General features: G+C 38.5%; 1 protein-coding gene and 1 long non-coding RNA gene across 2 annotated transcripts; one reads left to right on the top strand and one right to left on the bottom strand.

Annotated features, from left to right (window-relative positions):
- The first annotated feature begins 26807 nt into the window (after positions 1-26807).
- Positions 26808-44634, top strand: tent5bb (terminal nucleotidyltransferase 5Bb). The gene is made up of 2 exons (XM_028461742.1): positions 26808-27330; positions 42553-44634. The coding sequence occupies exons 1-2, from the start codon at positions 27175-27177 to the stop codon at positions 43576-43578; spliced, it is 1182 nt and encodes a 393-aa protein (XP_028317543.1). The 5' UTR covers positions 26808-27174; the 3' UTR covers positions 43579-44634.
- Positions 44635-54410: 9776 nt separating this feature from the next.
- Positions 54411-55707, bottom strand: LOC114471746 (uncharacterized). Its single transcript, XR_003675026.1, has 3 exons — positions 55611-55707; positions 54637-54701; positions 54411-54503 (listed from the first exon to the last, which is right to left on the bottom strand). It is a non-coding gene; the product is annotated as an uncharacterized LOC114471746 (long non-coding RNA).
- Positions 55708-68038: the final 12331 nt, after the last annotated feature.

The following is a 68038-nucleotide window of genomic DNA, read 5'->3' as shown; positions in this document are numbered from 1 at the left end:
AAAAAAAAAAAAAAAAAAATTTTTTTTTTTTTGAAATTTAATCCAAATCCTATTGAATTTATTGTAATCAATAAATGTTAATTTTAATTAATTAAATTCTGTTTTAATTTATCAGTTTTTATTTCAGTTGTAATTTCCTTTAGGTTGATTTTTAAGAATGGTTTGTGTTTAAATTCGGTTGTGTTGAATTTAATTACCTTAATTAAAACTGGTTTAACTTTTATTAAACTTATTTTAATTAATAAATCCTTCTTAAATTAGTTGCTTTCATTTAATTAACTTCCTATTCAATTTAATTGTTTTTAATCAAATTGATTTAATTTTAATCACACTGGATTAATCATTTAGTAAAATGTGTATTTTACTTTAATCATTAATTTAATTATTTAAACTGTTTTAGTTTAATTAATTTTTCCAAATTGGTTTAAGTCTTGTTAAACCTTGATTTTAGTCCGTCAATTGTATTTAAATGAGTTACCTTAGTTTAAATAAGATTACTTTTTAATGGCTTAACTTCTGTTTAGTTATGAGACTTGTGCGTGCGCGTGCGCGTGCTTTTCTGAGAGATGACAAAATCAAATCGAGCACATTTAAAACCACACGATTTCAGCAAAGTGACGGTAAAGACAGCTGTATCGCTGCACAGTTGTCAAGCCAAACGTGTCTAAAAGACACGCTGTAACTTGAATCTGTTTAAAGCCTCACTGGGCTCGTTGGGTTAGCCGGATGCTAACCGCTTAATAGCAAGCTTCTGCTGCTATGCTGAGGCTCTCGTTAGCCTGTTATTCGCGAGCTCGCCACGAGGGGCAGTCGCGTCTCAAAAAGGGACAGGAAGGCCTGTCTTTGTGTATGAGCGGTGGCTTGACACATTTGCTTCCGGTTTCCGGAGCGTTACCCACGTGTTCCAACCACAATGAGCTAACATGAGCTAATACAACGATAGCTTGTCCGTTTTAAGGAACGGAAGATTCAGACGACTTACTCTTTGTTTGCGTCGGTAGATACCAGAGTTTCAGAGCTCTTCGGGGTAGCAAAGTCCTAGTTTGCACTGTCTGCGTATCTTTTCCTTTTATACGGGGTTTTCCCGGTTCTGGCAACTTACTGTTTACCTCTGACGTCACAGTCACTGACGGCGCAGTTGATTAATTTTAACTTTTTCTTTTGGCGCGGCGGCCTTTCATAACATTAGCGCTTTAAACACAGAGACACGGCGGTCTTATTTATTCAGTTTCTAAGCATTAGCGCGGCGGCTTTGCTTAGAATACAACATTGGTCGGGGCTCGGCGGCTTCCGAACCAATCTGGCAACACGAGTGTTCAGTTTTTAGACCGGCTTTTGATTCCAATGATTATTCATTAACGCTGTGTTCATGGCTTCAGCTGGTCCCATCTGGGGGTGTCAGAAATTATGTAGGAAGATGAGATGAGTTATTATTAATGGGTTATATAACTAAGAATATTAATTATGATTATTACTATTACTTCAAATTTGCGGGTGCCCACTCCTTTTAACAGGAGAAATATGTCTAAGTTTTTAGACTAAACTCATCAATGTGAAACCAGGGAAAAGTGAATTCTGCCAGACATCTACACCATAACCACAGCTTTAATGAATCAGAGGAATCAAATATTATGTTTAACCTTTTATTCAAAAGTCAACAATTAACACAGTCAAAATATCAATTGACATGGGATAATTAAATCATGATAAAATGCATTTCTAGGCTAATAAAAGTGAGGATTATATGTAATAAAGTGAAATCACTAATCTAGAAGGATGCTAATCTACTAAATATTGAATAAAAATGCAGGATACATATTCAATAATAAGATCATAAAATCAAAGAATAAAATAAAGAGAGCTCATAACAAAGAGAGGAGGACGGACAAGGGGGAGACGAACAAACATGAATGAGATGTACTGTGTGTGCAGCATGTTGTTAATGCGTGTAAGTTTGTAGTTATGGAAATATGTATGTGATCTATTGTGGATGAAGTTGCTGATGAAAGTTCATTCTTGTACCTTGGAGGTGAGGTCAGGCTGGACCTGGAGGTGCTGTTGAAGCAATGTAGCAGGACGTGCCACCGTTGGTTCTGTTTCGGTTCCACAGAATTTAGCCCCTTCAGCCGATCCGGGCGGTTAGGCCTTCGCAGCTGGCTTCGATAATGGCTCTTGGCTAACCACAATGGGTCGCGGGCCGGGCTTCCTTTCGGCTGTTACGCACGTCCCTCGGTGCCGGATTCGTCCGAACCGAGCAGCTGTTGTCTCAAAAATCTAACTGTTTCTACTATGAAATAAATGAAAGCTGGAACATGAGGGAACACGGGTGAGCATGAACGCCCGCGTCCAAAACTGATGTTTCTGGTCGCGCGTCTTTTTTTAAAGGGCGTTTGGCGACGCCTTTTGGAGGAGGCGTCTTCGTTGATTATTCTGTGATCATGTCGGTGATTGGTCACTGTCACTGCTTTCAGCTTGTGGGTGTGTCTTGGGTGTGTGTGAGTGTAAGACAGAGACAGACAACAAGGGATGATTCTAAACATAAAAGAATGCCTAATAATTAATTCCACATATTTCAAAACATCTTTTCAACATCATATCCTGAAATATCATGTATTACGAAAGAGTTTGATACCAAACATGACTGGAAAATATCCTCGAATCACTTTAGGAACTAATTATTGCATTTTGCTTGTAATTATTCATAAACATAAATGTCAAAATCATGTTATGCCTCCTCTTAACTATATGATCGCAGTAAATACCTCAAACTAACTTTTGTGATGTTTTCTGGTATTTTTAAGCACTTTTAAATGATAAACACTTTAAAATAGCATTCTGTTGTTGTTAAATTACATGACACGAGTGCAGACACATTTGCAATTTCAATTATAGTAGAAATCATTCCAAAAATGTTTTCATTTGTAACTTTTCAGTCCAGCACATGTCCTTTGTTCTCATTTGAGCAGGAGAACTGGGGTTATTCCATTGTCCTGTGTAACCATTGGTTTGGGTTCGGGAGGTGACAACATCTGCAGGGGGTCAAAGGGGTCATTGGGACAGTTCTTTGATGTTACAGCATCCAGAGGTATCTGTTTGACAAAGGGGGAAGGAGAGGGATGTTCTTCTTTTGATCGTAATGTAGCAGGGAGATGATAACAGGAGACGACTGTTCTGGGATCCTTCTATCTTTTTGTTCGGCAGGAAGGGAAGAAGACCCCCCTTGGGGCACGTTTGCATTTCACAGCAAGAGGTAGACTCTCTGACTCCACGGACTGGTGAAGCCGGTGTTCTAAGTCAGGTCAACTTGGGGGTTTAGTTCCCTACACTGGAGTGAAGTCTCGCGGGATGAGATTTCACGGGAGTCTCGAGGCTCTTACCCCACAATAACCTTCAATGGAAACACGTTCAAAGCTCGATTATACTTTGTCGTCATTTTAAAATATTGCTTTTATTGTGTGAAAATCTGTAATTTAAACGCAGCTCATGACTGTGACTTGGAAAAGTCTTACGAATAAGAACATCTTAAGCTCTACTCTTCTCTGTTTTTCATTTCCATGGTTCCACTTTAGAAGTAGTTTGCAAGCTCTAGACGCCCGTGCTGCAGACCATCCTACAGCATCACCAGGAAGCTCAGCTGTAAAATAACTTTACAAGTCTTTCCCTGCAGTATAACTAGAAGTTTACCTGTTGCTCCAACATGTGCTCGGCTTATGAGGGAAACAGGGTTTCCCTCTCATCAGACTCTGCAGGAACGTAAAGACAAATTAGGTTGCTGGAAGCGAAAAGCTTGCCAGGTTTCACGAGTTCCCTGGAAGAACAAATAAATGTTTATGGACAACCACTGATTCGCTCTTCCTTCTCTGCTATGTGCGGCTGTGTCGTGACAACACTGAGCCGTTGCCACGGAGATTCCTCCTCAGCCAAATGAGTGGGGTCTTTGTCTGTGTGTCAGGGTTCAGGTTCAAACCTTTCATCGCCCTTTACTCTGCATTCACTTCTTGGTGATGACCTCACTTTATTAGACACTGGCACTGCTTTAGAAGACACTGGTCTTGTGCAATGAACATTGCTGTAGTGGAAATCAGGCTCGGGAACATCACCAAGGCTTCATCACGTCATCAGTAGTGCCTTTAACAGCAGTTTACAGCATATATTCCTTTTCCTTTATATTCAAAGTGTAGTAGTTTTTAAGAATGAAGGTGTTCTCGTTGATGTTTTTCATTTAACCAACAACGAATAATAATTATCTACAAGTTTAGCTAAAGAGAGAGGGAGCAAGTCATGGACGAATTGACACCAAGAAGGTTGATAAAGTTATTTAAATCTCTATTTTTTCCACCCAAATCAGAATTAATGTTAAGGCTGTTTAAGATTTGGTTTATTTTATGAAACTTTTCCTACTTCCTATATAAGTGTATAGAATAGGCGTGAGTTGATAATCCAAGTGGCAATGTGTTGCTAGTTACAGCTCTATCGATAATGACGTACTAAACTCATGTGGATAATGACCTTAGCCCATTTGAGACGTTAAGGTTGTGTTGCAACATATTTCATTTCATCACTAGAAAAAAGGATGACTGCATTTGGCCTTGAAAAACTAATAAATAACAAATGATTATAAGACACAGAGGCAAGCTACAATGACCTCATGTACAGGATTGTCGATATGGGGAGAGTGGTGAAATAGCCCCAAAGTTGGGGTCCAAAATAAAAATGAAGAAGTTGCATCAAGAAAAATAGCTGAATATGCCAAGAAAGAGTCATCTTTATACTATAAATTAAAACAGAGATCAATTTTTTCTTACATTCCCACATGCAGTTATGGGCCAATGAAAATGGTGAAAAAGTATTGTTTTTTGATTTCGAGAGACTGTCACCCAAGAACCAATGCATATATGTGACTAATCATTACTGATTTAAACAGTCTATATACATAGCTTAAAGCTGATAAAATTACAGGGAGCTGAGGCATATGCTAAGTTTTTTACTGAAGGCCCAAACATATACCCTGAAAAACCTTTTTCCAATTTTGAGGGGTGTGATGTAGTTCTGACACATTGGAAGCTGAAAATGGAAGAAAAATAAGGAACTACAAAAATCGACACATAACCCCCCGCCTCACTAAATTGGTCATATCTCAAAAAATATTCATCCAATCAAACTTAAAAAAATACAATGTGTGAATAATCACTGGGAAATTGGTATTTGCAGAATCAAACTTTTTTGAGACCGAAGTGCATGGGCCATTTGTGAAATGACATGGAATGACCCTATAGTAACTTGACAGTTACAGAGGAGTTTGTCCCACATTCTAGTTAACAGAGTCATGGAGCGCAAGATGTAAAATTTCTAAATAGCCAATATGCCAAAACTGTCATTGCGTTTATGACTGTATGGGAGTAGACAGCTTTCACTGGCCTGGGAATTATAAAGTGGAAAGAGTAATCCTCCAGTGTGGAAACTACTCTCCTGTGTTTACAATCCTCCATCATGGATGGGCTAACTGCACATGGACAGTATTAATGTTCCACTCCATAATTCAATTTCAGGCTCACATTTTCAATTTAAAAAGCCACAGGTTGATAGATTTTGAAGCATGTGTTTATCATTTTCACACATGTTCAGCCCAGGTTTAATATTATTTTATTAGTGAAGAGGCATCCTCACTATTGTTATTCGTTGCTAACTCCTCCTATTCCTTGACAAATAAGCTATCAAAACATTCAGAATGTTTCCAAGATTTATGCTTGTACTTTTATAATTTGTAACATATAAACTTTTTGACTTATTAATTTTTTTCTTTCCCATTCATTTCTATTGGAAATTTCAGCTTTTTCAACTTTTAACCCCTTCATCCCCAGCCATTCTTCAACCCATTTCAACTTTTTCAACTCATTTCAACCGTATTGCAAATATTCAGCTATTGCCAGGTTAACGCTGAGCTAATGCAAGGTTAATGCTATTGCTAGACTAATGCTAATGCTATTGATAGGTGAATGCTAATGCTATTGCTAGGCTAATGCTAATGCTTTGTTGGTGTTAATGTTAGACTAATTCGAATGCTCGCTAATGTTAGTTAATGCTAATGCTTGCTAATGCTAATGCCAATAATGCTAAGTTATGCTAATGCTAGCAAATTCTAATGCTAGCTAATGCTAAGCTAATGCAGTGCGACGCGTGCCAGCACCTCCGTCCTCACCTGCATTTTCTTCAGGAAATGCAAATATTCTAGTTAAATCTATGTTCCACATCTCTACAATGCTCCTGTAACGTTTTGCATGTTGACGGATTCTTCGGCCCTGAACTGACAAAACATTACAATATTCAGACAGCAATCCCCCTTATCTTGAAATAACATGACAGAAAACCATTTGGACTTGCTGTCATTTCTTTAAACCATGACTGATAAAGAAAAGTTGGCTTGACAGCAGAAAAATAAAGAAAAATGTACGCTGGCCCCTCAGGCCGTGCATGGACAGAGCGACTGTAAACTTGGATAATTTGTGACACAGTTAAATAGTGCAGATGCAATGTCTATCATTTCTCATTTCAGCATTGGTGCATCTTTATAACCTTTCCTTCTGTCGTCAGCTTTGGAACTCTGGTTTCCCTGCTGACAGTGAATCACTGAGTCAGGTTTATTTTTTCTGGTTTAATTAGAGTAATTGTGGGCAGTTTTTAATGTTGTGGCTTGGCTTCATCTCCGCCTCTATCACTGTGTGGGGTCTGCCACCATGAATACATGCTGCTTCATGGAGGTGAGGGGGTATGGGGGTTTAGATTGTTAAGCAACTTTTTGCAATATTAATTAAAAAAAAAAAAGATCAGACAGTAGGAGGCGCTGGGGTGACACCTCAGAAAAATCATACAGATGGAGAACAGAGAAATCCAGTCTCGATTGTGTTTGAAATATTTATATCACACTAACTAAACTTACCAAAAAGTAGTATATTTACTAAGTAAACTTAAATATAGTTTTGCTCAGTACACTTTTAGGTACCAAGTACACTTACCCACTATACTAGCAGTATACTTCAAAATGTTCTATTTCAATACTTCTTGAGACCTAATTGGCCTATTTTTTGTTTACCAAACGCTTTATTTAATACTGCAAGTAAACTTATAGGTATACTAATACTATACTAGAATTAGTATACTAATTATTCAGAATCTACGGTGGAAATTGGCAACACGTCTTCGATAATATAGCCAGCGATGAGCTTCGTCAGTTCAGCAGCAGTCAATTTATTTTCACCTGTTTAGCAGGAGATGGGCCCTCGGAGTTTGGTTTGGTGGAAGTGGATGTTGATCTAGGGCTTTATCATTGACTTTTCCATTCCTGTGCCACCTTGCTAGGTGGTTCCTCAGATTTGAGGTGGAATTCTGCGATGTAGATACAAGTTTTATTCCCACGCAGAGTGCACAGCGGACGCTAATGTTTTTGTCGTCTTTTACGGAGTCAAACTCAAGGTCATGTTGGTTCTTCCAAGCAGCTTGGACATGCTCTTTCTCACGCTCTATTTTCGTTTGTGTTGTTTAAAGGGCCCATGTTATGCTAAATCAACTTTTCTGTGCTTCAAACATGATAAAAGTGATATTTGGGCTTCAAACACATGCCCAAAATGTTTTTTTCATTGATTCCCTCAATCATTAGTTAGAGGGTGATTTTCTCCTTTCTTACTGCAGGGTGAGCACAAACACCTCGCTCCAATTTGATGACTCTGGCCCTACATCACCGTGCAGGGAGGAGAAAGTCAGTGGCCCGTCTATAGACACGCCCGCTCATGAATATACATAAGTAGGCCGCAAATCAGCCCGTTTGTGTAGAGTTGCTCAAAAAGTGACTTTTCAGAGGCTAAAACTCTGGAAAACAGGCGAGTTTGGGGAAATAAACCTCAAATACTATGTTTTTGGGTTCTTAGAACAAATGGAGATGGGTAAAAAATAGCATGATACCATGGACCTTTAGTGATGCCGCTTACATCATTGGCTTTCAGACTACGGTGGCCGACTGGGTTATAATGTGCCCAACAAACAGTAGCGATACGGTTTCATTTAGTAACACAGTAACACAGCCTGCTTGCGGGAAAATAACTAATCTATTTATTGTTTCTTCCTTTATAATTCCTTACTTTACTCGTTACTTGGAAAAAGTAATCTGATTACAGGAACGTGTTACTGCCCATCACTGGATGTATTGAAGATGTTTCAAATGCCAAACATGAGACTTGAGTTGACACTAGCACGTGTCTAAAACTGCTCTACAGAATTGATCTAATTTACAGTATTTCTGATCAAACAAACCAAACCAAAGGGAATTTTGATAAATAAGCTTCTGTCCTGGAGCAGTTTTTGGGTTGCTTGCTAGCGCTCTAGCCTAAAAGTGGATCTGGCTGAACTTACAGGCAAACCCAACTAACAACGAGCCATTAGGAGCCTTAGAATGGAGTAAAAGACTGTAACTGAGTCATGTTGGGCAAGTAAATGTGATTCAGTGGGAAACTTTGATCAAAGGGTTTGCCACTTATTTCTGCATGAGCTTAATTCAAGTTTTTATTTAAAAAAACAGTTTGAAATGAAAGCTACAGTGCCAGCAGTGATGTTGATGGAGCATCAATGGACTCAGCAAAAGTAATTGTGGACCAATCTAGGATGGGTGGTGAGCTAAACTAATTAAAAGGCAACTAAAACTCTTAAATCTAATTAAAACATTGTAAAATTGAATGTAGATTGACCTCTGGTTAAACATTATACTGTCTGCAGTCAAAATGGCAGAAAATGTAAGTACAGTGTGTTGTGGTGGAGGTGGTGAGTCGGCAGATTCATCCAGCCTTTGATTTGATCAGAGTCTACTGTATGTTAAAATTTAATTTCTAGTTATGTCAATGTAACCAAAGCCTCCCTCTAACTTTACCCAACATTGTTTTAGTTCATCATAACCATAGCCTCACCCATCCTGTAAATATAGTTATTCTAATTACCCAATCTGAAACCAAACCATAACCTGAACTGGTTTATATGATTTCATCTTTACTACTCATCATCAAAATAACCAAAAGGGATTGTTTCTACTTGCGCAGATGTTAAGGAGAGAAGAAAAGAGTAAGGGTTAGGGAATTTGTTCCAATGTATATTTAAATTTACACAAACCTATGTTTAAAGTTCAAAAGCAGCAAATTATTCAAACCCATGTTTCTCAACAAATTTATGAGATTGCAACATGTTTCTAAAAAAAAAAAAGTGACTGCTGACACTTGGTGAGGTTTTTATTCCATTGTTTTTTTTTTTCTTTCCCATGCTTTCTTCATGCTACTGTGAGCACAGTGTGGTGCCATGTTCCATGCCACCTCCCTGCAGGCTTTGTTAGAGTAGAGGGACTGTGTGGAGCACTAATGAAAGACCACCACTGACAAACAGGCTTAAAGGTTTGGAAGCAAAATTGCATGGTGGTAGCACTGAACAGCAAGCATTTATAGTTTAATTTGCATTTCATAAGAAAGTGTCTACAAACTGGATGTATGTATAAGATGAGTTTTTTCACCAGTCCATTATGTTGATTTTTTAAAAACCTCACCTAGAATTGTATCATGTATGAAAGGTGAAGTTACATTTATTGCATTGATTTCATCCATTCAGAGGCGTAGCACCACAATTGGGCCCTGGGTACAAACCATCTTGTTGGGCCCCTACTGTAAGCAATGTACACTTCTTCTTTTTGCCCGGAAACTATACTAGTATTCATGCATTATAATATAAGCTTTCCTACCTTTTTTGGGTCATGACCCCAATTCGGATATCACAAAAGAGACATTTTTTCTTTCTTTCTAGAATTAGTTTTTGATCATGGCTATTAAAGTGTTCCAGATATTTATACTGTATTTTATTTGAACTACATTTATATTTGAGAAAGTTTACATATTATTTGATATTTATTGTGTGTGATGTGTATTTGCAAAATAACAATAGCCCAAAAAATTTTTAAAAATAGAATTTTAGTCTGTTTTTACCAACTTTTTTTACTAATTCACTCCAACTCCATTTTAATGGTTCTGACCCCACGGTTGAATAAAACTGCAATAACCTAATGATTCCATTTTTTAGTAGTTTATTGAATAGTGTTTGTGACATACATTTGCTACAATTTAGGGGCAGCTAGTAATTTTATTATCATTGTTGTTTTGTGGGGTAGGGGGGTATAATTAATATATATATATATATATATATATATATATATATATATATATATATATATATATATATATATATATACTGTATATACACACACACACAAAGTAAATGGGTACAAAGGTAAATAAAAGGTACAAAGGTTAATAAAAGGTAAATATAGAATGATTGGAATCATTGGGACACTCTGGCCACCTACTTAAAGGCAGGGTAGATCATTTTCGAAAACTAGCATGATTTTGAAAGTAGCATCCTCCAAGGGCTACGCCTTTACCCCCAGCCGTGAGATTTGATATGCAAAATGAATGTTCTAGCATTTAAATGTGCAAGAGTGCACATAGTTTATTTCAAACAAAATAATATATTGCCTAAAATAAGTTTTTTAAAGCTCACCTCTGAAGAATTGATTGCAGTTGCTTTCTCTCATTTCACCTTCTCCCCCTCTCCTTTCTTTCTCTGCATTTTTGGCCTGGTCTTCCTTTCTTGAGGAAAGACATGGTTTCCTGCTGCTGTCTATCTCCCACTCCTTGTCACATCCACAGCGCTGCATGCGGGTCGTACCATTTACACTGTTTTAAACGGGGTGAAAGCTAGGGCCCTGATGCAGCATGAATAATTGTTTTTAATGTAAAACTGTGCTTAACAACCAGCTTATTTTCACACAGGGCCCTTTTAATTCCAATATAAATCATCTAAAAATATTTAAAAATGCATTTTCTTACATATATATGAAACAGACTCAAGCCCCCTTCCCTCCCCCCGCCTTGGTACCGATTTCATCCACAGGCCCATCCAGAAATCTGGATTACTAGTGCACAACAATCCATGTATCATTTGTTTATTCGTTTTTCATTATGTAACAAAAACATGAAAAGTGAAAAAATAAAGCACTCATTTGATATTTGTTTCCAAAACCAAAATGAAAAAACGGAAAATGCCTTGTTTTTCAAATTCAAGCTCTTTTGCTTCGGTACAGAAAACAAAAAACGGAAAACAAACACCTTTATTTGTTTTCTCCATTACCGATTGGCCAAAATACGTGACCCAGAAGTGTACTTTCATCCGATGCTAACAGCTATGCTAACGGCAGTTCGGCATGACAAGTTCGCTGCTTCCAACTGTTCATCCGAAACGTGTTCTTTTCGCTTTAGCTGGTGTTGGGCACAGAACCTCCTCACGGACAAGTGTTGCAAAGCTAAAGATATCTCGGAATGTGTAACGCTTCACTTCCGGGTCACGTACTTTGGCAAATTGGTAATGGAGAAAACGAATAAAGGTGTTCGTTTTCCGTTTTTCGTTTTCTGTACCGAAGCAAAAGAGCTTGAATTTGTTTTCCGTTTTTTTCATTTTGGTTTTGGAAACAAATATCAAATAATGAGTGTTTTTTTTTTTTTTCGTTTTTCATGTTTTTGTTACATAATGAAAAACGAATGAACAAACGATACACGGATTCACAACTTCAAAAAAACAGAGCTGTCAATCCTGTGACGTACATTACTCTCTGTTAGCATCAAACAAACAGATTACGACAAATTTATGTGGCTGTAAAAGAGGCTTTTGAGCGAGGCATAAAGGGCCTGACATCTGTGCTTAATCTACACTGTGGTGTGTAATGAGGATCACAGGGCCTTTGTTCTCCCTACTAGAGCAGGTAGGGGGTCTGAAGCTCAGGTAAACCTGTGTATGTGCCTCACAGCCAATGGAAAACATTAGCAGAGGGGGTGTGAAGAATGGAGGCGCTGCAGCTAAACTCGGGGTCTAATTGGTGACCTTTAGACCATGTTCGTAGCTGAGTCATCAAGATTAGCTCAGTCTGGTGTTTAGGATTCTCCTTCAGATGAAAAACAAAGAAAGGTGGGCAGCTGGAGTTATGAATTATGTGACACACTTTCATGTTCACATAGCAACATTGACCTGCTTATGTTGAAAGAGCAGGGCCGGTTCTACGGGGGTTGCAACAGGAGCAATTGCACTGAGCCCAGGCCTGCGGGGGGCCCTCCTCCCTAATCCTCTCCCCAAAAAAATTCTGATTATTATTATTTATTTATTTTTTTTTGTCACTCAGTACAAGAGGCCTTTTATGTTGCTCTTATGTGTTTTTCCCCCCTTATAACGAGTTATTTTCAAAAATGGGTTTTGCTCCCCAGCCCAGAATTTCATAGGACAGGCCCTGTTGAAAAGTGTAGCATTCTACCTGCAGGTGGAGCTCAGCAGGCCTGGCTCCAGAATTCTTTATCCAGCAGAGGTGGAAAAAAGAGACGATCAGAGGTGTAAAGAGTACTAATATATCTACTCAAGTACAAGTAAGCCATACCTGTACATAAAATACTAAAGTACAAGTAAAAAGTAGCTCAATGAAATAGTACTTAAAGTAAAAGTTACTAGTTACTTATAAATCTTGCTAGGGTTCCTTTGCATACAGTAAACATCTCGTGTGTAATTGTAAGAGACAAATCTATTTTCCACAAAAGGCATCTGTATAAATTAAAGGTTTGTCAAAATGCACAATTATTTTTAAAATAATATAACACCAATGAATTCAATTTCAAATAAAAACAGTTCTCAGGCTATAGCCTGTTATGGTGTGGGGATATGGACACAAATGCATAGACAGATGAAGGCAGCAGGCAGGGATAACGTTAATACCAGCCCATTTTTAATTATCAAGGCAACAAAATACCAAAATCCAAAAAGGCACAAGGAGGCATAAGGAAACCAGGGAGACAAAAACACAGAAGCGTATAGGAGGGTAACATTGCCAATGAACCAACAGCCATTTTGTGTCCAAACAGTCAGGAGGCCTGAGGTGTATTCCATAAAGGAGGGTTAACAAACTCTGAGTCTATCCATAAACTCGAGGTCAACATACTCCGGGTATCGGATTCCATTAAATCTGGTATGAACTGGGTCAATCAACCCTGAGTATGTACACCTTGGGTTACTTACGTGCACGCGCGCAATAAAAAGCCATCATCAATGGATCAAAGATTACTCAAACTGCCATGACAACCAAATGGAAGATAGTGATTTTTTCACCCTGATGGGTGAAATAAGCCGGTGTTTGAGGAATATGAGCCTGTTCTAAAGGTGTGTTCAGTCTTCAGTGATTATAGTAGTTTAAATCACCTGTAATTAGTCGCACTTTTTGGTCGCTTCATCACTTTATTGCTTCAGTGATGTGACGAGCGGTGAATAATGTGAATAAAATGTGTCTGAGGAGACGTGTCAGCTGCATAGGATGGCTGCATAGAGAGTCCTCCTGTTACACTGGATATTAAAACAGTAAATGCCGCTTGATATTGCATCATTTATATTGATTATTAATGTAATATTGTCGCCAGAGTCATCTCAACGTCCTAAAAAATGTCATAAAAAAACTTCACTGCGCCATTATACCTTCAAAGATGTATAATCTACAGATTTAACTGTATAACAATATAAAACAACAAACGAGCCTTAAAAGTTGATTTATTTAAATTATCATCTCCTCCTTTATATTATCCACAGGTTTTTATCCAGAGAACTTTACGACAGACGTCAGTAGATGTTTTAATGCAGATCAACCTCTCAGTGACTTTCACTTAATCATCTACATCTACAATGTTATAAAGAAAATTACTGTTATCACAAAAAAAAAAAAAACGTAAAGCAACACAACATTAGTAATGAAGTGAACACGTCTGTGGTGTGTGATGTTACTAATGTGTTTCAGAGAAAAGTGTTAAGGTTCATTAAAGTGTTAAGAAACGGTGTTCAGGTGGGCGGAGCCAGGTAGAAACCCAGGGTTTCTTTGATAAAACCTGCCAGCGACCAGGTTTAGTTCACGGACAATGTTGCCATGGTAACATACTCAGAGAAGAACATACCTCGCTTTTTGGAATGGGATACTCAGAGTTTCCTTCATTTGAGCCTGAACATACTCAGAGTTTGAACAAAACCCGCTTTATGAAATACCCCTCTGATTGGGAACGAGCCACACCTGGGTGCCAAATATGAGGCAGCTAATCACTAACAACCATCACTGGGAGGTGCAGACGTGAGCAGGAACATCTGGGAACACAGAGACAAGACGCTTACACGTGAAACTAGAACTATCATAGAAACTAAACAGAGCCAACAGAAAAAAAAGAGGACCACAAGGGCTACACACTAACAAAACACAACAGACCCTGACTTTCCAAATGTGCCATGTGGGTAACAGTGACATGCCGTGAGCACTAGGGTTGGGTAGGCAGCACGTTGCAAACCGAGACCAACAATATCAACACCAATGACAATTTTATATGTTTCTGCTGGCAAGTGTTAATCTAACAAAATCAGCATCGTATAAAAACCATTAAAGAAACATAAACAATTATTTAATATAGCCTCCATACTCTCCCAACAAGATATATCTCATGACACGGCAGCACATCTGTTGTTTGTGTTGGAAACACAGAAACATGGAGAAAATGATGACAACAACTCAGAACAGCCTCAGTGAGGAGCATCCACAAAGCCAATCCTTCCTTTTGTACCATTCACTGTGGAAAATACGAACAATGTTCTGACCTTACCTTTGCTGAAGGTCTGGTAGCTCAGGTGTTGGTCTCCCATCTTTTAAAAGCTGACGTTTTTCCTTAAAAAAGAAGTTTCTTTATCGTCTCTAGGGCTGTCATCCTGCCTGTAGTGTAGAACGTAACAGCAGCGGTCACGTGATATCAATTCATTAATGCACTGTGAACTTACGTATAGCATTTAGCATAGCACGGTTACGTCCAAAGGCAGCGTAGAGAGCTGCCTTTGGACGTAAATGGTTTTCATCTTGGGGAACTGACTGTTCATGCGCAAACACAAAAAACACGCTATAAAAACACAGCAATGTGCCTTTGAGAGAGGGTGTGGCCTCCTCCTACCTTACAGCGGAGTGAGACTGTGCAGCGTCTCTGCCGTACCAGGAAATAGGAGAGGGGTCGGGGATTAGCGGTGTTGTCCTTTTCAAAGCTATAGGTACTGTAGGGTATTGGAAATTGAAAAATAAATTGTAATTATATTATAATTAAAACAAATAATCAAAATATCAATTCACCCTTGGGTAGGCACTGCCTACCTTGCCTACCCTGACTGCACGTCACTGGTGGGTAACAACGTAATAGGTAGAAACCTGAACAGAAGAAGGGGCTGGGCTTTGATCAGAAATGGCACGAGCGGGTGCCGCGTGCCGCGCCCTTGCATACCTAATGGTACGGCCCCTGCTTGGGCAGTGCCCCGTGAGGCAGGGTGCTGGGGATGCACAAGGCGGTCTGGCTTGGCCCTTGGAGGGGGCCCTGGCTTTTAAAAAAATAAATAAATAATAAATAAAAAACTAAAGCCCGTGGCGCGGGCGACTATCAACAATAGGTGATTTGGGGCGCCATGGGGGGCTAGGTTGGGGTGCCTGGGGGCCGACGGGGAGACTCCCGGCGGCCCCCTGGTGCCTTATGCGGCTTGGGGTGTGGTCGTCCTCCCTGGGCGGGCTGCTCCTGGTGCTGCGTTCATTCCGGGTCCCTCTGGCCTGGGGTCGGGTCCCTGCTGGCTCTGGGCCCGGCGGCGGGTGCCCGCCGGCTGCCCGTTCGGCGTGGCTCTGGTCGTCTGCTGGGCGTGGGCTTTGGCTCCTCCGCTGGGGTCTCGGGCGGGGAGCTCTCTGGGCCTCCCTCGGGGGGTTGGGCGCGGGGGTGTGGGGGGGGTGGGGGGGGGATGGGGTGGGGGGTCTGGGGGTTGGGGGTTGGATTGGTGGCGTGGTGCGCTGGGTCCTTGGCTCCTTGGGGCTTTCTCGGGTGTGTATGGGGGGGGCGATGGTTGCCTCTCGGTTTGGGATCTGGGGGCGTTCGGGGGGCTGCTTGGCCGTGTGGTGGTCGCCGGGGGCCCCCGGGTTGCCCGCTCTTGCTGCTGGCCTGGCTGCTTCCGGGGCCCGGGGCGGCTCGTGGGTTTTGCAGTGGGCGGTTCTTGGAAATACATTTGTCATGGATGCACTGGCCTTGGCTGTGGGATAACACTCATACGGGCTCAACCACAGACACGTTGTTCCCAAATACCTGTTCTATGGAATTTCCACTCACTTCTTCCTCTGCTCACAGCCACCACCATTATTCCTAAGCCGCACACTGGTCACCAAACTGGCTTGATAACTCAACAATAAGCACAATATACACAACCACAATTTCACATCGCATCACTTGAAATCTATCGACTACTCCCCACCCATTCCATTTCCTATCTTGTATTCCTCTTCCCTGTTAACTTCCCCACCCCTCTCCAACCCCTCACCTTGGTGTAACACTGCCCTCTCTTTTTTTACATCCTCCCTTTAATAAAGTATTTCTTACCCTTCCCTAGGGAGGGCTGGTGATGGTCACAATTATGCAATGAAATAAATAAATTTATTTAATTGCAATAACAAAATATGCATTGCTGTTAAAAGATTGCACTTCTTGTAGTGTTAACCTTCGACAGAATGTGCAGACAAGAGAAAAAAAAAAAAAAAAAAAAAAAAAAAAAAAAAAGAAATGGCACGACTAACAACATACGGATTATGTTCAATTTAAAGTACAACTACCCATAAAAGCAACTCAATTACAGTATTGTGAGTACTTGTAATCCATTACTTTCACCCCTCGTTCTGATCTGTCTCTTTTACTTACAGTAGTATTTATCTTCTGCTTTAATGTTAAACAAACAGATTATAAAACTTTAAATGTTGTACTCTGGTTTGGCAATTAATGTGACTGTTGGTATTTGGCTACTAAAATGATGAATAGTTATTTCTTACAGAGGGTATTGATGAATAATGACATAGTTTGGAGGACCGATTTAATCCACATCACAAGCTAACTGGAGGTTACAGGCACTGATGGACTACTGGAGACACATTCTTTTCTCCTGATGTCCTCTGAGAATTATGAAAGTTTCATACATGTAACAGAACTTTGGTAATTAAAGGTTTGGTCGATACAGCATGTTAGTCAGCGTAACAGCCTGTACTTTCCGAGTCAATTAAAAAGGCAAATGAGAGAAAATGAGATAAGCAGACGGTACTCATTCTATTCTGCTGGACATCATGCTCATCAAGTCTGGTTAGTCTACTTACCTTATTATTAGAGTGACATTATGATTCAGCCTGTCAGTCAGCTGAGCAGCAAGCTGAGACCGTGATAATCCTTCAGTGTCCCCCGAAATGGATTGAAAGAGCTCTGACAAAACCACAGGACAGCTGTTCTATTAACTTTGATCAACAAAGACTAACAGAACTTTATGATCAATGAAAGAACCCTGCTTTCCTGTTTTGCATTGTCCACCTTTGGGTAGGTTGTAAGATAATTTAGTTGTTTTTTTAACTAAGTATTGCTTTCCCTAACAGCCCGGTCAAAGTCCAGAAGCCTCGTCTATCAATCTGTGAAAAGAACTGGTTCTAAATTAGCTTGAACAAATAAAATTAGAAGAATACAATAAAAATGGGTTTTTATCAGGCATGCAGACACTAGTCATACGTACAGCAGTTTTAATTAATCCCACTTTGGCCTAAAGCACTGTTTTTGTGCATGTTCAGGATTATTTGCATTAAGAAACAAATCCAATTGAACATATACGATAGCAGCAATCACTTTAAGAATGCATGAACTGATTTTTTCCAGTGGAGAACACGCTGTCCACGAGTCACTGGTACAGATTGATACAAGAGCAAAAATCATCTTTAAAATGTCAAATCTGAAATATGTCACTTTTTTAAAAACAGCTGACTGACAGGCAGACTTCCTCTATGATTCTCTGCAGGATCTTCAGCATCAGCTCTGCTGCTCTAACGCATTCCAATCCACGCAGCAAGCCAAGACGATGTGCAGACTTGTTCATGTTGTACAGGCATAGCCATCGGCCATTGAGCAGAAATATTCATATATGCGTGTTCACTGATGCTTTTTGAACACACTTTTACAGCCCTGTTTTAGTACAGCTCCTGCGGGTCCTGGGAGTTGGTTGCGGGCGTCTTTAGCCCCAGCTTTACCATATCCTTGATGACCCATAGAGATGGTATGTTAAACCATACGAAGCCCAGAAAATAGTTTTGAAGCATTGCAAAACAGCAATCAACCAGCAGCTCCTGCTTGGAGACACAGACAGCAGCTGGATGAGCACCAAAATGGGAAAAGCCAGCGTGGTACTGGTCACGGACGGCTTGGGTAAACCAGGGGGGTAATCATCAAAGTGTTCTAAGAAGGGCCAGGCCTATGGTTTAAACCTGGTTTACCCAAGCCGCCCGTGACCATGGTGGCTTTTACCATTTCATGCTTGAAGCTCCCCAGCTGAGCCAAGCCAGCTGACAGTGTTTAGCTTAAGAGCTCGTCTTCATAAGACCCATGAGATCGATCACAGATTTAATGATTAGAGACATTAGGGTGCTTTTACAATGAGTAAGCAGCCAATAGAAGCACTAAACATTAAATTCAACTGTGTGCACCGCTGGATGTCACATCCTGCTGACTCTCCTGGTGCAGGTGAGCAGCTCGCACGGGATGGGTGCGCACTGGTCACACACATCCCTATTTTTGTCATCGGGGAGCCTTCTCTCTGCCCTGTGACTGTTCCTGAACAGCCCCTCCCTCTCTGTATATTCAGAGCTTTCTCATTATTAATCTCTGATCAATTAACGAACATTTATACTGTGTGGTAAACTGAGGTGATAGATACGCACATATCCTTATATAGACATATTATTACTGATGGTTTAAACACATGGACTATGGTACACATTAAGCACGTAATTCTATCATCATTTGTATCGATTTAAAATCATCTTTATACATTTACCATGATATTCTCTTTAATTTTGTTTTAAAATACCTTAATAAAGTGATGTCTAAAAAAATAAAAGTCCAAGTATTTTTGACAACTTTTTCCTTTAGTAGATCTGTGTTGAGTGTTTTATAAGCATCACTGACGTGGTTTCATGAGAGTGCTTCTGCAGCTTAAGCCAAGCCTGCTGCTTAAACCTGGTCGGGAGCAGGTTTGCGCCACGGACTGTGTTACTATGGTAACTCAGGTGTTTTCTCTTTGATGAAACGGCCGTTCCAGTTAGAACCTGGCTTAACGGAGCCAGATTTTCAGACTTCACCCTGAGCTGGGTTTGATGAAATACCCCTTTGGTTTAAAGCGTAGGCCTGGCTCTTTAAGAACAATATGATGAAATACCCCCAGGTTTGTAACTAGCGTATATGTATGTAATCTGAAAATAATTTTTCTTTTACTTTTGTTATATTGTTATTCACAGCACTCCTCCTTTACTTAAAAAAAAAAAATATTATTATTATTATTATTATTATTATTATTATTATTTAGTATGTATGATTAAAAGCCTCCTAACAAGTTGCTAAAATACTAATGTGCATCTGGTTTGTCCAATCAAACAAATCAAATACACAATACATAATAATAATAATAATAATAATAATAATATAACAAAAACATTTCAAGAGATCAAACAACATTACAGAGAAATAGAGTCCCTCATAAGATCAGATACACAACACAAAACCCAGCAGTAAATATGCATCCTGGTTTATCATTTAGGTCTGTTAAAGGGAACATGCAGAGTTGGAACAGTTGGTGCTTTATCTAACATGAGATCTTAAGTTGTCAGGCCCACACATCCATGGAGGAGCTGTTATGTAACAGTGGTGTGAATGTAAGTAAATATGAGCTATGGGGGTTTTCATTGACACGGTCCATCACAGACAAATAGCTTGAGACATGTAGTAACTCAGAGGCTGAACACCTGATTTTTGTTCTACAAGTGGACTCAGTGGCAGCAATCTGTAGACACTGAATAGACAAAGCAGAGGTCAATATCATTCTTCATCATTCTTCCACTCACCCTATGGTAACTTTGTTTTTAAAGGGCAAGTTATGATTGACAGAGCTGTAATCACACTTGCACGCAGACTATTGAAATAGATGTGTTGTGATTATCCTTTATCTCACGTTACAAAAGACAAACTTGAAGTGTCATTGTTTAAACTGTCAACACCACCTATGTGTGCGTATGTGTTAGAGACAATAACATATTCCTTCCAGGAAGGAAAGACGCTGTAGTGATGAGGCATGAAAAAAAAAAGGCCCGGCAGGGTGTGAGTGATGACATAAGAGTGACGCACCTTCTTCTGTACACACTCTGTTGTTTAACTTCTCAAACATGAAGTGGACAGAACAGAAGAAAAGAAGGAAGGGAGAATCTATGCAGTCTTTGGAATTTAAGACACATTCACTTTCACATAGAGTTAATTTTTCTATTTTTTGTTTATTACAGTAAAGAACCTTCTACTACTTACTTTCAATAATACTGGTTAGGCTTGGGCGGAAAAACCGTATACTATAAAAATAGCAACAGTATCAGTTTCAATACCGTCATGAAAAATAAAATGCAATACACACTGCAGATTTTCATTGCCTGAGCCTGAAGCACATCCAATTTCCTGAGGTGTGTACGAGCCGCTGCACCATACACTATACTGCCATAGTCCAACACTGACCTCATCAATGCTACATAAATCGTCATTAGGGCCTCACACCTAGCCCCCCATCTCCTACCAAGGTACCTCATCACGTTTAGCACCTTTTTCACCTTATCCCCAATTCTCTTATCATGGTATTTCCAAGTTAAATGGGCATCAAAAACCACGCCCAAATACTTGAATGACTTAACCCTCTCCAGTTCTTGCCCATACAACTTGAGACTCAAATCCACACTGTCGTCTCCCTCAAATTCTCCTATCTCTCTGGTTCCCTCTGCAAGCGTACGCTGCCGACGATGCAGCACGATGTCATCACTCCGGTGCCCCATGATGACATCATCCCGCAGAGATCTCTGGGAAATGCAGTTCCCGTCTCCTTCAGCGTACCCTCTTCCCTCCAGCTGCTGCAGATCTCCAGTCTGAGAAATCAGAGCCAAGCAGGTAACGACATCCGCAAATGCTGCCATGTCCAACCAAAGGTCAACCCGAGAATGAGCTGGTCGGTCGTTGATCTAGCTCATAAGCAGGTATTTCACAGGCCATCAACCCATTTGTTTGCTCTATTTGCTGTTTTTTCACCCACCCAATTATAACCAAGATCTGCAGCGCCAGTGTAAGCTCTGGTTGCGGAGTGTTTGTCCATCCCATAGCACTGAGAAATAAAGGTACTGCTCTCATAACCCCCTGTGCCATAATTTCAACAAAAGGTTGATGCTAACGCCGGGCTGATGATATTGCTAGGTTAATGCTAATGTTACATTAACGCTGTTGTTAGTTTAATGCTGATGCTAAATTAGTGCTGGCTAATGCTAGTTAATGCTGATATTAATGCTAACTTGCGTTAAGGCTAGCTAATGCTAAATGCTGGCTTACAGTATGTTAGTGCCAATACTAGTTCATGGAAATTCTGGCGAGCACTGGTGCTAATTCATGCTAATGTTATAATCATGCTAATGCTACGTTAATGCTAGCTAATGCAAAATGCTAGTTATTATAAATATTGATAGCTTATACTAGTGCCAATGCTGGTTAATGCTGATGATGGCTAATGCTAATGCTGGGTAACGCTAGTGCTAGTTAATGCTAAATGCTCATTTGTGCTTGTGCTAATACAAGTTAATGCTAATTCTGGCTAGTGTTGGTGTTAACCTGCGTTAATGCTATGGTAATGCTGGTCGCTGCTAATGCTAGTTAATGCTTACACTAGTTAATGCTAACGGTAGTTAATGTTTATGCTAGATAAAACTAGCTAATGCTCGTTCGTGTTAATGCTGGTTAATGCTGATGCCGGCTCATGGTAATGTTGTGGCAAAGTTAAATGCTGGTTTATGCTAATGTTCGTTAATGCTAATTTTGGCTAGTATATCTACGAACTCGTGCTAATACGAGCACGAGCTGGTGCGGTGCAATGCGGGCTGGCGCCTGCATCCTTGCTCGCATTTCTTCGGAAATACAAATATTCTAGCTGTAAATGCATGCATGCATGCTTACAGCAGTGTGGTGATGCCCACCCAAGTCTGTGCGTCCAAGTCAAACCCTCTTCGACTGACGGGAAAAGAAGAAATAAACCTTCCATCCCTATCAACATCTCCATGCTGGGGGAAGTTTACAAAAGCATCCCAACGATTGTTCGTCAATTAACTCGCAGGACTGGTCCAAGGGTTCTTGCTGGTATGTCTTTATGCCAAAAAAATATTTTGCTGGAAATATATGAAAAATAAAATTAATAAAAAATGAATACAGAAATAAAGAAAGAAAAAAAAAAAACGAATAAAGAAATGAATAATAATACAATTCAAATAAATAATTAAAAATTTTGAAACCAGGCTTGTCTTTGGCTGTCAGTCGAAATAATCTTCGACGTCATCAGAGGCTCTTTGGTGGATTCTGCTAAACAACTACAAACCTTTCATATTTCATCTCCTAGATGACTTCCTATTTGACGACTATCATGACTCAAAACCGACCAATGTTTTCCGAGCTTAAACACTGCCTTTCTACTTTGGGCGTTTCGCCGTCCAACAAAAATCAAAGGGTCCCCTTCAGACCATCAAGTTTCTGGGGATAACTCTAGACGGCAACTTAATGCAAGCCCCCCTACCTTTTGAAAAATGAAAATCAAATTACAGAAATTATACGAGGTGTGTAGAAGTCAGTAGCAATTCCCGAAAGAGAACTGCTTCTCTGCTTCGTCATCTTAACTTGCCATGCGTGCCATTCCACAGGCAGAGTCATCCTGCCTGGTCTCCCCCCCATTGGCTCAGGCAAAACCAGATGTACTCTGCAGCACGCTATGCGCGATCTGGCCTGGCTAAATCAACATTAAAAAGTATGATTCAGCTGGTCGTATTTCAGTTTTTTCTGGGCTACATTCTCTGTTGCAATTTTACCCACCAACATCCCTGCCATATGCAGATTCATAGTGCACTGCTTTGAATCCTGCTGCTTGCAGCCTTTCTCCATCAAAGGACTTGTAGTAGGTATTCAATTCCATCTGCGCTGCATGGATCCCTCCACCAACAGCCTGTTGGAAAACCCATCCATCTCCTGCTAAATCTTCCTAAGGAGAGAAAAACCACAAGGCATTGATACTTGTCTCCCTTAATTCATCGATTCATCTAAGAAATGGGTGTTTTATTCTCTACACAGATCCCTTAGAGACAGCCTTCCCCACAGCATTCTACAATTTCTAAAAGGTGGTGAGTTCACCTCACACTCAGGATCCTTCATCCCTTTGCATAATTTCTCAATAGCTGATGTAACAATTAATAATTACCATTTTTTTTCCTGCCCTCACCTTCCCCACTTGGGAAGTGTTCATTTTTGTTTGTGTTGCTATCCAGGTGTGTTTTCAGCACTTGGAGTGTAACAAGTGGGGCTTGTCCGGGATATTATAGAGCTGTTCTGGCCACAACATTCAAATATTGCTAAGAAGATGAGCATTAGTGTACATAGTTTTGTTGCTAATCCCTCATTGATGCAGCTTGAAAAGTGTCGGAAAGACAATTGCTGCACAGTATGGGGTTGAAATACATAAGGGAAGTTTAAAAAGAGACATAAAGACACTGGTGTTGGAATGACTTGTGATATTGAAACTGATTAATTATTGTGATTAAGCCATTGATAAGGTCAATATTTATAGGCAAGGCAAGGCAAGGCAAATTTATTTGTATAGCGCATTTCATGCACAAGGCAACTCAATGTGCTTTACATGATCAAAAAGTGCAACAGAAAACATTCAACAGCTTAAATAAGCTGTTGATTATTGATTATTGATTTATGAACTTAGGCAGTGGCTATCCTTACGGTTGTCGTATCAATATACGGAAATTCTATCGGTACGCAGCACCCCTATTTGGCCAGTTTAGGTCATGTGATTGGTCTGTCATTGGCCAGTTTAGGTTGCATGACTAAGACTAAACCTTACCTAAAACCTAACCCTAACCCTAAAAATTGTTGCGATATTGGGTTATAACCTAACCTTAACCCTAATCCTGACCCTAAACCTAACACTAAGAAGCTACGTACGTGTACTTCGGTAACCGTACCAATAGCACTGGGGGTTGTCCATACGGCAACCGTACAAATAGACACTTTCATATTTACTGTATATGTGAAATACAATCTATTGCCACTCTGTCCAGGGTGTAGCCCCACCTAGCACCTGAAGAAAGCTGGGGAAAAACACCAGCAGACCCCCACCACCCTGAAAAGGAGCAAGAGGGTTGGAAAATGGATGGAAATACGATCCACCTTGAACGTGCAGTATTTTATTTTGAAAATAAACCTGATATTTTATTCTGTGTCTGTGCAGTACTTCCTGTCCTGCATGAGCTTATCTTTGCTGAATTTATGCAGCAGCTACTGATTATTGACATTAATCGAAACGTATTAGCTGCATTGCAGATACGCAGCAGATACGCAGCAGTTACGCATCCAGTGGAAATTGGCTGTTAGTTAGTAACCGTGGCTGCATGACAGAGACTTAGGATAAAGCTTGCTTTTAGTTCGATACAGGTTTTTGTACCTTTTAAGCCAAATCCAATAGAATACAACCAATGGTCTTTCAAAATTTCACATTAAATTGAAATAAATGGGTTTATTCTTACTGCATGTATTAAATAGTGGAAATTGTAAATATTTGAGTGATTTTGCTTGTTTTCCTAAAAATGTTTCTTGAAGTTTTTTGTTTTACACTGAAGCTTAAAACCATAATAAAAAGAGTTCGCTTTACTAAAAATGTATGAACTTTTTAGGTTGAACTGTGTTATGACCAATTACTGACAGTCTTACGTAGATCAGTGAAATTGACTCTTAGTGCTATGCTATCCCTTTATGTGCTACTTACTGCTCTTTACTAAAAACATTATGTGACGTCATTCTCACTGGAAGAAAATGAACCTAAAATCAACTCAAAAGTTCTCATGATTACCATTTTTAATTCTGTTCACAATTTTCTTTTGTCAGTGTCTAAAGCTCTGCAACCAGAAAGCAGTTAATTACACTGTAATTTTATATTAGAGACAGACAGGTGCCTTTCACAGTTCTTTCATCTAATAACATTCTTGTCATTCTGTCTTTGTCCCTCCCAGCTTCTGACGATCTTTATCAATAACAGTTTAAACACTGAATTCCTCTGGTAACTCCTGATTGTTCAGTTGACGACAAAGAAGCTAGATATAGAAAAGGTAAACAAAGCTGTGAAGGGATGGGTGTCTTATTGCTGAGAATGAACAAAGTTTATGACATAGGTTTAAGGGTTACTATTTCACAATAGCAACCACAGTATCACATAACGCTGAGAGATATTGAACTGAGGTATAAAATTGGCCACTGCTAAACTCCAGATTGTTGTATCTCGTTACTTCTTACTTTCTCCTGCGGGCCCAATTGGATGCCTCAAAGGGCCGGATTTGGCCCCTGGGCCATGAGTTATACACATGCTCGGGGGTAGGCATACCTGTGGTTGAGAATCACTGCTCTACAATTTTGAATAAATGAATCAATGAACCAATCGCTTGGATTATGTCTATGTAGAGCTAAGTAGTCATCCTATAAAACAACAACAAAACACCCTGATATCTATTTGATAATGTCACTGCTAATAAAAGCATCAAGATGAATTCTGAAGTGTTCTGGGTGGTGTTATTTGATTTAGATAAAATATCCCAAAATGAAACATGAATGTCAGATAATAATAATAATAATAATAATAATAATAATAATAATAATAATTATTATTATTATTATTATTATTATTATTATTATTATTATTATTATTATTATTATAAGTAGTAGTATTGTTAGTACTTGCATGTTGAAGTTACAGCTGCAGGGCTAAATTTTAGTTTGAAAGCCTCAAGTGCATCATATCGGAGTTCAACGTGTTTTATGATTCAAGGCTAGTATGGGGTAAATTTGTGTCTTCATTATATTCAATCAAAAAAAAAACTTTTCAATCAAGAAAAGATGACTTCAATCAAAAATAAATATTTTCAATCAAAGAAAAAAAAAGTGTTCAAATTCAAAAAAATTATTGGAGACCTAAATAATTGCATTTTAACATGTCATCTTTTTTCCCCTTTTTTTTAATTTATTGTATTTGGAGCATATTATGGGTGGTACTTTTGTGTCTTTATTAATAATTCATAAAATAAAACATTTAAATCAAAGAAGAAAAAAATAATCTATCAAAAAAATTGACCGGAAAAAATAAAAACTACAGAAATCTATTTAGGAGGCATTAACTACTGTTTAATTCTACTTATTTACAGAATTACATTCTTTAAAACTTGTGTTATCACTCATTAATTCCATTATTATGCTCTATAGTTTTTTTCATAGTATTGTGAGCAAAATGTTGTAGTCGGACAAAGGGGTCCTTGGATTCAGAATTAAGAGAAAGGAGGTTCTTAATCCTAAAAAGTTCAAGAACCACTGCATTAAAGCATTAAATAGTTCTTTAGCAGTATTGTCCATGTTATTGTCTGATATTTATTTTATTCTTTATCACAAGTTACGAGTACTAAAAAGTCAATATTCCTATGGTTTTCATTTGGCGAAGATGTCCGTGAACGCACCGCAGTCCGCTGTACGTACGCAGTCATGCAGGGCAGCACGAGCCCCTGTTCGTCCAATAGGAAGGCTGATGGTAGGAAGGCTCATGGTAATCCTGGCCTGCTAAAAGCCGGTGTGCTCTGCGTTAGAGGAGCTTCTGATCTCAGCAGACACTCAGCAGACACTCAGAGGAGCACCAAGTTCCTGGAGATGCCCTGTTTTCACTCTGAATTTCCCACCGCACTGCCCCTGTTGTCCGGGGTCTATTGAACGCACCACGGAAGAGGAGAGAGCTCGGAGACGCATCGTGTGTTTTCATCGGAATTAGACTTTTTTTTCCTATTACTCTACTTTTCTTTTCTTTTCTTTCTTTTTTTTACTTCACCCATAAATCTCACTGTCTCGGGCCGTCATGTCCTGCGGTGAAGCCTCAGAGCAGAGTCGGAGGGTCAGTGTTCTGAGCTGGGATCAGGTGCGGCGTTTGGACTCCATCCTCGGGGAGAGCGTTCCCATCCACGGCCGAGGAAACTTCCCCACTCTGTCAGTGCAGCCCCGGCAGATTGTACAGGTGATGGCTCACTTTATCACACTATATTATGTCAAATAATCGCTTTATCACACCATATTATGTCAAATAATCGCTTTATCACACCATATTATGTCACATGAGCCCTTTATCACACTATATCATGTCAAATACACCCTTTATCACACTATATTTCAAATAAACCCTTTATCACACTAAATTATGTCAAATAAACCCTTTATTAGGTCTCATAAACCCTTTATCACATCATATTATGTGAAATGCACCCTTTATCACACTATATTATATCAAATACACCCTTTATCACACTATATTATGTCAAATAAACCCTTTATCACACTATATTATATCAAATACACCCTGTATCATACTATGTTTCAAATAAACCCTTTATCACATTATATTATGTGAAATGCACCCTTTATCACACTATATTATATCAAATACACCCTTTATCACACTATATTATATCAAATACACCCTTTATCACACTATATTATATCAAATACACCCTTTATCACACTATATTCTATCAAATACACCCTTTATCATACTATATTATATCAAATACACCCTTTATCACACTATATTATATCAAATAAACCCTTTATCACACTATATTATGTGAAGTACACTCTTTATCACACTATATTATGTCAAATAAAACACATATAAGTACTTTGAAAAGAGTAAAAAAGCACACTTATACTTCATATACTTTATACTTAACTATTTTAAACAACTATAGAGCATAATGATGGAATGAATGAGTGATTTTTTTTGGATTGTGACCATTTTGATATCAAGAATTTCTAGTGACCCCAAAGACATTTTTTTTTCTTCTAGAATTAGATTTTTATAGAGTTTGAGCCCATGTCTGTATGTATGTATGTATATATATATATATATATATATATATATATATATATATATATATATATATATATATATATTTCTATTAGGGATGTAACGATTCACTCAACTCCCGATACGATTCGATTCACGATACTGGGTTCACGATACGATTCTCTCACGATTTATTTTACAAAATGGGACTGTAGACAAATTTTTTTTTTGGGAAAAAAACTCGAAAATACTGTACTATTTTCCTTTTATTTTTCATTGTCAAAAGAATTCCTTGATAAACTATTCAAAACAATGCAATTTAACTAAAAATAAATCTTGAATTAAATAAATGAAGGAATAATACAAATGAAAATGAAGCCTATTAATTTAAATTCTGGTCCTATAATAAACAATGCAAAACTGCATAATAGTTCTTTTTCTTTCAAAAGTGCAACTGAAAATGTATTTTGCGCCTTAACAATTGGACTTCAAAAAAAAAAAAACCGTGATTGCACTGAGTTACGTCATATTTGTTTGGACCAGCAGAGGGCGCTGGTAACACAGTGGTCGGTTGGCATGCAGATATCTTGCAGTGAAGAAGAGAAGCTATGCTAGCAGACGGAGATAATAGAAAAACGTGACTTTTACAGATATTCAAGTAATATTACAGATATTCTTTTGGTGCTAAAGGGGTAATGAATCATTTATTAGCATATTTAAGAGTAGAAGGCGGCCAGAAAGAAAGTATTAGCAGACTCCGCCCACCGCCTACACTTGTGGATAGCGCCCTCTGCTGGTTAAAAAAGTATTGCGATTCAATTTTCAGAAAATCGATATCAACCGTGATACCTATGAATTCGATTGTAAAAAGACGCGACATTTTCACGTTTTTGAACATATTAAACTCAAAGCTGCTCTGGGTTTTTTTTTTTTTTTTATTGAGCATTTGCATTTTATTTTTCTTAATACATTTAATACAGTATACAAATCTTATTTATTATGAGTATTACATTCTCCAGGTGTTCAAAGGTAACAGATTTAAATTGTTTTCATGTACCAATGTTCTACAAGTTATGGAATTTGCTGGTTTAAAAAGCCCTGTCTTATTGTCGAAGAGACGTTAGCATGCACTTTTTAACTTTTTCTCAAGTAAGGAGCAACTTTAATACTTTTACCAGAGTCATTTTTTTATTCAAGTATTTATACTTTTACTTGAGTACTGAAGACTAGTACTTTTACCACCTCTGGTGCTTGTCATGCAAAAAAATTAAATTAACGTAATATAATCAGAGGTGTAAAGAGTTCTGATATATCCTACTCAAGTAGAAGTACTCGTACTTGTTTGAAATTGTACTCAAATAGTAAGTTATTCATAAAATACTCAGGTGCAAGTAAAAAGTAGTTCCATTCAATAGTACTTAAAGTAAAAGTTACTAGTTATTTTCACCCCTTATATTTATTTTTGGTAATAAATCGTTGCCATGGTTCCCCTGCATACAATTAAAAAGAAAAGATCAAATCTTACACAATTGGAACTAAATGTATTTTCCACAAAGGCCGCTGTATAAAATAAAAGGTTTCTCAAAATGTACCTAAGAAAAACAAATGAATAAACAACACCAATGGATTCAATTCAAAGTAATAATAAAAAAATTCTCAGGCTCTAATTATAGCTACATTTATAAACTCTAAAACTGTGCCGTACCCAGTGTGGCTAACTACATAATAGGGAGAAATGTAATGGCGTTGTACATTACATTTAATCTGGTTGGTCGGCTATAATGTGATGCAGTTGTAGTGCCGCAATGTCCGTTGATCATTTTAAAACAAAAAATTATAATTTACTCTGTAATGGTTGGGTGTAAAGTTACTTATCTTAAAACATACTTAAGCACAAGTAAAATGACTAATTTAGAAATACGCTCTAAAAAGTACAAGTACCCATAAAAGCAACTCAATTACAGTGACGTGAGTACTTGTAATCAGTTACTTTCATATGATGTAACTAAATTGTTGATAATGTTTAAATTTAATAGAAGAAACTTTCATTCAAATGATTATTTCAGTGCTTCGCAAACCTTTTAGGCTCATGTTGTACCCCCTTTCTCTTATTTCTGAATCCACGTACCCCCTTTTGTCTGACTACAGCATTTTGCTCAGAAAACTATGAAAAAACCACTGTAGAGCATAAAGATGGAATTAAAGCAGCAATTCTCAACTGGTGGGTCGGGACCCAAAAGTGGGTCGTGGACCTGAACTGGGTGGGTCAAGAACAGCTGGTCAAAAATAAACAAATACCTAATGTCTTTCATTTTGGACTTGTCTTTTATTTTGAAAGAAACTTTTGTTTTGACAGGCATGCTGTGAAATGCATCATGCACAGGAAAATATATTGATTTATATATGCGTGTTTTCAACAGCTATTTATGAAAAACTAAAATTTAGTTTTAATGACCGTGGCAAAATGTGGGTCCCAGGTTGAGAACACTTGAGAACCCCTGAATTAAAGAATTTCATTGTAAAGAAGTAGAATGAAACGGTATTTATTGTCTCAAAAATAGATTTATCTTTATAGTTTTTAATCATTTCTGGTCATCTCCTGCCTGGTGTGGGACCTAGACTGACCCTTGTGTTTTCAGTTCATGTTCTAATCACGATCATTTACATCAGGGATTCTCAAATGGGGGTACGTGTACCCCTATGGGTACGCAATGGCACTACAGGAGCCACTATTTCAATGTTTTTCAACCTTGGGGTCGGGACCCCATGTGGGGTCACCTGGAGTTTAAATGGGTTTGCCTGAAATTTTGGAAAAATTTAAATATGTTTTTGAAATTTTGCAATTATTATTATTTAAAAATATATAAATAAATATAAATAAAACAAAATTCCAAAATAAAGTTTAAGTAAGAATATAAAAGTACAAAATTATGCATTCAGACTCAGAAGTAGCATTAAAATAAAAATTTCCTTTTACCTTAAGAAGTGTGTGTGTGTGTGTGTGTGTGTGTGTGTGTGTGTTGTCCTTTAGGGAGTTTAAAGGAAAAATAAAAGGTCAGACTGCTAAGGAAAAACTCCAATAGATGCCTATGTGTAAAGCAAACACACTGTGTTTAACTTATAAATCAGGATGGACTACTAGGGTATCACAGTGGCATGTAAATGTGCACGTGCATCTGCTGCTGCTGATATCACGGCGGGTGTTTCCTTCTTGTCGCGTCGACACGCTGCTGTCCGGTCACACCCGGGATAAAGGACGAGGGTTACGGGGAACAACTACCTTCAACGAACGAGTGCGTGCCTTCACTGCCTCGCACTTTTGAAATTCGGAGGAGCCACTCTCGTTAGTTAATCTCCGGCGCCGCCATCTTTGTTTTGGTCATCGATGATGTCGACACGTTATCCTGGCCCTAATGTTTAACTCTGAATTAACATTGTAAAACCCAATATTTTTAATGTTTTTTTTGTTAATTTTCCACTTTATCTTATTCGAGTAATAGCGTCATCGCATACCCCTTGGGGTACACGTAGCCCTATTTGAGAAACACTGGTCTAAGTTATTTACTGATTTCCAATTTCCTCCATTCAATAAGTAACCACTAAAACATAAACTATTATTTAATTACTTATTTTTACCCTGGCTCACTAAGATCCACTTGGTTTCCTCAGAGAAAGAGCTGTTATACGGCTCCACGGCTCATTTACCAAACACAGACACATTGTGGATGATCTAAACCAGGGGATGAATGAAGTTTTCCACCTTCACTGCTGAAGCCATCAGTCTTCTTCTTTCACGGTTCATCACAGATGATGAGGGTTTACTACAGGGAATATGGAGAAAAGTAGCTGCTTTCTGTCTCAGTGCTATTAAACTGCACAATTTGCATTGAGTCATATTTGCAACATTGACACGCACACTCACACACTCACACACACACACACACACACACACACACACAGTTTAAGGGCTTTTATAATCAAAGAGGCCCCACCATCTGGTCTGCACATCCCTCCCTTCCTGCTAATATCTTTCCTTCATTACACACTCCTGTAGCCGCCTCGGATCCCAACACACATTTCTCTTTCCATGAACTTCAACCCTTTAACACCTGTTATATTAACATCTCCACCTGTTTTTTTTTGTGTGTGCTTATTATCCCTTGCAACAAAGTATGAAGGGTGATATAGGTTTGAGCTCCATCCGTCCGTGCGTCCGAGTTAAAGGGGACAGTTTTTCTCAAAAGCCGTATAAGATAGGATAACCAAATTCAGTGTGTGGCTTCAGGGTATCAATACCTCGATGGAGTTTGAAAATGAGAAGTACGTAATTATTTTTTCCGGAGTTATTGCACTTGTTTTGTTTTTCTTTTCGCTGTTCGAGGTATCTTCAAAGGGGAGAGGTTTTCTTAGAAATTATTTAAGATAGGATAACCAAATTTTGTGTGTGGCTGCAGGTTATCAATACCTTGATGAAGTTCGAAAATGAGAAGTGCGCAAATATTTTTTTTGGAGTTATTGCTCTTGTGCCGTTATTTTTTATTCTGTTTGAGGTATCTTCAAAGGGGACAGCTTTTCATAGAAATCGTTAAAGATAGTAATTTTATATTCTGATGTGATAATATTTTCTTATGTATACATTTAAGTTCTAGATTTAGGACATTTAGAAAAAGGTTGTGAGTTATAATGACAACCAATCTGGCGGGGGATGTTGTTGACTATGTCTTCCTGTTACTTCTAATGCTAAGGTTGGCAACTTTTAATAAAGTTGCAGACGCAAGACAAACATTCTGGTCGACTTTCCTTTCCTTTCCTGAGTCACCAGAGGCAGACGGATGACTGGACTGACTGCAGTAAATAAAAACATTTGAATAGGATAATTACAGGATTGCAAGTATCATGAATAATAGTTCAAACACACTAGTCTAGAAGTAGTAGAACTAGTGCAGAAGGGCTTAGTATATGTTCTATTATTGTATAGGTGATCTAGATTAGACCTACTGCAGAGAAAAATTATTCCTTCTTAAGATTCAAGTTTGTTTGTACATGACATCATGGTAAATATTCATGACTGTAGCTCTCCAGGAAAGCAGCAGGGAACCTATAGTTGTCCTGCATGTTCTTTCTTTCTTTATTTCTTTCTTTTTTTATATTTTGTGTAAATCATACTTCCCATGTGCAAACAATCACCAAACATTTCACAAATGTCCAGTCAAATGCCAGATTGCCACAGCTACAAATACAATCTTACAGCTAGTCTCTAAATGTCAAAATCTGAAAAATGTACAACAAATGAACCATATGTGCCACTGATTTGCAACTTAATCAAATATAGCCCCAATATCAAACTTATGTTTATTTAAACCTATTGCAGATCATGAAGTCAAATAATGTTTTTTTAAAACTGTAAAACTTGTTAAACCTATTCCCTTTCACAATTTTTGCTCAATTGACACCAAACTTGCTACAGCTCATCTTCAGATTGTCTTCATGGTTCTCAACAGCGCTGTTGAGCTTAGGGGCCCCAACGATGTTATGGAGTGATGGCGCCCCCTACTTTCAGTTTTCAGCAAGGGAATTTTTTTGTAGTGTTTTTCCTTTTTTTAATTGTACTGTCGTAATAATTGTTGCACACTTGGACACAAAAGGGACTCCCAGATGTGCACGAGTTGTTTTAACTCTCTTCTTAATCTGCATAACACAGAAATACATTAATCAGTTGCACCGTCTATTTAATACAGGCAATCTGCTCAGATGCTCCAGTCTTTACCTGAGGACCCCGAGGACCCCTGCTGCCACTTAGCAGCCCCCAATGCTGCCTGTGTGCATCCTCCGCGTAAAGAACTTCCAATATAAACAGTGCTTCAACCAGACATAGCGTGTAGTGGCACATGAAGCTGCTCGTCATGTTTATAACTCCAAACAGATCATTCTACACGCGCGCGTGTGCACGGATGTGAACACTGTCGGTTGAAACGTGTTCAGGGTTAGAGAGACATCGGCTTCATTCTGGTTGGACGGGTTCGGGCCGTGTTCTCTTCTTTTTTCAGCTCGATTAAAGCTCTACCGTGTGCGTCCTCTGCGTGTGTGTATGTGTGTGTGCGTCCTTTACATGTATGTGTGTGTGTGCGCATCCTCCGCACGTGTGTGTGTGTTGTTTTTGTAATAGTTTAGAAGAATTCTTGTGCTTGTGTGTGTGTGTGTGTGTGTGTGTTTGTTCCAATATTACTGCAGGTCCCTGCACATAATGCCTCATTTAAATTTGAAAAGTGCGTCTTGGAATCAGTCTTTTGAATAAAATTTATTTTTATCTACAGTGTCTTGGAGTATATATTTATCATATATATATATATATATATATATATATATATATATATATATATATATATATATATATATATATATATATATATATATATGAGTAACTGTCTCCTGTGAGAACTTTTTGGTGAGAACTCTGCATCTACACAGAGATTTGATGTATCAAAAATCGAGCCTACAGTGCATGAACATGTTAGACTGTAAACATATACTTGCTAATTATTGGTAAATGCATTTCCAAAGTTCAATAGTTTCTCTACAAATGTCTTGCCAAGGTTGCAGCTGTTAGTATATCTCCAGTAGCACAAAGGACGACTAACTACTCTATTCTAGCTTTTTTTATTATGTGGTACGGTCATGGCTCTACTCCACTCTGCTTGATTGTGGTATTAGGTGCTAGTTTTTGGGTAGAGAATGGTTCCAGTGAGCTTAGATATGTCTGATTTTGGGATGAGAGCACAGTGAGCAAGACACAAAAATGGAAACATTGATGAAATGGGAGGATTAGTTGCTTTCTTCTTAGTCTGCGGCTGTATTTCACAGTATTAAGAAAGATAATAATTCCAGAGGAAGCTGGGGAAGAAGAAACTAAACACAACTGAAAAAAATTCTAAGTTCGTAGAAATCTAATTTCCTAAGCTTAGATGATGAGACGACTGTATACTTAAAACATAGTAACTGGTACCAGGTTCTATTGCACAGTTGTCCCCTTCCACAGGGTCAGGGCTCAGTACTGGTCTGGATTAAAAAAATGAATCTTATTTAGTTTTTAGGTATTTTCCATACCCTCATATCTCAATTACTTGATCACACCTGATTAGACTCAATACTGAATCAAGGCTAGCAGACGCTTCCGCAAGACCCATGTGCAAAACGTGACCCATGTTACTCAACTGTTAAAAAACTGTATCTGATTTTAACTAGAAAATGGATGACTAAATGCCTAGAAATTCTGACAAATGGCCAAATATTTCCAATTCCACAGTTAATTATGTCAATTCCATTTGCTACATGTTACTAGTGATCATGTTATTCTGTGATTAAAACTGCATGAAACCCTTCATCTAAAGTAGGGCTGGGCGATATGGACCGAAACTCATATCTCAATATTTTTTCACAAAATGCCGATAGATATTTTTTAACTCAATAACATCTGACCAGAAAAAACAATTATGGGTTAAATTTGCTGATTCAAAATGTCACACAGGCACAATTATTAACAAACAGCTGCACAATATGTGCCACGTTTGGATGTTCTCCTCTAGGGGACAGCACGTGTGAGTAAGTTCTGTAGTTTGGCTTGTTTAGGGGGAGGTCTGGGTTAGAACGCACTCTGTAATTATCTAACTGTGCAGCAACTCCTAAAACAAGTATTTTAATACAAAATAAGCTATAAAATTAATGTTTTCAACATATGGAAAAATGATAAAGAAGGAAACTGTTTGACTTTACTCTGCAAATAATATTAAAGCTTGTATGATGTAATTTGTACTGTGTGATTGTATAGATGAAAACAAGTTAAAACAATTTATCGATTTCTCTCGATATAGGCGATAATTGTCATTTTATATACAGTATAGGCAAAATAGAAAACTCGATATCTTGAATCACGATTTATGGACCAGCCCTCATCTAAAGTGAAGGGATTGTGGGTTCAAGTCCCGCGAGTGGCCTCCGACTTGTTTCTGTGAAGCCCTGCGATAGACTGGAATCCTATCTCAGGGGTTTATGCTGCCTTATGCCATATGTCTGCTGGAATAGGCACATTTCCTGTATGTAGCTTTACATATGACAATAAAGTGTAATGTATATTCTATATGAAACCGCAGTGTTTGTTTTATCTGTGAGGTAGTTTGAGAGGGAGGAGCTCACATTCTTATGTAGGGTAGGAGGAGCCAGGATTGTCAGTAGGAGTAGTTCCCACGTTGTGACGTCACAGAGAAAAATCCAAAATGTAGAATAACAAAGGAGGGAGGACATATAACTTTTTCAACTTTGATCCTCTGAATGAGGCTAAAGGAATATATTGTATATCATTGTAGCAAAACCATTATAAAATGATTTTTTCATAATACTGCCCCATTAATAAATCAACTGTATTCAGCTAAATGCTGAAATGACTAAAATAATAAGAATTTTACAATTGAAACGTGATATGACAATTTACAGAAATACGTGGAGCTAATGCATGTATGATGTTGTAGGAAATGTCATAAGTTGCTACTTCTCACCACAGGCTCTAACACAGATGCAAGCCTGGCTGTCACTCCAATGAACAGCCGAGGCCAACTTAAAGTCAATGATTGACTCAACACACAGGAAGCCAAAACATCCAGACTAAGTACATTAAGCGCATGCGGTTCGTCACATTTAGATTGGACCAGGGCTCTTAAAGTAAGTAAAGCGTGCCAATCATTAATTTACGACCTGTCAGCACATACTTGAATGCTATACAATTGTAAAAACAGTAGCGTAGGACCTTATTTTCCTGCTTCATTCAAGCACAAATGAAATGTGAAAGAAACTAATTTCTACTCAGTGATGCCTAAAATGGCTATATTCTGACTTTTATTTCCTGTTGGCATAGTTTAGGAGAACAAACCAGCTCTGTTCAGCTTCATTGTCCTGATGAAGCCAGATGTCATGTTCACCATCAATGGAAAATGTCATGCAGGTTTCAAATGTCTACAAGTTTATTTCCATATCGTAAGGCCACAAATGGAAACCATTAACTGCTTTAGTTAAAGGAGAAATCCATTCACAGTAATATACCATCTGCATGGAGCATTGTATGAAAGCATTGACTCTTAGTTACACCTCCATACTTCTTGTTGCATTTATCATTGACACTTGTCAACCCACTACTGGAATCTGCTGTGGACTTCAGGCTGTGGAGACCACATTTATCACCTGACCACATGATGATGAATCCAGATTTTTGATGTGTCACAAACCTTGCGCTTTATTTGTCCAAAGGGAAGACTTTTAAGGGCGGAAATATGGAGTCTAGTTTTAAATGAGGAAGTAGTCCTTCTCCTTTTTTCCTGGAGTGTAGCCACTGGCTTTGATATGTAGAAGTATGTGAGGAATTGAAGGGTGTCTGCAATAACAGTGCTCCTGTTGGCCAAGCTCAACAGCAGAGGATTATAGGAAATGGAGACTAGTTGCCTGACTCCTCTCACCAGACTGTAACCCAACTCCTCACTGTGCTTTTTGTTCAATCTAAGCAACAGGAAGATCCTATGCACTTCTTGGGCCTCGTGGATTAGACAACCTGCAACAATTTAGTGTTATAGTAAATTCTGGCTTTCTTTTGCGAAATGTTAGCTTGATTTAATAGTTTCTCACCAGCGCTGTTGAGCGTAGGAGCCTCAATGTTGTAATTTTCCCCTACGGAGTGATGTTGCCCCCTACGGTGCGTTTTCAGCACCATATGGCTTGCTACAGCTCATCTTCAGACCATCCTACATGAACCATCTCGGGTTCTCACCAGCACTGTTGAGCGTAGGGGCCCCCAACATTGTAATTTTGCTCCCCTTCGGAGAGATGGCGCCCCCTAGTTCAGTTTTCAGCAACGTAGGGGAGATTTTCTTTCTTTCTTTTTTTTTTCTTTTTTAATTGGCACGTCATAATAATTGTTGCACACTTGAACACAGAAGGGACTTCATCGGGGACCCCTGCAGCCGCTTAGCTGCCCCCAAAGTGTGCATCCTTCGCGTAATCACTGTCCAATATAAACAGTGTGCTTCAACTGGGACATAACATGTAACGGCGTGTGCAGGTGCTCGTCATGTTTATATCCCAATGAATCATTCGATTCGGATGTTAATACCGTTGGGTTGAAACGTGTTCAGACTTAAAGAGACATCGGCTTTATTGGGGTCGGACGGGTTTTTTTTGTGCTGCGTAAGGTATTTTTTGTGCCCGATTAAAGCTCTACTGTGTGCATCCTTCGCTTTGCAACCCATAATCACCATCCAATATCAACAGTGTGCTTCATAATCTAAAGAAAAACAATCAACTAAATAAAACAACAGAAAAATATAAAATTCATGAGTGTGAGTGGGGGTGGGTGGTGGGCGCATCCATAAGAGTCCCAATATTATTGCGGGTCCCACATAATACTTCATTTAAATTTGTAAAGTGCGTCTTGGAATCAGTCAAATTGTTGTTTCTTGTCTATACAGTTTCTGTGAGTGTTGATTAGTGGACCTTCACCAAGCGTGAGTAACTCTCTAACCACATTCACGATGACCCTTCACCAATTAAACAAACAGTAAGGCAGTAACAAAGATGAACATTTCTGCACTGGTGGCACTCGCTCACGCACCACACCATCCCCCTATGCTGTGAAATATTTTTGGTGCAGTTCAACTCCACTTACAGGTCTGCTTCTTTAAACCCTCACACACAAACCTCTTTAAGAGAAAGATATGAGTTTAGTGCTTAAAGTCTGCCGTTATACAGGATTTCAATGTCTCCCTCTGTCTACCCCTGAAGCCAATTAATATGTCGTTATCCAGCTTTGCATGATAACTTGTCCTACTTTATATTTAGGTTTGTTGGAGTAAGTAGGGAAAAGACTTGGTTTGGATACCCTTGCTATAAGAGATGTGTATGTATCCGAGTTTGGTAATGCTCTTACTCGTACTAATTCACTCTATAAACAATCAATACTTATATTAACAAAATGTTTATTTTTAATTCTTGAACCTTAAAAGTCACTGTATGTTTTGGCTTGCTATTTTCTTTTTTATGCCATTTATGGTTTGTTTTAACCTTCCAGTTAGAAAATGAGCGCTTGTTATTTTTAAACATACCAATCAGTCTATGCATTATTATCAGCTGCTTGATTTTGATTAGATTCAAAATGCAACCCAACACAGATTGTACTCAAAGGACCAGTAATGGTATTTGTTGGCTTCTGCAATCAAGACTGTAAGAGAAAAACTGTGGTTCAGTAATTTTTAGTAAACTGTGTCATGGCATGATAATTAGTTATTGTATGTCCAACAATGTTTTTTTGCAATGATTTTGTAGCTTGAAAAGGCTTCAATGTGTCGTAAATGTAAATGATTTTTATGTACAATGTGGGCTGTCATAAACAAAAACTCATGTCTTTGGTAATGTTGAGAAAGCATCAGTCTGCATCAAATAGGTAGGATACAAAAAATAATGCATCTTATGTACAGTATGCATGACTGTATGAGTGTACAAAAACACTCAAATTGTGGAAGATGAGGAATCTTGTAGTTTTTACCTAACCGTGGGGCTGTTGAGACTTTTTTCAAACACATTTTTGTGAAATCAAAATCGCTTCCATCTGAGTTGTTTGAAGTTTTTGTAATGGGATTATTTCTCTTAGCTGATTGGCTTTTACAAACTCCCACTTGTACACCTCTGAATCGTATTGCCTTTGACTGTCTAATCTTTCCAGAGTTAGTTTCATCCAACAGATGCAGAGTATTGAAGTGAGTTTAAAAAAAAAGATTTCTTAGACTGTTCGCAGATTGTTAAAACATTACTCTCACCAGTCTCAACTTACATTTCCGGCTATGACATCTAATATAACCAAAATCCCCCCAAATGACATGCTTGGAAACAATCCTATCGCGTAGAGATAAGAGTTGTGATGACTAAACGTCTCTGTATTCTTAAAGTCCTTTTTACTAATTCGTCATTAAAAGACATTTCAGGCACACTTCCGCCTCTGTACACGGGTCAAATGACCTTCTCTGAATTTGGAGTTTGTGGAACCTTCTCAAACCAAAGGAAAATTACACGCTTGCCAACCACTGCGCCACTGACTGGCTGAGATGGAGAGGATGCAAAGGTCATACACTAGTAACTCGTTACTCTTTATCGCCATTTCCTTGTCAAAGAAGAATTAGACTGAAAGAGCAGAGCTTTTTTTGGCGTCTCAAGGAGGACTGTCGGATCATTTCAAACCACAATAATAAAAAACCATTCAGGGATCGGTTTAAATGTAAAAGTCAAGGAAACTCCTGAGAAGGAGACTGTTTGCGTCGCCGAGGCGTTGTCAACAACAGTCGGGGTGTGTTTGCGGCTCTTTTAATAAGTCTTGGTTTTTCCCGCCAACGTTAGCGGAAGTGTCTCCTGCTCACTTGGTGCTGAAAGCTCATGTGGTAAATGTATGCGCTGGTGTTTATGGGTGCTGATGGATGTAGGCTGTAAGGAGGAGGTGGGGTTAAGGGCAAAGTCTTACTTCCTTTAAAGCTCCATTTGGGCCCCCGAGACAGACGATTATGGCAGATTGTAAACTCAGACTGTTTAAGTGTGAGGTCAGAACAAATAGTGATGTAGATTCTCCTCCCTTGATAAGATTAACTGAGAGACAATAGAAATAACTGGAGTGCTGGAGTCTTTCAGGGTTTGGTTAAAATAAATTGTACAAAGAAAGAATTCCTTTAATCCATTAATTTAGAAACTGTTACACCAAGGAAGAATTCAGGAGTTAGATATACAGTATTTGAACTTGAGTAAATGTCTTCAACTGTAAGAGACAGTTTAGCTAATTCAGAACATCTTGTTTGGGGGTTGAGTCACTATGGTGTGAGAAAAACTAGTAGCTACAGTATTTTTTAGCCCTTCCATCATATTATTTAGACTGTAATATGTGTACAGCACCTAAACAAACACAACATGCTGACAGTAACAGTGTGTGTTTGAGGCAAATAACAATTATACTTCTCTAATACATGAAGTTGTACCTCCAGCTAAAGTAAGCAAATTTGATATTAAAAATAACACATTCAAGCAGATCTCTCTCTTGCTAAATCAACACCAATGTCACGTTTTCTGTTAAGAAAAATACATGTAAATTTTTAGTTTAGATGTATTGGCTTTCCGTTTCCTAGTAGCTAATCACACTAGCTCAACTATATTTACATTTGAAAATTAATTCTTTACTCCTCAATTTTATAGTGTTATAAGAAACCTCGAATTGTGCTTAGGGGCCAAAAGGGCCAGTGACTCAGTTTAAGCAAATTTAAAATAACATTTCCCATGCCAGCAAAATACTCAATTGTTAATAGTTTAATAGATTGCAAAAAACCACACATTCTGCATTTATCTTTTTCTTGAAACAACACTTGTTGGGTTGCTACATCAACTTGATAAACAAAAAAAGAAGATATTCAATTTCTTTCACTCTTTCTATAACAAACTATATATCGTATGTTCAAATTTGAAGGATTTGGATTAGGTCAATAGATACCTTGACAAAGATAACAATAGAAATCTACATATAATTCTGCTTTTCTTTTTCAGGATTTTAAAGATTCCTATAAGCAGGATTTATAGTTTGCATTTACAAGTCACTGTCAATCATTAGAGAGGAGGTTGATATAAAATGTCTGTAAGACATACTGCATTATAATATTTTTTGTCTTGTTTTCCTGTAGGCCTACTGGTGGACTCCTTATATCTCACTTGGTATTTTCAACTGGACAGCTGTGTTTTACATTTACTCTTTCTCGGCCTTGCTGAGTCTTTTTCGTGTTCTCTCTGTGATACAAAATACAGAAAGTATAAACATCTAAGCTGTCTACAGTCAGGCCATTTTCCCAGACAGCACATGATAAACCAGATAAACCCATTCTTCTGGCCAACGACTGCCAAAGAACTACATGTTTTGGTATCGTCATTGAACAAAAGTTGAAAAGTTCACAGCTCAAAAGCAGTTTGTTGTTTTACCCCAGAACAGATTTTTTTTTTACTTAATGCATGATTTCATTGGTTTGTAAAACTGAACTTTTAAAGATATTCTTCACTTTTAGACACAAGTCATTGCACATTATACTCAAAGCCAAGTGTGCTGTCATCTACCCCCCATTAAAAAATGCTTATATCTGCCACAATGTTTGGATTAATTAGTTATTAAGTTTAAAAAAAAAAGAATCAGGAAATGGACATTTTCACAGATACTTCATTTCATTCAGAAAGGCAAGAGTTTATTGTTCGCCACAGCACAAGTGCATACTTGTGTTGTCTGCTGTAGATCTTTATCATCTAGATCCCCATCACTCAGCCTTCCCTCCATGTTTCCTTATCTTTCAGGTGGTCAGGGCTCGTCTGGAGGAACGGGGAGTGGTGATACGTGACGTAAAGCTGAATGGTTCTGCAGCCAGTCATGTGCTTCACCAGGACAACGGCCTCGGTTACAAGGACCTAGACCTGATATTCGGCTTGAGCCTGACGGATGACAGAACCTTCCGGCTTGTGAAGGACGTAGTGCTGGACTGCCTGGTGGACTTCTTGCCTGACGGGGTGTGCCGTCAGCGCATTACAGCCCTCGCCTTGAAGGAAGCGTATATACAGAAACTGGTGAAAGTGTGTAATGACACAGACCGCTGGAGTCTCATATCCTTGTCAAACAACACGGGCAAGAATGTAGAACTTAAGTTCGTAGACTCCCTGAGGAGGCAGTTTGAGTTCAGTGTCGACTCCTTTCAGATCAGCCTGGACTCTCTGCTCCTCTTCGACCGCTGCTCAGAGACGTCCATGTCTGAGACTTTCCACCCAACGGTTCAGGGTGAGAGCATGTTCGGAGACTTTGAGGAAGCTCTGGGGCACCTTCGCTCTAGGACGATTGCCACTCGTAGTCCTGAAGAGATCCGTGGTGGCGGGCTGCTAAAGTACTGCCACCTGCTGGTGCGCGGCTTCCGGCCGTCCTCAGAGACGCACATGAAGCAGATGCAGCGCTACATGTGCTCACGCTTCTTCATTGACTTCCCCGACATTAGCGAGCAGCAGAGAAAGCTGGAGGCATATCTTCAGAATCATTTTGCCGGCATGGAGCATAAGCGTTATGAGTACTTGCTGACGCTGAGGCGAGTGGTGGACGAGAGCACCGTGTGTCTGATGGGGCACGAACGCCGGCAGACGCTGGCACTCATTTCTGCCCTCGCCTTACGGGTCATGGCTGAACAGAACGCTATCCCTGCTCTCTCCAACATCACCTGCTACTACCAACCTGCTCCCTATGTCAGAGATGTCAACTTCAGCAACTACTACGTGGCACAGGTTCAGTCACCAATGGCTGCGTGCAGTAACTCTTATCGAACGTGGCTGCCATGTAGCTGAGCTCCAGCTTGCAGAGTGTGTATAATTCTATCTTGACGATGGTGCGGGGAGATGATTCGCTGTTCTTTGTTTCAGCATGAGGCCATTTTTGGTTAATGTTCTCTAGTTCGCCAATCTTTAAGGAAATTGGTTTGTTTTTTGTTGAACTAGCTCATGTTGTGAATGTACGTGTTTCTGCTTGGTATTCTTACTCCTTTATAGTATTATTTTCATCTTTATACATATACAGTAAAACATTTCTTGTTGGTTACAAGTGAAAGCAAGACAAATGGAAGACAAAAGTAGAAAGTGTTTTTTTTCATGTACTCCTGCTTTGTATCTCACTTTAGCCAAATTCACTACCGTATTTGTTCTAATGCTTTTATGCTGTAAGTTGTTAATATTTCAAAGGTGAAAGAGAAAAGCTTGTAATGTTAAGATTTTAATTATTCAAAGTGAAGCCACAGGTTACCAAAACCAGTTTAAACTGTGTGCTTGGAAACAGTCACTGGATTGGTTTTGGAATGTGACTCCTGAAGGATAATCTAGTTTCAGGAAATATTGCGCCAATGACTTAGCTGAAACAGAGCAACGGTGTTGCCAGTCTTTGACTTACCAGGATCAGATGTTCTGTAGCAATTGAGCTTTTTGGCTTTAACTTTCAAAGCGGACAATGAAAAACACTTCCTTTATATCAGTGCTCCCCATCCATTAATGTGCCACAGACCACTTTCATGCTAGCGGCCAAGTTTTTCGTTTTTCATGGATAGAGGGAGGGGGGTCTGTGTTGTCTGCTGTAAAAAACATTTTTTTTCCATTTATTTAAAGCTTATATCAACACATGGGGATTATGAAGCTTTCATTTTCTTTCATCTTAAAATGAAAATTCACTACTGTTCTGTCTGTGGTTTCAGCTGACCTTAACTAGGATGAAAAAAAAGACCAAAGAAATATTTTCTTTTGTAGCATGACAAAGACTGTTTGTGGTTCCAAGTGCCTGAATATGATGTACATGTTTATAACGGTTGCTATGTAAGAGCTGTGTTCATCCAGATTACTGTAAATTTGTATATCCAAGGTCAGGGTATTGGTTTGTAAATCATTAAAATAAGTCTGAAAACTCAAAACATGGTGGTTTGTCTTTCCTTTTTTCCATAACAGTCTGGAAATTAAAAAAAAAAGCGATAAGGACACACTGCTCCAATATGCTCCAGTTCACTCAAAATGAAGTGTGTGTGTGTGTAATGAAAACACATGTTATCTCGACTCAGTGCTTCTCAGTTTCATCTGCCTCAGTCTATTGTTTTGCGATCTTTTGCCCTCGCACACATACTGCTTTGTGTGTTGTCTGCGCTCCATCAGCCAGACGCTAGTTGTTATTCCCTCCAACCCCTTCATCCAAAACCAACTCTAAAGGACTATAACATATTCATTTGCTGTTTCCTTCCAATCGTGGCATCAACAAAGCAAAATGTTATCAGAAGCTGATCTTAGATGCATCACAGAGGAACTGTGGGCCAGATGAATGTGTTCACGCAAATGTAAGGAAATGCACAGTAGATTTTAGTCGTCTGGATCAGTGATTCTCAGATGGGGGTACGTGTACACAATGGCACTACAGAGGGTACATGAGAGACAGAGAGGGGAAAATGAACAAATGAAAGCATTCAAAATATGGGGTTTTATAATGTTTATTTGTTAGCTAAAATGATAATTATACTAAATATTACCACCAATTCGCAAAACGAGAAAAATATGCTGAATAATATAAAGAACAAACAAACGACGACGAAATACACAAAATGACACCAAAAACGCATACACTCAGAGACAACAAAGACACACTAAATGAGAGAAAAACACAAAAGATCAGTACAAATTACACAAAACTAACAGAGAAACGTACAAAACAACATAAGCAACAACCAAACGACACCAAAAACACACACAGAGAGAATAATTTGAATAAGACCAACAACTCACAAAAACGACAACAAAAACACAAAATAGGAGAAAAATATACTGAATAATAAAAAGAACAGATAACCAACAACAAAATACACAAAATTATACAAAAACAAACAAAATACTGATAGAAATGATCTTCAACTGAAAATACAAGGATCAGTCTTGGTCCCACATCAGGTGGGAGATGACCATAAATGATAAAAACTATAGGAATAAATCTGTTTCATTCCACTTATTTGGAAAATGAGATTCTTTAAAACACTCATTCATTCCATCATTATGCTCTATAGATATTTTTACACAGAATTCTAAGTAAAATGTAGTTGGACAAAGGGGGTATTTGGATTCAACAGTAAGAGAAAGGGGGTACTTGAGTCAAAAAAGTTTGAGAACCACTGGGATGGATGATAACAGTTGTATGTTCTCTCAGACGCTCCTGCTTTAACATTCTAACCCAGTTACTATAGAGGAGTTATGGTGAGAATGTGCTCAACCAGGGGAAAGTTGTATTACTGCCAGACTCTCAAAGAGACCCAGGACACCTAAGGGCTGTTAGACCACCATGAATGGAACAGTGCTTGTCTTGTCTGTACATTTTTCAGTAGATAAACCAAAACCACACTACCTGGTCATTGAGCACTGTTTTCTGTATCAATATGAGATTCCTGGTTTGAGTAGGTTTTCATTTCCATCAACCAACTCCTTCCTAATGTTTTTGTGACATAAATACTGAGGGATCCAGGATGATTTCTGAACTTTTAGATGTGGAAGCCAGAAAGAAAAGATTTCCATGTCACTTGTGATCAAATCAGATTCTATTTGACTCTAAGCGCCTATATCAGTGGTTCCCAAACGGTGTGCCGTGATGCAAGTCCGGGTGTACCGTGGGATATTGTGACAACCATACATTATTATTGCAATATACAACTACACAAAAATAATTGTTTTTATAATTTACTACACATTTACAGATATTGTACATGATATGAGTTGTTATGTTATGTTATAAAGGCTTTTTTACACAATAGGTGTGCCTTCAGATTTTTACTTGTCCTTTGGTGTACCTTGGGCACAAAAAGTTTGGGAACCACTGGCCTATACAGTACTACAAAGCTTGATAATTACATCCTGGATTCATCTCCGTTAGCGGGCTTCATCAAACCAAACATTCTTCGTCAGAGAGAAGCTGGACCACGAATCTCGATATCAACACGTTAAGTTAAGCGAGTTGATTTCAGCCTGGCTCCGTGTGCACTCTTGTGACAAAGGTGGAGATTACAGCGTCAGACCAATCACAGTCACACAGAAACTGTAGAAATTTACGTCACAATCCATAATTCAGGCCAAAAACAACACTGTTGCTGCAGTAAAAGCAGCAAGGAATGAATGCAGGGATTGATGAGTGTTAATGTTTAAATGAGTGAGATTAAACAGACACTGACACAGTTTCACTTTGACTTTTATCTTGTCAGTGGCTCTGATGCTGCCTTCATACAGCTCAGCCTACATCATAAAGTGGACTATATTTGTTTTTATATTATCTTACAGGACTGAGGCTCTCAGCGTCACCACAGAATACATGAATTAAGTAATTAATTAATTGATTTATCGGTCTGAAAGCACCTGATGCACGTAGGCTTTATCATCTGACTAATGTAGGTCAGTCCATCAGATAAAAATCTATATATTTCCTATAAGATGTCATTGATGAATAAAAGGTTTGATCAACGTCTACATATTCTCTCCTGTCAGCGTCACACGTCATTTTCTAAGCGAACTGATTGGTCAGGAGGCGGGGCTTTCCTACTCGCTCATATCCTAGCCAGAACAAAACCTGGTCCTGACCAGGTTAGTCGTTCAGCCTAAGTTACCATGGTGATTTAGCTCCCTGAGACATTATCCAGCTTTGTAGGACAGCACACACCAATTAAATCCTAGAAGTTAGAGCGATAAGAGGAAATCCAGCTTTGTAGTACTGTACAGGCCCTAAATCTAAATAATGATATACCATGAAATCCTATAGAGGTGAAGGTCATGTGTAATAACTGACTGGCTGCCATATTTGGTTCGGTATTGTAGCTGAAGTGGAAGAAAACAAATATGGGTTTCCTTTAATTTCACCTCCATGTAAGTCATGGTTGGGGTCAATTACAATTGTAATCATGTAATTCATAATTGATTACAATTATGATGTAATTACAATTGTAATTTAAAAAATATGTTGCTGTTGTAATCGTAAAAAAAATGTATTTGAGTTTAGATGATTGAATTTGCAATTGTAATTGCCATGAAAATTCTATAAAAATTGTTGATTCTAATTCAATGCAAAACTGGGGAACCATGTTACAGTTCTATGTACAGTTCTACACATATGTGGTTACACATATGTAGACCTAAAGAGTTGACCCATATGAGTTATTTTAAATGATTCCTCAGGCCAATATACAGCGATTGACAGTATCAATGCTCTGAGCAGGGCTTTACGTTTCCCTTTACGGCAGTCATGTGACCACAGGCTCAAATATACATAGTTCCCATGTGACGTCACAACATACGGGCATTTCCCAACCCGGTGCCATTGCTGTGGGCAGCTGAAACCAGTTTAGCCTTTGTTTACAGCCAAAAGAGCACAATATGGTAGTTTTGTGTTGGATTAATGGTGCACTAATTGCCCCAATAGTTCAGTTAAACGTGGATTCTTTAGTAACTTTGGGATAAGGATTGGCTCTAAGGCAGAGGTCTCATTCTCGCGACCCGCATGCCGACAATAATTTGTGGCCCGCAGGACAATGTGAAAATGTAATTCTATAGTGCAGCCCGTGTGTTTTATTGTAATGACGTAACTCGAGCCATTATCAAAGGTTTATCAGCCTTTAATGGAAGTCGTTAAAACATTATGTACCCCTCATTCTCCGCTTACACCCGCCCTTCCCCAGCCTCCCAACCAATCGACACGCAGAACACATGTAAACAAAGATGAACACTGGCAGAGAAAGCTGCACGTAACAACGATGCTTCAAATGCCATGGGAAACCACAACACCTGTTAAACATTGAATAAACTAGACGTGGAACATAACTCAGTTAAATAGGACCCAGTCTGTCACAATATGAATGGTACTTTACAGCACTGTGCGTTGATGATGTCACCAAAGGAAGCACACCTCCGATGGAGCCACCCACCCAGCCAGCTCGCACCCGCCGTCCCGCTTCCGAGGCTGGGGGCTCATAGGGGACCTACCCGCCTCGGTTATAGTCAATGAAACATCAGTGTTGGCTGGAACGTACAGCTGATTCCATGGGGTTATTATAGAAAATAAGCTAGTAAATAACGCCTCTGTGGCTGCGTCCCATGGTTTATATCGGCTTTAATCGGCTAATGTCCCACTGTTCCGACGGATAGTAAACGCTCCATTGGTGATCACCTTTTTTCCACTCTCTATCTCGGTACTTTCTACCATCTACAAATGTCACGATGTTCATGTCATCACAAAATACATGAACATTGAGCGCAAAAAGAAAGGAGATGCCGAGTAGTTCATTATCCGCCTTGTTGTTGCCGAAAGAAAAAGCGGAAATGACCTTCTCCGTGTGTCTGGTTGGCTAAACACGTGACTTGAACTTTATTGCTTAAAAAAAAAAAAAAACTTTATTAGGAGAGTGACAGCAATTAGCCGACATCATGTCAAGTTCAAACCCTGAAGTGAAGAGAAAGGTTGGTGATGAGCACAGACTATTTCTCCCCTCAAGCCAAATGTAGTTTAGCTATCTGAGAGTGAGAGGAAGCGCTGCCAGGTCTCTGGCAGCAGGAAGTAGGCAAGAGAAGCCATGTTCAGAAGAAATGTTCATATTCATCAATGTCGCATTCATGTTCAGAAGAACCCATTGAAATTAAAGAATTGTTCGTAATGACGAAGTTGTTTGCGGAATACCTGAAATTAAAGCGAGGGTTGGCGATTTTCTCCAGATACACTTTTTAGGTTTTGGATTGAAATCGTCTTTATGTTCTCACAGAAATTAAGATCTTATGTGCTCTGAAAAAGGAACGATGAAAATCTGTCAACTGTAGCAGCTGTAAATCTGTAATAACTTCAACCAATGAAAAAAAAGTAACCGTTTCTTTTTTAACCAATCACGTCTCCCTGTCCTCGGCTCGTTCTCGATCCCTCGCATGCACGAGCCCACACTGTAAGCGCGTCACCACTGACGGAGTTTTTGGTCACGTTTTTTAATATATATAATTAGTGTTTACTTACTGCTGAATGAGATAACGTTTCTACACAATACAAGCAATGAGCTGAGCTCCTCTTCTGCAGCAGCTGTGAGCATGCATGTGTGTGAGACGGAGCACAGAGGGGAGGGGGGTAAAGGCGGAGCCGTCGGGAGGCTACATTCAAAATCATGTCAGCTTTCGAAAATTGCCTACCCTACCTTTAAAGAACTGTCAGTAATGACGTTTATGAAGATTTCATTTTCTTAACCAAAGTTTTTTTGTGGAATACCAGCCTCACCCAAACTCTGCCTACTGTGGCCCCACGTAATTTGAGTTTGAGACCCGTGCTCTAAGGGCTGGGGTGCGAAGCGGGACTGGGTTCACGCCGCGGCTACAGGCTATGGGCTGGAGGAGCAGCCGCTACTGCCCCCGGAGACCCGGTGCCCGTCCCATCTTGCCGTGTCAGTGGCACCTCCCCCCACTCCCATACCCCGGCCGCCGCGCTGACCCTCGGCGAAGGGGGTTGATGACGGCTGCGAGGGCAGTGAGTAGGAGGGTAGCACCATCAACGCGGTGAGGGGGGCCGAGCTACCAGCGGCAAGGAGAGGAGGGCGGGGACGGCTGCTCCTCCAGCCGCGGAGCGAGCTCAGCCCCGCTTCGCACCCCAGCCCTGAGAGCCAATCCTTATCCTGAAGTTACAGGTCAACAACTGTCTGCATACACAATCAAAAGACAAGGGAGGCTGGCCTGACTGACTGTTGTTTTTTGCGACAGTGCTGCGGGGCTTGTGGCCCGCTTGCGTGAAAGTTCCCAGTCTAGCGCCCCTAGTGGCCAAAAGTTACACAATTTGTCTTTAAAATATGTTTTATATGAAGCTTTCCCAAGTTTAACCATTTAAAAAAAAAAATATATATATATATATATATATATATATATATATAATAATAATCGAAGGGTATTTTCATAGATTAGGAAGCCTAACAAGGTAACCAATAGATTTTACAGCTGATTTAGGACCCGTTATTATAAGAGATGCTAACAGAAAGCTAACACAAGAGGAAGGTCCATTATGTTATCCATTAAAGGCTCAGTAATTGAGATTCCTGTGGATAAAAAGTAATTGCAATTTAATTGTAATTGGAAAAAAATGCTGATAACTGTAATAGTAATTGAACTGTGATTGAACATGGGTAATTGAAAACGTCATTGTAACTGAAAAATGTAATTGACCGCAACCCTTTTATTAGGTTATTTATTTCAGGCTCAGTAATTGTGATTAATTGTAATTGAACTTTAGTAATTGAGAATGTAAATGTAATGGACTTTGAGGATGAAAAAATGCTGATAACCGTAATAGTAATTGACCCCAACTCTGTAGTAACATGTTCCAACTTCTAGAGAGACTTTCTTAAGTGTTGCTGAGAAGTGTTTTTTTCTCTCTTAAATAAGCATTGTAGGTTTTTACAGATGCTGGGTTTTTTTTTTTTTTTTTGGGATAAACATCCTGGATAAATGTGACTACGTGGATACATCTGACTCTGTGGTGTGCACTGAGGGTCCCAGTGTTCCAGGACCCAGCAGCTCTCAGAGGCCCGGCCTTCTATCTTCCCTCTATGTGGGTGGGCTCCCCCTACCACAGAAATAGAAGCTCAAAGATTTGGACCCTTATCATTTTTTCTCCCTCCTTTCTGTATCAATTGGCTTTGGATCGTCACCACTAACAATCCAAGTGTTGTTGTTAAAGACTGTCTGTTTGCTTGTTGACTAATTAGATGATATAGGAATTTCTTCTCTCAGGGTGACAGGGACCACCTGGAGGATAAAGGAGAGAGAGAGCGAGCGAGGACAAGTGTGGAGCTGATTGTGGTCTCCAGTGAAACAAACTTTTATTTCTTTGTGAACACTTCACTCCCTAGTGAATACTATTAGATGCCATGGGAGGCTGTAATAGAAAGACATGTTTGACTAAAGATGTGACGCTACATGGGCGGCTTAATGAGTGCAGTGACCCTGGATGAGGAATTAAAGAGGAAGATGGAGTATTTATCACATAAATTGTGTTAAAAGAAATAACATTTGAGATTGGGTTGCAGAATAGATTTTTAGAGAGAGAAGAGGAATCTAATTTAAAGGTGCAGTCTGTGACTTTTAGATCCCTCTCTCCCCGCTGCTCTCTTGCCCTGCCTCCAAACTTTCCAAAGTCCCTCTCTCAGAGGAGCTAACAAGCTAACGTTAGTCTGACAGCAACATCACAGTAATAGAACATGCTCTGTTAAAAGCATATTACTGAAGCACTTCTCTCCCTCTATGTGCACATACCTTAGCAGCAACAACACAGTGTCACTTACAGCAGCCACACAGAGGCTGATACGCGCACATGAATAGCACATGCACTACAGAGTTCTACTGTAACAATTACAAATCAAACATAATGTAAATCAAGCAGCAGTAATTACCACCAGTTCCATCTTCTACTCCTCCAGACCATACACTGTAAAAAAGACGGTGCTCTAGCTATGGGAAAGGGGCGGGGACTGTGAGCACCAGCTGTCAGGCAGTCCATCAAACACAATCCTGGCTCTGATTGGTTCTTTTTGCTCGGTCGCGATGCATTCTGGCAATCTGCCAAAGGCTGCAGGAGCAGCAGGGGGACTGAATGAGTCTGTTTTTATTCACACAAACTACTAGTTTGATGTAAAGCTGTCCTTACATAGTGACAGCTTTAGCAAATATGACAAAAAGTCACTTTTATAAGAGTTGCAGACTGCACCTTGAAGAGGAAAACTACATTTCAAGATACAATATGCTAGAACAGCACAAAAAAAGATGGGTTTAACAATAGACCCATGCGACATGACCTCACAGGTCACGTGATGTACATGATGGAAGAACAAGCCATCGCAGGAAACATTTTGAAACCATAGACTGTATATAGTGAAGCAGAGAGCCCACAGTGATGGTAAACTTCTGCGCTGTCTTTGGGTGGATTAAATAAGCCTGTTTATTGTAGCCATGTTGTTACTCTGATGAAGGACCTTTCACCGAAAGCTTGGGAAATGATTATTGTTGTATTTGCAGTGATCCATGTGTGCAGATCTATTTTTCACACTAATTTATGTCATCAATAAAATAGCTCAGATTCACACACACATATATTACAGATGAATTATGAAAAAAATCACCTACTTACCCTGGATTTAACCACATGAGTCCATTATGAATAAAAGCAGCTACTTCACAAATCCAGCCATAAACAAACTGGTTGTAAACTTTTCAATATATTCCAAGATATGAGTCAAATACGGTGATATCCACCTGGGATACTCTCCGAACAGCAGTTGAAGTCGATGTCATGTTCGGAGCATGTCAAACTCCGGATATGGGAACACTTTCATACTTGCCATATCCCGGAGTTCAATTCTTCCCGGATACTCTCCCCGGTCATATCCGAAGTCCGAACACCACTAGTATTTTGATTCCGAATACTGCACCGATACTCTCCCCGGTCATATCCGAAGTCCGATATACAATTCATGGCCCATAGGGTGACTCACCATACCCAGGACAGTTAAATGCAGTGTCCCTAACTCTATACTAGGTCCACTTAAACATTTTTCCCCTCTGTACCAATTGTCTCATCAAAAATGGCAGATCTACTTTGAAGATAGAGACTATCAAGATAAATGTTAAAAACAAAAATCACTTAGTGCACATAACATTTTATTCTATCACAATAAAATTAGAATGAGTTAAAAAGAAACACACACACACATATATCACAGAAACAAAATTTTAAACATCTCTATCAGTCTTCTTCCACCTCACTCACATGCAGATAGATAGATGTTTTATCTGAATTAGGGCGGAGCTTTTTTGAAAAGTGTCCAGAGTCTGTGCATAAGTGAGTGGATCTTGGCTCGACACTTTTTTTTCTGTTATTGCCCAGTGCTTTTTCCTTCATCTCTGACAGCTGTGTTGCTTTGGTAGAGGCAAATTTGTAAACAGTTTTTTTCTTCTGGAGAGAGGATCCTCTGTCCCGCTTTGACCCATTCCTTGAAAAGCTGTGTGACAAATGGGAAGAGAGGTCAGTATCCTGACCATTTTTATTTCAGCTGTTCTAACATGAACACAAGACCCACTTTAAATATTTAATCCCATACATTTCTTGGCTAACACAATGTAACAAAACAATTATGGGTCCTTAAATTATGACAATAAATGATAACAGAAACAAATCCATTGCTGTTATTAATTGTTGTTCCAATTGGTTTATTGATGCATTAACCTTAGCTCAACAGCTTGTCGCAGGCAATTAAAATGTCTTAAAGAGTCACTTTAGAAATAGCCTGTATACACTTTGTTTACAGGTGATTGATAAATACCATGATCAATAAATGCAGCAGTACTGTATGGAGCACGGCAATAACATTGGATCTCTCCTGCTGGTAAGAGTCTTCCTACTCTTTACATCCTCCTTGGTCCCATTCAGGTCCTGCTTCTCACTGGCCTAGTAGGATTCTAAAGCCATGTTGCAGGCTCCTAGTGAATGAAAATGACAACACAAATACTATGTCATGAATTCATACTAAATGTATTATTTTAAGGCATCTGAAAAGGATAATGATCACTCAAATACATTAAATTTGGTCCCCAGATTAATGTGATCAGACTTACTTCTAACTTGGCTTGTGCCCCAGTGTGGCTCAGCATCTTAAATGGCCCCCATCACAGCCATGGTCACTTTTTCATTGTGATCAGAACAGAATCTGTGGTGGTGGTGGTGAAGGTAGAAGATACTCATCATTCAGCAAAACATGTTACAAAAAAAAATCTAACTAACTGTGTTTTGTAATTTTCACAAAATGTGCCAATTCAGAGGGAAAAAGACCAAAAACATACTTGTCCTCTGGCTAGACCTTCCATTGCAGCTCTGTGAGGCTTCTATATGTATGACGGACCAAGCCCTGTATGGATATAAATACAGTGGTGATCAAATGTGTGCAATGTAGAGGAGAGACATAAATACATGCTTGGACATACAATCTAGCCATAGTACATGGATTCTTCGACATGCAATACACAAGTGGTTCTCAACCTGTGGGTTGGGACCCTTCCACTCTATTAGAGTTTTTTTTTCCGATTGCTAACAAGTTTTGGTTGAAACTGAAGTCACATGTTCAAAACTCTAAACACAGCCTGCATATCCATCAGTCATCTCAGCTCAACAGTTACTCTCATCTCCAAAAGTGTTTCTCGCCAACAAAACACTTCATACACGTCTCAAATGAAGCTCATTCAACCACAACACTAACAAATAATCTCATTTAGTCACTCTGAGCACACTGAACTACTAAATACTAACAACAAAGAGCATTACATTGTCAGGTACATCAGTATTTTAATACAAAATAAGATCTTTGCACAAAAAAAATATAAAAATTACTGTAAACAAAAAAATAATCTATAGGGTACAGTTATTTAAAACACAAAATACTGTAATCATTATATTGCGTTTAGCTGATGTGTTTTGAACAAAGTGTGTTAGCATTTTAAAAATGTGCTGTAAACGTTTAGTGTTTTGCAGGTGGTGAACTAATTATAATAACTCATCATTATTAATAATAAAAACTAGTGAGTGAGAAAAGAGTTGATGAATGCTGTTGACTGTGGTCAGTGAATGTGTTTTGTGTGAAAACAATGAAAAATGAGTCACAGTTTAGTCCACATGGACTGAGAGATTTGCAGACCGTGTTCAGAGTTTTGAACATGTGACTTCAGATCAGACCAATGCTTGTTAGCATTGAAAAAAAACACTAATAGACATGAAAAATAGTCACACTGACCAAAAACAAATCTAATATAATAACACTTACCCTCCTTGATCTTAATCGGTCACGTCTGAGCTGAACTCCACAGCTGCGACGAAGATGTGGTTTGTACTGAAGCTCCTGCAGTAGAAGTTCCTGTGCTAGCCTGATTTGCATGTGTATAGCTCACAGCATTTTCATTTACATGTTAAAGCCTCTCCTAGAATTGAGGGGAAAGGTCATGGGGGTCCTCCCCCCAGAAATGTTTTAACAAAAGACATGCAAATTCCTGCATTCTGGTGAATTTTAGCTGCAAGAACAAGTAAAAAATCTTACTAAAAACGTTGGTACAATAATTTTTCTGAACTCAGTCACACTGTCACAACCAGTGTTGTTCTCGTTACTGAAAAAACGTAACTAGTTACTTCATTCACAAATGAACTCAGTTACTATTTTGATTACTTACCGCAAAAACTAATGAGTTACATGAAAAAGTAACTTTTAAGTTACTTAGAATTAAAGAATGCATTATTTTTTGGGTCATCTGTGTCTGTACAGCTTCATATCAGTGCTGTATCAGAAAAGAATCCACTGTTGATCAACTCTGTAGTGGAGGAACAGTGGTTAATGAAGCTGACTTATAATCAGAGGTTTGAATCCCTCCTACTCCTACTGTATTAACATTGCTTTGGATAAAAGCCTCTGATAAATGAAATGTTATTGTATCTAACCCTACAGTTTATAATCATTTACATTAACAGTACTAAACTCTGCTCAGTATTAATCTTTACAAATACCAATCTGACTGAAACACTAAGTATTCTATTCTTTCAATACCAGTTTATTTACCTGAGACCAGCAGAAACTGAAAATGTTACAAGGAATTCTGAAATAAATAACACAAAACAACCTGAATATTATTCAGAATCAAAGATCAAAACTTAAAGTGGCTTCACCTTCATAAAACAGTTGTGTTTAGCCTTAGAATGTTCCTTTACAGGCATCAAAGAATGTAATGGGCTCCAAGATAATCTAAAGAACAACGCAGCTTCTCATGGACAGTCAAAGATTGACTTTAGCACAACCATGTACGAAAGCAATGAGACTAATCAGATATAACTGAGGCAGATTGAAACTAAAAAGACAGTTTGGAAGAAAAATACACAAAATCTAAATTTTTAACAAATAATTCTAATTTAAATACTAAACTTAATACACATTAAACAACTCACATACAGATACCAAATAAATCAAAGCAGGCACAAAAGACCCCTAAATGATAAATAATAATAAATCAATTAATAGATCTTTAACATAATTTGTATTGCTTTAAATCAGCAGTAAATTTAATCTATAACTAACTACAAGAAATTGATCACTTGATTTGTAAATGTAAAATATCTTCTAATTAAAAGAATACTGTAGATATACACTTTTGAAATCTATGATTTGGCCTTTATAATTTATGTGTGTCTTTATCTTTGATTTTGCCGAATGGCAACGATTACATGATGTTTTTGCATTCGGAATTATTTACTCCGATTTAAATCATTCGGATTTAAAGTGGTAATTCCCGAACGAGGTTTACATGGAAAACAGGTTTATTCGTCTTTAGATAATTCCACTTTAGGGCTGGGGGTTGGGAAGGCTCTGACTGGACAGGGGGACAGGGGTTTATCAGGAAAAACATACAACAAACATTTTATTGTCGTCTATGAAACAGAAGACCACACACGAGAATTGTTTTCACCTTTATTTTGATTTAGTTTGAAGCATCAGCTCAACAATAACACACGGCTTCAGTTTGGACCACGGAGCGGAAGGGAGATATGAACTAATCACTGGAAAAAATCCCAGTAAAACTCTGAAAACAATCACCACGAATAAATATTTGCTCCCTGGTAAAGACAGTAGCTCTAATAACAGGTAAAATGATAAACTGGTGATATTACAGCCTGAGAATGCAGTACTGGGACGCATTTACTCCGGGGGGTCCTAGTGCCAGCCGTCCGAAGAAGCCTGTTACGTTTACCGAGGTTCGTGTGTGTTTAATAAGTCCGTGTGTGTCCGTGTGAAAGTCTGCATGTTTATGCCTTTGTCCATCCACTCTTTTCATTATATCCATGTCTTTTAAGGCTCTTATCAAATAGTCTAGGCTGGAGTCCGGGCCGTCGCTATCTTGGATTATGTCGTCACCAGTGCGTCATCTTCGCAAGTCGTGCATGCGCAAAACAATACAGATTAAATTAAAGCGGCTTTAACCAAGTTAAGTGTTTACAAGAAAGAGGAATTATCTAATTTGGAATTAAAAACGGAATAAACCAGCCACATAATTTGGAATTAACTGTACTTGACAATTAAAACGATTCTGATTCTGATACGGTTTAGGGGGGAAACACTTTTTCACACCACTGTAGTTCAAAGCATAGATTTCATAGACATCACATCCTGGATGAGCCGTAATTTTCTCCTTAACTAGGATAAAACCAAAGTGATTTTATTTTGTCCAAAACACCTCAGAGTTAAATTATCAGAGTAAATAGTGTCTCTGGATGGCATTATTCTATCACCCAGCACCACAGTAAAAAACTTAGGCGTTGTCTTTGATACTGACTAATATTTTAATTCTCATATTAAACAAATCACAAAGACAGCCTTCTTCCACCTCCGTATTATCTCTAAAATCAGGAATGTCTTGGCCCAGAGTGCTGCTGAAAAACAAATACACGCATTTGTTACATTTTGTTAGATTTTTTTATGTTTATTTGTTTATTATGTTTTCTACATTATTATATGTTTGTGTAGCAGACAGAGAAGTCCATCTGCCTCAAATTTAACTTCCTGAAATGTCTGTGCAGCGCACTGACGTCTACATTAAATGAGCAAAATGCTCATTTAAATGGGGCGGTCTGCACCACTGCATGCACGTTAATTATTGCTGCAATCTTAATGAATTCCTCACAGTAGGTGGGGAAACTGCGTCATCAAAGGATTTAGGGAAGCAACTGTTTTACCATCCTTTAGTTCAGATCTTAGTGAATACGGCCCTCAGTCTGCTGGTCTTCTTGAAGTTTCTAGTGTCTAGAAGTAGAACAGGATACAGAGCATTCAGTTACCAGGCTCCTCCCCTTTGGAACCAGCTCCCAATCTTAGTACAGGAGGCTGCTACTCTCTCCACCTTTAAAAATAAACTCAAAACCTACTTATTTGCTAAAGCGTATATCGTATAATAGCAATAACCTAAAACAGACATGGTCTCGTTGTTTTGGTCATAATCACCGACCATTACACGTAAATGGACAACACCTCAGACCGTTACATTCAAAACCTACTTATTTACTAAAGCGTACATCGTATATATGATAGAATTTAAAGCAGACATGGTCCCCTCTGTAGTGATCGCTGAGATGCCTACGTGTGCCCAGTACAAGACGAAACCTCATCTGTAGTGGTAGCATTTCAGAGCATGGCATCGATAAGAGTATATCGTAGTGTATCATGTTTATCCTGCAGTCTGTGTCTTGCGGCTGAAGCTAGTAGTTCCTGATTAATGGTGCCTTGATGCTGGAGCTGGCAGTTCCTGGTCGATGGTTCATGGTTCAACTAGTCTGGGACACTCAGATGTTCTGCCCTCTATCCTGTTCTGATGGTCCTTCTGTTCACTAACCCCAACCAGTCGAGGCAGATGACTACCACCTCTGAACCTGGTTCTGCTGGAGATTTCTTCCTGTTAAAAAAAATGTGGAGTTTTTTCTTCCCACTGTCGCTAAATGCTTGTTCATGTGGATCTTGTTGGGTTTTCTTACTATGCATTTTATATTGTTAAGCACTTTGAGACGAAAGTTGAACTGAATTAAATATTTGACCAGATATGGGGCATATCAAAAAACTCCGGATATGCATCAGAATAGTCCGTATTCTCGACAGAATCAAAAACCGGATATTTAGGGATTCTGGGTATTTTCAGCCTGAGGACATTTCCGGAACACATATATGACAAAATCTAAATACGGTTAGTATTCTAATACAATATACTGTCTTCATGAAGAATATTGGGTCCGTATTTGACCAGATATGGGGCATATCAAAAAAACTCCGGATATGCATCGGAAATGTCCGAATTCTCGACAGAATCAAAAACCGGATATTCTCGATTCTTGCTCTTTTTGCGCAGTGCACTTCTCTCAGCCTCTGATAATGTCAACATAATCCGTGGCCTCCGACATATTGAGGTCAAACGTAGACGACCCCTGACAAACGTTTAGCACATGGGCTGCTTTCAATATGTCAAAAAATAACACTATTATTCAAGTAAACACACCCACGCAGGTGCATCCGTATAGGGCCGTCATCTTCCAAGATGGCGCTGGGTCAATGTGCCGTGACGTCAGTCGCAAGGGTCTATAGCAGAGGTTAAATTATGGAAGTGCCTAAAAAATGAAATAAAACAAAGCAGCAACATGAACCAGTTTAACAAGCTTTTTAAGACATATATCATTTGTAAGTATAACAAAGAAGAGCAACAATTTTACCTAGGACAGCAATAATATACAATATGTATATAATGGTGTAAAATATATTACTTAATAAACATCATAAAAGGTTTTCAATAATTTTTATATTGCCACACTAAATTGAGTTGATAAAATTAGTGTCGTAGATATGAAATAGTATAATATTAATATAATGTACATGTCATGTACATTCATGTGTATGTACAGTATGTATATGTGTGTACGTATGTATATTTGTCTGATCTGCATGTATAAACTGTATTAAACTTATGCAGAATATATACTGATTGCATATTGTAAAAAAAAAAAAAAAAAAAAATAGTGTGTGATTATCTAGAGCAGACATAGGCAACTGGTGGCCCAGGGGCCATATGAGGCCCTCAGTCATATATTTTGTGGCCCCCAAAGCAAATTTCTAGAAATTGTAATTCAAGAATTTGGAAGGAATATGAAGGTCAACATAACGCTAATTTATTAGTAAAACTAAATAACTCCCAAAACAGATGAATTGGCTGCAAAACGCACAAAGTACACAAAGAAATCCCAAAATACACAAAATGACAATAAAGACAGACACATCAACCACTTACACAAACAAAATGACGACAAAAACACACAAAACAACAAAATATTACAAAATAGCTGAAAAACACACCCAAGCTTTTAAAAAAATTTCACAAAAGGTCAAGAAAATACAGACAGTGACCCCAAAAATGCCCAAATTGACAACAAAAATGCAGAAAATGACAGAAAAATACACACAATTATAACAAAAACACACATGACCCCTAAACCGCACACAAAATGACTTAAAAAATGAGAAAACATCAAAACCTTTATTATTAACCAGTGTTAATAATGCTCTGATTAGTCATTATTCTAAATGATGGCATGAATGTTGATAATGTGACTAGCTTGTTTCTGTTTTTCAGGGTCACAGGGGTCTAGCAGTGCCTATCTCTGGCTCACACTGGGCGCAGGGCGGGGGTACACCCTGGACAGGGCGTCAGCCCATCACAGTGCAACACAGACACTGACAACCACTCACACTCACATTCACTCCTACGGGAAATTTAGAGACTCCACTCAACCTAACAGTCATGTTTTTGGATTGTGGGAAGAAGCTGGAGTATCAGTTTATTTCACAAAATAAAAGCCACTGTAAGTGGGTGTAACCTAGATCCTTTCACCTGAATAATTAGACAATTGAGTGTTGTTTGTCCAAAAATTCTATTCAATTCAATTCAAGATTCAGAAGCAGTGTACGCTGTACTCTCCCGGGTTCAGCATTTTGCAATAAAACCTGTACAGAAATTCACATTTGAGATATAAACAACTGACTAAATCAGAGAAATCCAAATGTCAGTATTGATGTGTAAAGATGAGGGAAATGGTGCTGAGGTTTTACTTTAAAGCACTTTTACTGGACAAGTTGACATTGCTCCATCCATCATCATGACTATTCCCAGAACCTCACAGGATTTCTATTTGTAGCATCACTGGATATTGAGAGTGCCGTCACCATAGTGATGTTTGTTTATCGTTCTGAAACGCACAGTGGTGGCCAGCGTCATATTGTGGCCCATAAAAGCTATGCATCAAGCTTGGTTTTCTGCTGCGTTTTTCTGTGACACTATAAAAAACATTTATAGGGGAATTTCCTCCCTTGAAAAAGTGGAAAACTTTTATAGTTATTCTTTCAAAATAAAATCATAAATAATATAGAATTTGCTCTCTAGATTAGGCACACTCAGGGTTAACACAGCAAGCAAAACTTGTACTGACTTGATTTATTTCATTATTTTTAACCCTATCCTCACCACATATGTGCCTCGTGGTACGTTCACACCAAATGCGTTTCGGGCGTCAAAGTCGTGCGTGAGTACAAGACGCTTGTCACCAGTGTCGAAGATAATGGGGACGTGCGCCCAGCGCGTCAAGGGGAGGGGCTTCTCTGTTCCTTGCTGAACACCGCCTCCGACTCCCGTTCATCGGCTCTTGAGGAATAAAAAGAAAATATGTGATAAAATAAAATGTAAATGTCTAACTTAAAGACAAGCAACGTTAAATTCACAGTAAATATGCAACGCGTTGACTTGTATATGAATTGTAAGCACATTAAATAAACAAATGTAGTTAATATATCATTTATGTTTTCATTTAGGTTGTATTATAATGTAGGACTTAGGGCTGGGCGAGATTCAAGATATTTTAAGTTTTCTATTTTGGCGAAATAGAAAACTATAATACTGTATATATTGATGTATATACATATTATAGCTTATTTTGTAAGAAAGACATCTGTCTTAAAATATAAAGGTTACTGTTTTGGTTGGGGTGGTGGGATAGCTTGTAGCGGGCGTCAGAAAATTTCCCATTCAAAACTTGACGCGTATGCTTAGGTGGTAGGAAGGTTATCTCCTGATCAAAGGGTTGAGGGTTTTTTCTTAAGACTATAACTTTGAGCAAGACAAGGAACCCTAAATTGTTCCCAATGGTACATTAGTGCCTTGTATGACCACTCTGTCACCTTTGGTGTGTGAATGTGGCTGATATTCTAAAGTGATTTAGGAATACTCATTAGAATGATATGATACATTCAACAGGATTATGTGGAGGCAGAGGTGTAAAGAGTAATAATATATCTTACTCAAGTAGAAGTACTGTTACTTGACTGAAATTATACTCAAGTACAAGTAAGTCATACATATAAGATACTTAAGTACAAGTAAAAGGGAGCTAAAATAGTACTGAAAGTAAAAGTTAGTTACTTTCACCCTCCACGTTTATTTTTGGTAATAAATCTTTCCACGGTTCCTTTGCATACAGTAAACATCTCATGTATAAACTTAAAAAGGAAGAGACCAAATCTTGCATACAGTAATTGGAACTTAACTTCATTTATTTTCCACAAAGGCATCTGTATAAAATAAAAGGTTTTGTCAAAATGTACAATATTTTTGAAAATAAAATAACGCCAATGAATTCAATTCAAAACAAAGGCTCTAAGTATATCTACATTTATCAACTTAAAACTAAGAAAATAACCTCTATTTAATACTGTTTTGGCGCCGTGTATTACGTTTAATCTGGTTGGTCGGCTATGATGTGATGCATTTATGGAAGCCCATTTCTGCCACAAAGTCCTAATTATGAGACAGAAAGTCATAATTATGAGTTATTAAAGTCATAGTTTGAGAAAATTACTTTTAATGTAAATTTGCAAAGAAACTAGAAAAATGGGACAGAATCATTTTTGCAATAAAGACTTACTTTTGTATTTTTGATTTTCTGCACTATCTACCATGTGTTGAATTCTAAGAACTAAATAAACAGCCAAAATATGTGTTTTGAATGAAAGTGTCAATAAGAATGGCAACAGTCAGTGTTAGACTGCTGCAGCAAATGCTCAGTTTCTTTCTCACAATTACGACTTTCCATGGTGGATTTTTTTTTATTTAATTTAATTTTGCTTATTTGTGGCAAATACGGCCTTCCATATGCATTTGACTGTTGTCTGGTCATTTCATTTTTTTGTAGTTTCACAATGTCTGTTGATCATTTTAAAACAAAAAATAATAATTTACTCAGCAGGGTGTAGAAATGTAACAAATTACTTTACTTCTTTTAAAACGTACTTAAGTACAAGTAAAATTACTGATTTCGAAATATAGTCACAAAAATACAAGTACCCATAATATCAACACAATTACAGTAATGTGAGTACTCTATTTGAGTAATCTGTTACTTTGACCTCTGGGTGGGGGAACAGGAAACATGAGTTGCTGGGAACAGAATGGACACAGTTTGTTTCTGTTTCTTTAAATCTGTATACAAAGCACAGACACTATTAAATATTATACTGCAAATTTTTTAACTAAAGGTTTTCGTCATAGTTTGTTGACTACAATTAAAAAATATATATATATAAACATCTTAACAAAACTATATCAAAATGTATTTATATTTTCATCAACTAATTAAAACGAAACCTTGATTTTGTCACAGGGGACGAAATCCAATCAGAACTCATGTAAACATGTGGTCTTACGCGTTGATCGCGTCAAATCTGAGTGTATTTACAAACCATCCCGTATCAATTTGATAAATAAGAATTGAATAAAAATGCATAAACTTTCATCCCGTATACTTTTAATGTCGTTTTGTTGACATACTAGCAAAACAGTCATAAATAGATTATAATCAATATATATTAATGTTAACAAAAATATCTCCATATGTAATAGTTGACACTTTAAAAGTGCTATTTTACATTCTGCGTTGCAGTTGTTCAACAGCCATTTTTCTTGGGTAAATTATTATTGCATAGATACTGTACATTGCATTGCAAATTTCCATTCTTGATTACAGAAAGAATTTCAATTGATTTATGTTTTCTGAACATCGTGACAGGAAAGAGAAAAAGTTCTCATAAGATCCACGTCAGTTAAAGTCAGTCAAAATGAGTCATTAGAAAAACCTGCATTAAACTTCCACAAAAACCACATGAGTGATGAATCACACGCCAAAGTAAAGCAAGTCATAATTTTCCTTATGGTCACGTATGCTGTTTAATTCATGCAGTAGCTGAGTTTGTTTTTCCAGAAAAAGCAGAAAACAACTGCCACCCTTGATGCAAATGTACGGCTTAGGATCACTGTGAGAAAATTAGTAAAGCGTCAGAGCGAGCAAAGGAAAGATTTTGTCTGTTTTCATGTCTGAAAGCGTGGGCGCATACGCAGCCTGAATGCCAAATCTAAAAGAGTCTGTTCTTAAAAAAGTAGTGAGGGTGTAGACCACACACAAAAAGAGAGGACGGTGACCAGACTTTTTAAAACTCAAAACCGGGACAGGGACAGTAATTTAACCAAAGAAGACGTCCAATTTAAAAAAAAATATTTGCATAGGCTTTTATATGTAATGAAAACAGGTCACATAAATTACAGTACATTTTTCTTCCTTTTGATTGAAATGTATTATTGCAATGGCTAAACCAAATAGTAAAGAAAAACATTTAAACTTAACATAAAATTATTTGAGTAATATTGTCAATGCCATCAACCAATCAGCATCGAGTTGCAAACACATGGAAGACTTTTGAGCTTTTGAATTGGTTCATATTGCAAATGCTACTATGGCAACTATTGTGATTGACAGCTCACAGTCCACAGAAATCTAGTCTGTGTGTAGCACATGTGGTTCTGATGTCCTGACCGGAACAGACCTTGTCCTATGGGCTGGTTTACACTTGATAAGCTTGTCTGCAATACAGGAACTACCACATCCCATAGTGAGACATCGAACAAAGATTATGATAGAGAACTCAAGGTTATTTACATAACCCTGGTTCTCCGAGTAATAAGTGAGATGTCTCACCAGACAACCCTTCTCGCTTGGGCAAGTGAGATGAGATGCTTATTTTAAATGGCGTATAACCCTCTGCCTGCGCTACTGATGGTAGGTGGGACTACCTGCGGTGGACGGATACGTTTCACTAGCCAATCAGAATTGGCGTAATAAGATTGTTGCTTCAGAGGGCTGCCAGCAGGGGCGTGCATCCCATAGCAAGATATCTCACTCATATTATTCAGAGAACCAAGGTTATGAAAATAACCTTAAGTTATGCATCTACAATTTCTCTGACTTTATTTTAAAAATTGCGCATGTTACAGCAAAATACAATGTTTATCTCTAAGAATTGAAGATATTAAATGAAAAAGCTGCATCTTTTATTGAATATGTTTATTGTATATGAGTGGAAAAAAGTTAATCGCACTCATTTGAACAGCCTTAGCCATTAGAAAATGTGTATGTGCTCTTGTTTCAAGTGGAGCTCATAAGAGCCTCTACTGCACTAAGCCCATTCATCTTTGAGTAGCATATGTAGGGCTAAAGGTACTGACACAAAGAGCACAAACTACATTAACCTATCTCCTAACGTAGTGGATTTCCTTTTTTATGGCTGAATCATTCTCTTTAACTGTGAAGCTTTCCAAGAAACGTGCTACATTTCGAACTAATGCTAATCCTTTACCAGCCTGGTTTTTATGGTTCTGAGAAAAATGTGGGAGATAGGAGAGAAGCAATTTCTATCCAGATCCCGCTTTTCCTGGTAAACACCCACTCCTTGAAAAGGTTACAGTGTTTGTCACTTTTGGGCCCCTCCGACAGGTTTTCCCATTCCATAAAGATGAATGATCACTGCACTAAATGGGGCCACTGGCTGTTTACAAGGAATTTGAAAGGAACGAAGGGCGAGGCGGTTCCTTTGAATGCCACGAGAGCCTCCCTTGCCATGGGGGCCATGGGAAAACTGATGGGCAGGTCCGAGAAAGTGCTGCCCCTGCTTCTGGCATATGGATCTTCTTAGTCAAAGGTGTTTAGAGCTTTGATCCCATCTTGGTTTTGATTACTGGGCTCTTGCTTTGACTAATGTAAGTGAATCCAGACAGTTTCACTGCCAAACACCTTGATTCTCTCTTCAAATAACCTCTATGCTACTACTTCATGTCTAATTGATTTATCATCCAACTCATCCATGAAACCATCTGGAATAATAGAGACTCGTGAACCTATAGTAGTTTGAAAACTTATGTAAGTGTTATGTAATAACTTGAGGCACTATTGGTAATGTGAGGCAGGTATAACATGTGTCTCCAGGGGATATTTTGCTCTAAAACCCCCCACTTCTGAAAAAGCAAGTGGTAATAAAGGGAAAAAAGGGACATCTGGTAGTTCACTGATTTCAACCACAGCAGCCAGGACAGGCAGAGGGAAGCTTTACTTTGGACCAGGGGAACCTGGAGTATTTGAAGTAGGAAGGAAAACAGAGAAATTATGGAGAGAGGGATGCTTGATTTGGAATTATCTATATTTCCAACATTTAATACCCTCGAATTTTCATCAGGAAGGTTTAGAAAAAGTGCAAGGTCAATGATGGGGCTCCTTTTAAACATCAGAACTAAAGACTAAAGCTTTGCTGGAAGCCGCGCATAGAACACATTTGAAAAAACATCTAAAACTCGGCATTCAACATAGAACAAAAAGCATATTAAATAGAGTGTTTGAAGTTGCTTTATTCATCTGTTATATTGCCTTACCTGGCCTATGTCTCAGAAAGATGGGGTAATACATGTAAAACATATGTAGATTCATTAATCAAATTACAGAAGAGAATTTAGAATAATACATAAAGTGGAATTCTGGACACCTACTAACAAACTGTTTTAAAAATATAGAACTATAAAACTTATGGATATAGTAAGGTTAAAAGTGTTAAAGATTGTGTTCCACGTAAGAAATAAAAGCTTTTCTTTGCATATAAAGTATATCACATTTTAAACAAAGAGAAGGAAAGTATAACTTAAGAGGGGTTAATATTTTTGAACAAAGTAAATCGAGAACAAAAGTTAAAAGAACATGCATTTCTTGCATTTCTGTTTATGGGGTTAACGTTTGGAATGATCTTTCTTGAGGATCATATTAAGTTGAGTTCACTGTCTATGTTGAAAAATTCTTTAAAAAAACAAATGTTTTGCACCTATTGAAACACAAGTTGATGAACAGCGCTGTTATTGATTTGTTTCTATTGTTTTTATATAATGCTGTTTGGGGATGGGATTAGCAGTTACTGCTTCAGTCCATTCCATATTTGGTTGTTTAAATGAATGTTTATTCTTTGTATTGAATTGTATATGTTTGATGACAGCCAAGAACAAATAAATATCAATAAATCAATCAAAAGACTGCATTATTGGAAGCATACTGTATAAACCTCCTGTCTAACAGCATGCAGACACGCTTTAGTCTAAATGGGAAACGTCAGAGTTACAGAGTTTATTAGGAGTTGCAAAGAGAAACAACATCTCACTTGTGTTGATGTTTCCTTCTAAAATATGGCTCAGCAGTGCCATAGCGTCAGGGCTTCATGCTGAGGAGCAGGCAACGGGGTTGATGGATGAGCTATGAGCCATAAAGCCA

This window comes from Gouania willdenowi, chromosome 11, assembly GCF_900634775.1.
Source record: "Gouania willdenowi chromosome 11, fGouWil2.1, whole genome shotgun sequence".
In the NCBI taxonomy this organism is placed as follows: Eukaryota; Metazoa; Chordata; class Actinopteri; order Blenniiformes; family Gobiesocidae; genus Gouania; species Gouania willdenowi.
This window is presented reverse-complemented; position numbering and strand designations above follow the sequence as displayed.

Bases quoted from the DNA above. Each gene is read 5' to 3' on its own strand.
- tent5bb (XM_028461742.1), top strand. From the start codon at position 27,175: ATGTCCTGCGGTGAAGCCTCAGAGCAGAGTCGGAGGGTCAGTGTTCTG. The intron at 27,331-42,552 runs GTGATGGCTCAC...CTTATCTTTCAG, and splicing joins AGCCCCGGCAGATTGTACAG to GTGGTCAGGGCTCGTCTGGA.